This window comes from Amblyomma maculatum, chromosome 7, assembly GCF_055883805.1.
Source record: "Amblyomma maculatum isolate TAMU_Amacu chromosome 7, ASM5588380v1, whole genome shotgun sequence".
In the NCBI taxonomy this organism is placed as follows: Eukaryota; Metazoa; Arthropoda; class Arachnida; order Ixodida; family Ixodidae; genus Amblyomma; species Amblyomma maculatum.
Genome location: NC_139350.1, coordinates 127964427 through 128036515, shown reverse-complemented (window position 1 = coordinate 128036515; position 72089 = coordinate 127964427). Strand labels below are relative to the sequence as shown.

At 43.8% G+C, this 72089-nt stretch overlaps 1 protein-coding gene, 1 long non-coding RNA gene and 3 pseudogenes across 2 annotated transcripts; 2 read left to right on the top strand and 3 right to left on the bottom strand.

Annotated features, from left to right (window-relative positions):
* Positions 1–24355: 24355 nt before the first annotated feature.
* Positions 24356–28364, bottom strand: LOC146184706 (BEN domain-containing protein 5-like). Its single transcript, XM_084608605.1, has 5 exons — positions 28160–28364; positions 27346–27443; positions 25251–25389; positions 25078–25152; positions 24356–24480 (listed from the first exon to the last, which is right to left on the bottom strand). Exons 1-5 carry the CDS (start codon positions 28362–28364, stop codon positions 24356–24358), a joined length of 642 nt encoding a protein of 213 aa, XP_084464731.1.
* Positions 28365–28599: 235 nt separating this feature from the next.
* Positions 28600–29133, top strand: LOC146184705 (uncharacterized). The gene is made up of 2 exons (XR_014708428.1): positions 28600–28844; positions 28926–29133. It is a non-coding gene; the product is annotated as an uncharacterized LOC146184705 (long non-coding RNA).
* A 550-nt stretch (positions 29134–29683) lies between these two features.
* On the top strand, positions 29684–32489 carry LOC146184704 (uncharacterized; annotated as a pseudogene).
* A 17707-nt stretch (positions 32490–50196) lies between these two features.
* Positions 50197–54843, bottom strand: LOC146184703 (zinc finger SWIM domain-containing protein 3-like; annotated as a pseudogene).
* Positions 54844–56000: 1157 nt separating this feature from the next.
* On the bottom strand, positions 56001–70350 carry LOC146184702 (uncharacterized; annotated as a pseudogene).
* Between the last annotated feature and the right edge of the window lie 1739 nt (positions 70351–72089).

The following is a 72089-nucleotide window of genomic DNA, read 5'->3' as shown; positions in this document are numbered from 1 at the left end:
TGAAATTTATATGAATATAAAATATCTTCGATGGCGGTTTTGTATTGGTTGGTGATGGTTGCCACTTCAGATGGAAGGCCATTCCAGTTTCGAGCTATTTTCAAGAAAAAAGACTGAAAGACGGGCTTTTATTGGATAGACGGTGTTAGGGTGAGAGTTACGAAAAATGCGATAAGCACGTGTGATAGGAGTAGTTTCGGGATCAAAGGTATGATAAAATTTGTGATATAAGGAAAGACGAGCGATCCTGCGACGGCAGGCGAATGTAGGAAGGTTAAGCCGAGATTTAAGTGCGGAGACGCTGGTGTGATATGAATAGTCGGAACAAATAAATCTTGCAGCGCAATTCTGTACAGATTCTAGAGTTTCAATAAGGTTAGTAAAAGAAGGATCGCACGCAGTGCATGCAAACTCTGATTTCGACCGTACAAATGTTAAGTAAGCAAGCAGTTTTATTGAACAGGGTGCTAAGGCAAGGTTACGGCGTAAGTACCCTAAAATTTGGTTAGTTGAATTAGTTATATGGTGAGCGTGTTGCGACCAGGTTAAATCTTTGCTCAAGTGGATGCCGAGATATTTATGGGAGTCTACTGATGTAATGGGGATATTGTTAATTGTATAAATCGCGTCCAGGTGAATGCGACGGTGGTGGAAAGAAAGAGAGGTTTTAGTAGAATTTAATGACATTAGCCAAGTGTTACACCATTCTTGGATGCGTAAAAAGTCTTCTTGAAGCTTGGTTACATCAGACGGTTAACTATTGGACGATAGATGACACAGTCATCGGCGAAAAGGCTGATGTTAGAACTGATGTTAGAGGGCAAATCATTAATATAGATGAGAAATAAAAGGGGGCCTAAAACAGTGCCTTGGGGAACACCAGATCCGACCTTATAGAGAAAAGAGTGAGGCTAAGTTGATGGATCTTAATCTTTTTCAGTCCAGACTGGTAGAACTCCGAATAAGCCACTAATTTGAACCAGTAATCATGCCCTATGTGGTGGTCTTGCACAGTGGGCATGGGTAGTTCATTTTCTTGTCTTCTTTAAAAGGGGAATAAAGTTGCCAAAGTTAACTTGAATACAGTAAATGAAAAGGGTGTTCTTTTCCATTATATATATTAGTCTGTAGACAAGCAATGAGATATCAGTCGTAAATATCTTTGTAATGTCATGGGCCTTGGTTTGGTAACAGGAGTTAGGCTAACGTAGGTGTCATGTCACATGTTATGAATAAAATTTAGAGGATTTGCCAGTCCTTGATTGTCATACCTTGGCCAGAAACTCTATATATATGCTGATTCAAGTGCACATTATAGTATTCAATGTCCAGTTTATTGCACTGCAGACTGCTATTCATCACCCTTGGCACAGGTTACCAACCACCTTCCAGATGTGACAAAAACACAGCACCGGGCTGTATTGTTGTCATTTTGAAGCTGTTTGCTGATGTCAATGCTTCAAAATGACTCTCATTTGGTCAAATGTTTTGTTGCATTCTAGTCTTTGTAGGATATCATCTTATGCTCTACAACAGTTGAACTATAATAAAATCCTTCCCCCTCCCTCAAACTAGCTCTTCATGATTGCAGAGCCATAGTTATTGCAGCCAGGTAAAATTGCTTTTTTCTTCTATACAGAAAGATATAAAAATACATTAGAAGCTTATATGGTGCACCTTATCTCCTCAATGCTAACACAAAAATATCACAAAAAGCTTTACAGCATCGTCATGCATAAGTGTGAGATTCACATTGCATCTGTACATGAATGCAGTGCCGGGACCATGTGTGTGCAAGGACAGCACAAAGAGAGTGTGGCTGCAGGGCATGGTGGACCAGATGCCATGGAAGCATGCCATCCATATTTAAGGTTGGTGAACTATCAACATTCTATTATGGGTCTGTTTGTTTACTAATGAAAGGGTGACTGTGCCAGGAGGAAGCACCTATTTTTCCATCATCATCAGTTTTACCGCACTTACAGCAGGGCAAAGGCCTTTAGCACATCCCTCCAATTCACATAGTCTTGTGCAAGCTGCACCCACTTGACCCCTCAAAATTCATCATCACCCACCTCCCCAACCTACATTTCTTCCACCCCCTACTATGCTTGCCTTCACTTGGATGCCAGGATGTCACCCTTAAAGGGAAACTGCAGTGGTTTTCAAACTTGCTCACTTTCCACTGTACTGAAGTACTAGACTCTTTGTTGGTCAGGTCTGTGAAGTTATTTTTACGATTATTGCGAAAGCACCAGAGCAATTGCCGATTGAAAGCGCATCGTTCAAACTTCCCGCGGCCAGCGATGGCGCAAGAGAGGAGAAGAGTGAAGAGAGAAACCTCACCCCCGTCGGCGTGCATGACGTCACCGGGAGGATAGGCCAGGCGCTCCCAGCAGCCCGAGCTCGTTTTTAGCCTGTGTTGTTGCTCGTGTTTCGAGGTTGCCGAAGTTCAGCATGTCGCTTGAGTTGAACACCCATCCCAACATGCGGTACTGCTGTGCCTTCTGATGTACTAGCACCTATCGGCCGCGACGATGTCAGTTTCCACAAGTTCCCGCAAGACAAAAAGCTCCGAGCGCAGTGGGTAGCTATGAGAAAAGCGACAAGTTTACGCCTACCGTATTACTGGGCAATGGAAACTGCAATGATTGCTGAATTCAGTATGTTGTATTCTGAGAGCAGCTGCACTGCACCTGGCAGAGCCATTTTCTAGCACTATATAAACACCTATTGGGAAAGAATATAATGTCCTAAGTGAAAATAAGGTTATTCGCGCGAAAAAAATCGCAAACGAGCAGTGGGCATGTACCCTTCTTTTTATTTATTTATTTCTTGACCAGGAGCGAATTTGGGCAGTTCCCTTTCGGAAGGAGGGTTTCCACCAGCGGCCGCGAGCCTCGACTATCAGTTGCGTCAAGCTTCCCGTATAGTTACCAATCAAGCATAACCATACAAAGCAATATTGCGAGTATACTGCTGTGGATCAACGCACATATGAAAGCTGAAATAACATATTCCACTGCCGTATTCTTGTTGCAAAACCCAGGGCCGCTGGATCCCAGCGCCCTAGTGCCATACCTGATTATGGGCCCAGTATGACGCTGGAAACTGGGCGTACTGGAGCGCAACATACTGGCACGCGCCGCACTGGTGCACTGGTCGCCCGGAGAAAAAAAAACGCCTCGGATAAAAAGTAAAAGCTGAAAAGTAACGAAGCACCTCAACTACATTAAAAAAGGCTAAAAAAAACTAGTGAAAAAAGACACTGCAGCACTAGCGGGCTTCGAACTCGGTATCTCTTACTCCGTAGCTTTGTACGCTAACCACTCAGCCAATTTCTTTTTATTGCCTGCTTAGACATACATCGCTACACAACAAAAGTGAAAGAACTCTTGAGAAGAATGTACATAGCGTCGCTATGGGCTAAAACTTCCAGCCAAACCTTGACTGATGTAAAGGGGCTAAAACTCTTCATGTGCATAAGGGGCTCAATTCTCGATACCCGGGCACCGGGTACACATTCTTGTGGGTTGCCACGAACGCCGCAACGGATTCGCAGAAGTACTGGCGTGCCGGCCTTGCATCAATGTCGGCGTGTCGCGCTGCCATGCAGGCTTTCCATATACAGTGCAATCCCATCAGCATTACTGCGTCGAAAGGGACGCCTTCATCATTTTCCACAGCTAGGAAACGAATTCCTCGGGGGTCTAGTGGCAGGTCTTTTTTCAGTGTTCTTTGCAGTATGTCCCAAAAGAACACGCCACCCAAACACTCCAAAAAGACGTGCTGGACGGTTTCGGGCTTTCTGCATAAAAAACAATGCACACCCCAGGGAACGTACAGTCCCTTTTCCTCCATCCAGGTTTTTACCTCTAAGGTTCCGGTGTGGAGCCTAAAGAAAAAGGACTTTGCGCCTGGAGCCACATGCATTCTTTTTACACGCTTTAAAACGTCGCTACCGGGATTGGCACTGTACATGGTGCGATACAGTGGCACAGGAAAAACTACGTCTGCAAGGTCCTTGTACAACTTTTTGCGCTTTACTACAGCTAAATAATCGCGTGAGAATCGCGCACTTAAGAAATTACAGGCCGCTACGACCTCCTTGAGAAAACCAACAACACGTGCTGTTACGTATTCGGTAGAAACAACAAAATTGGGTAGGAGTTTGCTTAATCTGGTCTGTAATACAGTGCGTAAAAAAGGGTCCTTCACGTCTCGAAGGAAGATCTACCTGCCGCAGGTATAAATGCGACAAGCCAAGGCCTCCATTACCAACACTACGAAAGAGGTTTGTACGGCTTGTCCTCTCCCATACCGACCCCCACACAAAGACAGCGAATATGCGGTGAAACTTTTGCACATTAGCGCGCGAGCAGTGCAGAACACTTAGCACATACCACAATTTACTAACAAAAAACACATTGCACACAGTGCTGCGTGCGAACATGGACAAGTCCCAACCTTTCACCCTCTCCGTCCTATCACGCATTTCCCCAACTTGATTCCGCCAGTAGGGCTCACTGTCGCGGTAAAACTCTAACAGAGCGCCTAGGTACTTCGCGGGTATACTAAGCCATTGCAAGTTAGCGAAAGTACCAGGGGTCTCTGGCCAAGTACCATGCCAAAATCCAAGGCATTTAGCCCAATTGACAGCACTTCCGCTGGCAGCACAGAAACGCTTCACAATATCCACAGTTTCCAAAATGCTCTCATAGTCAACGCAGAAAACCGCAACGTCGTCGGCATATGCATGGAGTTTGACCTCGGCTTGCTGTAGTTTGAAGCCTTTGATATAGCAAGTCCCGATGATACTGAGGCAAAAGGGTTCTATGTACATATCAAAGAGTAGAGGCGAGAGGGGGCAACCCTGGCGCACAGATTGTTGCACCTCGATGCGCGCTCCCACCGACTTGTTGATTATTAGCCGCGTCGTGCAACCACTGTACGCCATTTTGACACCCTGTGTGATGACTGTTCCGACGTTTACATGTTGCAAAATGGTAAACAGAATTTCATGTGGCACTCGGTCGAACGCTTTCTCCAAATCGAGCTGGAGCATTGCGACGCGCATGTGTAGAGCATCGCAGCAATCCAGCACGCATCTCGCCGTGTGGATGTCTGTGAATATTGATCGGTCTCTGATATCGCACGTCTGATGTGGTCCAACTATATCCTTCATAACCGTTTGAAGTCTTTTAGCGAGTACTTTCATGTATATCTTATAGTCAACATTGGTTAAGCTAATAGGACGATAGGCAGTTACTTGCCTTAATGCGGCTTGATCATCTGTTTTGGGGATCAGAACTGTATGAGTGGACAGAAATGAAGGCGGTAGACGCTTTCGTTCGTAAGCATCATCTAAAACTCGAACCAATATAGGCACTAGTTCCTGCTTAAAAGCTTTGTAAAAATCGGCGCTTAATCCATGTGGCCCCGGGGATTTCCCTCGTGTTAAGTCGTCGATTGCCAACTCTATTTCATCGGCTGTAATCGGGCGCTCTAACCTCTCTTTTGAGTTGTCATCAATTCTGGGCATCAAATTCAGGAATTCTGCCTTGAAGCTGTTTGAGTCGACCCCTCTACGCATGAATAAGGCTATATAGAAAAGTGTGAAAGCGTGCTCGATGTCGTTTTTTCCTTTTACGATAATTCCGTCCTGCTCAATTTCAGAAATCATGTTCTTGCTGGCCCATTTGCGTTCTATTGCCAGGGTCCTTTTAGTTGGGGCCTCACCGGTTATCACTTTATCTGCTCTTGCTCGAACAAGCGCCCCGTGATAACGTTCGATATCTATCTGCTCCAGCTTTTGCTTGAGTTCACAGATGTCGGCCTTGAATGAGCATGCGAAGAATAAATATGAGGCAGAATTGCGGAAAACCTTGCAAATGCTAATAAATGAAGCTAACCACTCAGCCACGCCGAGGTTTTATTTTTTTTTACAGGGTATTTATTATACAGAAAGGGTTATGTACACAGACTATTTACAATTCCCTCAGCCATTGCTGAGATGCACAACAGAAGACACAACTTTTTAAAAGGCAGCAAAAATAAGCACCGTGTCACCAGCGGAAACCAATCAGGTTGAAAGTCATTTTCATCATAAGTGTCCTTCAGTTGCAGCATCATTCTGCTAAAATGGAGTCTAGGTGGAACAACAGGTTCAGCGTTGCGATCCGACATGCGTGTCTTCCACAAGCTATGAAGTCCACGCCGAGGTCAAAGAGCCTTTAAAATATTTTTGCATGTTATGTCATGATTGCATTCTAAGGTTGGGACTTTATGTTTCGAAGTATACAGGCCAATGCTGCCGTTCTAACAATTACAAATTCTTGACCATTGGAGCTTGCTGCCTGCTCTCGTACGACTTGCAGCTAAAGTTCTGGATGCCTATGCGCACTATTTTGTGCACTGAAATCATTTTAACATGTCGATTTTGGCATTGCTGGCGAATTTACCAGCGCCGGCTCTTCGGTGGTGCTCTGCTACCTTGGGCATAATTTTTGCTGAACACGGAGCTGTAGCATAAACCTTCAAGGAAAAAGGGCAACCAAGCTTCAATGCCGGCAAGCGCAGCAGCGAGGACACTATTTTGCTCGTAGCTAAATCTTATTTGTATGTAAACACTTCGGGAAGTGATGCGATGACCGAGGGCTCGGCTAATATATACGCAGAACAAGAAGGAGCTCGAAACCTTGAGAAACACGCAAAATATCATGCATTACAAGCGCTGTATGTTTTTTTTTCTCTCATGGGCCCATCGCTCAGTAAACTACTCTCTTCCTTGTTTTAGTTTTTTTTTTATGTTGTTTATACTGGGCCACGGTGTAGGCTATGCTCACTAATGCTTAGGCCCTGTTTGGAGCCTGCGATTGAGCCTACATTGAACATTTTTGCAGTAATCATTGTGTTAGAGTGCCCTCAAGATCAGCTGTGAAGTTTGATACGCGTGGTAGCCCACATTATTCAGTTCCAGCATTGGTTGTATGAAATCGTTAGTGTGTCATGAGATATCAGAGGCGTAGCGATCGTGGTCTCTTTTGAAACACTCGAAACGACTTATCGAAGCATGGAAACTTAAAAAAAATACTGCCTTTGTTTTCTTAGAGGTGCACAATGACTTCGCAGCAAAAAGCGCTCACTTGAACCATATTTTTCATATGCACCCCGATAGTCGATTGCGAGTACGCTGTTGCCATGTCGGCCCCTGAGGGATGCTAACCGGTCGACGCCGCGGGCCGCACTGGCTATACCGGGACCAGTGCGGCCCCAGCGCCCATACAGTGCTCCCAGTGCATCACAAATGCCAGCGACACACCCAGCGTCAAAAGCTAATCCCAGCGTTTTTCTCGCATCGTACCAGTGCAAGCAGTGTCTTCGATGATGCGATGACCGAGGGCTCGGCTAATATATACGCAGAACAAGAAGGAGCTCGAAACCTTGAGAAACACGCAAAATATCATGCATTACAAGCGCTGTATGTTTTTTTTTCTCTCATGGGCCCATCGCTCAGTAAACTACTCTCTTCCTTGTTTTAGTTTTTTTTTTATGTTGTTTATACTGGGCCACGGTGTAGGCTATGCTCACTAATGCTTAGGCCCTGTTTGGAGCCTGCGATTGAGCCTACATTGAACATTTTTGCAGTAATCATTGTGTTAGAGTGCCCTCAAGATCAGCTGTGAAGTTTGATACGCGTGGTAGCCCACATTATTCAGTTCCAGCATTGGTTGTATGAAATCGTTAGTGTGTCATGAGATATCAGAGGCGTAGCGATCGTGGTCTCTTTTGAAACACTCGAAACGACTTATCGAAGCATGGAAACTTAAAAAAAATACTGCCTTTGTTTTCTTAGAGGTGCACAATGACTTCGCAGCAAAAAGCGCTCACTTGAACCATATTTTTCATATGCACCCCGATAGTCGATTGCGAGTACGCTGTTGCCATGTCGGCCCCTGAGGGATGCTAACCGGTCGACGCCGCGGGCCGCACTGGCTATACCGGGACCAGTGCGGCCCCAGCGCCCATACAGTGCTCCCAGTGCATCACAAATGCCAGCGACACACCCAGCGTCAAAAGCTAATCCCAGCGTTTTTCTCGCATCGTACCAGTGCAAGCAGTGTCTTCCCGTCACTGCTCCAGTGAATATTACAGACCTCCAGCGTCCCCAGCAGATCCAGTGCGAAACCAATAAGTTTTTCGCACTGGTTTCGCACTGGAAGACGCTAGGAGACGCTGGTTTTTGCTAGGTTCAAAATATGTGGCTGGAACATGCAGTTCCGAATCATCGGTCTCACCATGTCTCAATAGAACTGAAAACACTCTACACCACAATGAAGAATACACCGAGTACTCGGTTCGCACGCAGCAAGCCAGGCAGCAAGCAAACACCTCAACGGGTTTCGTCACTTCTCTACTAGGCAGAGCGTTGGGGACGGTTGAATCTGCCTCCGAGTCGGAAAGGTAATGTTAGAAGCACTTCGTCCTAGAAGCGCTCCCACACTACATCTAATTTCGGCTAATAAAAGCATATGCAGCCTTGCAAAATGCTGTTCTACATGCCAGAGCCACATTTAGATGCCAGTAGACGCTGATGGCTGGCCTTCGCTTCGTCAATGCTGCGTTGTTTGTGGCCGTATCTGGTGCGTATACATACGACGAGACCCAGACTTTAGAGTGCCGCAACAGCTTTTATAACGTCGCAGAGAGCTGTGACGGCTGCAATCTACATGCCCCGCAGCGCAGGATGCATATCGTCAACGTCTCGGGTCCTCACTACTACGTCACAACAGCTCGACCAATCGCAGGCGGCGTCGCGGCCCGCGGCGTGTCTCGAGGTGCCGGCAGTTCCAGTCGCATATTTTAACTAAAGAAAAAAGACAATTGGCACTTCTTTTTGTCTAATTTAATTAGATAGTTGAGTTCGCGGCGTGAGAAACTGTTATAAGCCATTAAAATCTCTATTTCTGCAAACTGTGGTGCAGTGTCCCTAAGTGCGATTGGTTACTTTGCCCTCACATTTCCTAACCTGCCCATACCCATTTCTTGAATCTCATCAGCTTGCATTGGTTTTCTGACTCATTTGACACACTTCCTCTCTCTTCAATGTTACATCGACCCTTTTTCGTTTCATAGCTCTGTCTTCTCCTCAACATAAGTAGAACCTTCTTCATTAGCCTCCACGTTTCAGTCCCATAGGTAAGTACAGGTAAGATGCAACTGTTGTATACTTTCCTCTTGAGCGATTCTGGTAATCATAATCTGTGCACTTGCCAAATGCAATGCCTGCATGACTGCCGAGGTTTCTACTGAGTCAAATGCTTTTTCGTAATCGATGAATGCTATGTATAAGGGCTGGTTATATTCCGAACATTTTTCTATCACCTGGTTGATGGTATGGATATGATCGATAGTAGAGTATCCTTTCCGAAAGCCTGCTTGATTGCAGTCTAAGGTTGTCCTAATTCTGCTAGTGATTATCTTTGTGAATACCCTATATGTAACAGATACAGTCAAACCCACTTATAACAATACCGGTTTTAACAACAATATATCGGATATAGTAAGGGGCGGCTGCTGCACCATCAATTTTGCTATGTTTTCTATGGTAAAATAAACTGCTAATTACAATGATGACATATCATATTATCGGTTATAACAATCAAATAGAGTCACTGAAAGTCAACGAAAACGAGGAACACCGCGACCACAAAAGCACGTGTCAGGCAGAGACAATAAAAAAAAGAAAAAGAAATCGTGACAGAGTACGTCGAGCCAGTGCGTTAGGTGGGTGCGCCGGGGAAGCTTGCATGCCGCGGACACACGGGGTAGGACGGAGCGCTTCCTCACGCGGAGGAGGGAAGGCATAAGGCACTGCCCTCTTCAGATCTAGACTATCATGACCTTACCATCCTGTGAGCACTGCATCGCACATTTCGGATTACCGCTACATCCGGCATAATGCCGGGGCTAGAACGCAGTATAAAGTCAATTTCCTTTTTTGTCTCCCTGTTAGGGCTTTGTCATGTCCAGTTCTGGTTCTTCCATTTTCTTCCATGATTCTTAAGTTACTGCGCTTAGGAAACTCAACTAGTAACTCTCCCTGCTATTCCTAGAACCAATGCCATAGTTACCCACTGCCTGTTCTCCAGCCTGCTTTTTCCCTACCTTGGCACTGAAGTCACCTATTAGTAAAGTATACTGTGTCTTTCTTTCCCCATTGCTAATTCTACATCTTCATAGAAGCTCTCGACAGCCTGGTCATCAAGACTACATGTAAGTGCATAGGCCTATACAACTTCAGCTTGTACCGCTACGATGCCTGTCGCCCTCTCATTAATGCTATAAATTTCCTCTATATTACCAGCTATATCCTTATTGACAAGGAACCCTACTCCTAGTTCTCGTCTCTCCGGTAAACCGCGATAACACAATACATGCCCACCATTCAGTATAGTATATGGCTCATTTGGCCTATATTATTTCATGTTATTCTTGTATATGATGACCAATTTAAAGTTACTTATTTTGCAGTTCTGCTAGTTCTGTCGTATCTTTGGAGCTTGAGACTTCATGCTTTCGCATTTGTAATCTATGTGCCCCAAAACTATTGCTACAAATTGAATTTTTTTTGTAATCAGATGAAAGATATCCAGAAATTAACACAACTTCTTTTGTTTACCTGGCAGTTATATGTTGCACATTTGAAGGCCATGCTACATATGCAGGTGGAATTGCTTGAGGCATTTGGTATGCAGATTTATCCCACTGTGGTGGCTCAGTTATTCTGCTGGTCCCAAGTTCACCGGTTCAATCATGGCTGAAGTGACAGTATTTCAGTGGAGGTGAAATACTGATTACGATTCATACTATAGGGTATGGGTTAGCATTGTACTCATGGTGTGCGTACAAAGTATGCCGACAGAGACAAAGTTGTGAAATCAAAATACCTTTATAGTACCCAGAAATGTGACGCAGCAAGCACAATCACATGAGAAAAAACACAACACAGGCGACACTACCAACTGTAATATGGATCTGAACACACAATTCCTCTTCACCACTCAGCCTCTTCTACGCCCAAGTACATCTTCTTCACACACCTCTTCTTTGCCAAGGAGATAGTAGCACTTTCTTCCCCGCAGAACTCAAACATCGTCCAAGCATGACAGACACAAATTCTACACTCAAGTACATCTCCACACATCTGTTCTTTGCCCACCAGCTATTACCACAATCGTCCCAGTGTAACACAACCATCATCCAAGCAGGACAGTCACCAGGTGGGGGAAATCAATGCAGGACCCTCTAATATGGTGTGCCTTCTAGCCCATATGTCATTTCATAGTGATAAACCCTGCAATTTACAATTTGCATGCAAATCAGTATCTCATTTGCATCAAACTGAAATAACCTAAAGGTGACAAGTACACCTTTCATGTCATATACTGGGTAATTTTGTTTGTGTCTTTTTTTCTCCTATGCTTTTACTTCTGATGGCATTAGGGTCCATGGCGTGACCATTACTGAGCATAAGGTGCTGAGGTCGATTCTTGGGAACACGGAAGCAATAAAGAATCTACCTTGTTTGGGGCCTTCAAATGGCAGAGACAGCTCCAGGCCAGCAAGACGCTGGGTTAGCTGCTCATTTCACAAGCGCTCCACCATGCTTCTCTTTTTGTTGCAACTCTCTTATTTTGTTTGTAGTTTCACGGGCTTTGGGAAACAGAGAGGGAGTATTTGTCTAGCATGTAATTTGGGGGAAGTTGAAAGAATGTGTGTGTGTCGTGTCTGGAAAGAAGTTTTGTTTACTAGCTTTAGTTAGGTTTTTGCTTGGATGAAAACTAGAAAGTAATTCAAAAGTAATTTAATTACTGAGCAAAAGTAATTGTTATGTAATTTTATTACTTTTTATGAGCAGTAATTAGTAATGTAATATAATTCCTTGTTCAAAAGTAATTTTGCCATATATGAATCTAACCTCATTAGGCAGACTCAGCACTTTGGGTGTCACTCAGCTGATCGTAATAGGCCGATTGTCATAACAGTCACCTCATCTAAAACTAAATAAGGTACCCTTTCTTTAGTCATCAAACTCAAACACCAACTACAGCTTTTGCCGAGACTTTTTCCTTCCCATTTGTAATGCTCACAAACATCTTGTAGCCTTTGCCAGATTAGTATCTGATAATTTTCCCATGTTTGGTTTGGTATACTGGGATTTAACATGCCAAAGCAACTTAGGCTATGAGAGATGCTGTAGTGGAGAGCTCTGGAAATTTCGACCACCTGGGGTTCTTTAACATACACTGATATCATACAGCACACTGGCCACTTGCTTTGCACCTCCATCGAAAAGCAGTTGCTGCAGCCGGGATTCGATCCTGAGTTCTGCTTGTGCTTCAAAATTTTACATATTGGTCTTAAATACTAGATTTAATGAATCATAACAAACAGTAAAAGAGGTGAAATAGCAACCATCTCATTGCCTTGAAACAGACTGTTGCAAGCATGTACAACAACAAGCACTTTCATCGTCCACAGTCTTCACTAGCATCCACAGTTTCATTTCAAAGCACTATATTGTTTCTAATATTATCACATTCTCCACTAGAAACATACTAATCTTTTCGGAAGTGTGACTAAGCAGTGATGTCTGTGACAGTGAACTCCTTGCTGGCTTAATTTCTGTGTTTTCCGCAAAGATCGTCCAGATAGAAGGGAAAAGAAATACTAATTGCAAGCACACAGGATCTGTCATGCACAGCTGTTGACCTTTAGTCTGATATACACCAGATTGTTTTTTGCCGTTCACCGTTCTCGGGCAGGGCCATTTTCAGCTGACTGGCATGCCACCTTGCAGCTGTTTCCTCGGGGACTGCAGGGCTGGGGTATCTCCACGGCCGTGCCCGTATGGTAGCCATGGTTAGCTAGCCTTCGGGCGCTAGAGTGTTGCCAAATATATTTTTGCTGCACGGTTATGTTGGAACACATTTATCGGCATTGTCACTAAGTTTAAATTGCCGCATTATTTATGGGATTTAGTTTGACATTCACATTAATCGTGTTCATGCTCAGCATGCACAGCCATTCTCATGCTGCCATTTAGGTGCTGATGTGTATTTCCGCTTCCAATGCAGTCTTCATACTTCCTGCCTACTATAACAAACCTTGCCTGCTTGGCATTGTGCCAGTTACATCAACTAATTATCGCTGTGTGCTAATTTGAGTTGCCAAGCTGACAGCAGAAAAGTCTTGTGGTGCTTTATTTAGAAACACTGCTGCATTAAGATTGTTTATTTTATGCCTGAAGAATATTGTCACGTAGTAGTGACGAGGTCGACGACACAAATGAAGGGGTCGATAATTGCACTAAAGAAACTCTTTATTTGGGCTGACTTGCGCCCGCAAAAGAACTAAGCAACTCGGCGGCGGCGATAGAAACAAACGTGCTCGTCGATCGTCGAACAAAGAATGCTCGTCACACTCGGCAACGCTCAATTTAAAGGCTGCACAGAAGAATCTAGATAACGTCGCAAACAGCTACCAGCATGGGCTGGAACATTGTGGAAAGACAAGCGAGTGACCGGAACCTTCGAGACAGATCTCGGTGCGTCTTGGGCTACAACAAAACTGATAAAGGTGTGACTCGCGACATCGAGCAGTAACAAACAAAGATTACGGAACTGATACGCGGTCCAGAATCAGAGTGATAAGCCTGTATGCCGGCGGTTGTTAAAAAACAACAAATACTGTTTTGAAGGTTTCGCGGCATTACTCCCCCCTTAAAAAAACATCGCCTCGATGTTCCAAAACAAAGAAACTTAAACATAAACACTGCAAAGTTTAAACACCACAGATTCTTTAACGCGCGTAATATGGCTTCAGTCGTACAACATGTACAATTTCTGGGCGTGCGCGTCGCCGTTGTGATGCTGACGTTCCGTCGGGAATTACTTCATAGTCCAGTGGTCCGACACGGCGAAGGATTTTGTATGGCCCAAAATATCGACGCAACAACTTTTCACTTAATCCGCGACGGCGAATTGGTGTCCAAACCCACACTTGGTCTCCTGGATTGTACTGTGCGTGGCGTCGTCGTAAATTGTATCGTCGGCTGTCGGTGCGCTGTTGGTCTTTAATACGCAGCCGTGCGAGTCGCCGGGCTTCCTCTGCACGCTGCAGGTAGGCGGCGACGTCAAGGTTGTCCTCGCTGGTTACGTGCGGCAGCATTGCGTCGAGCGTCGTCGTGGGCTCCCTGCCGTACACAAGCTTAAACGGGGTCGCTCTGGTCGTCTCCTGGACTGCCGTGTTATACGCGAAGATCACGTACGGCAAGATGGCGTCCCAGGTCTTGTGTTCAGCGTCGACGTACATAGCGATCATGTCCGCGATCGTTTTGTTCAGGCGCTCCGTAAGGCCATTGGTCTGGGGATGGTACGCAGTTGTTCGTCGATGGCTTGTGTGACTGTATTCCAGGATGGCTTGCGTCAACTCTGCCGTAAACGCCGTTCCCCTGTCCGTGATGAGCACTTCTGGGGCGCCGTGTCGCAAGAGAATTTGTTCGACAAAAAATTTGGCGACTTCTGCCGCGGTACCATTTGGTAGTGCTCTTGCTTCGGCGTAACGGGTAAGGTAGTCAGTGGCCACGATGATCCACTTGTTACCCATAGACGAAGATGGAAAGGGGCCGAGGAGATCCATCCCAATTTGTTGAAAGGGCAGGATTGGGGGCGGAATCAGGTTTAGTAGTCCTGCTTGTCTGTTCGGCGGCGTCTTCCGTCGTTGGCACTCACGACACGTCTTCACGTAGTGGGCAACTTCGGCAGGCAGTCGCGGCCAGTAATACTTCTCCTGGATTCGACGCAACGTGCGCGCAAATCCGAGGTGGCCTGCTGTTGGCTCATCGTGCAACGCCTGCAGAATTTCTTGCCGAAGGGTTTTAGGCACTACGAGAAGCTGCGCGGTCTTGTTAGGTGCGAAGTTCTTCTTCACGAGGAGGCCATTGCTTAACGTGAAGGATGATAAATGTCGTCTGAACACACCAGGAGGGGAAGCGGTCTTTCCTTCCAAGTAATCGGCTAGCGCTTTCAGCTCAGGGTCTGATCGCTGTCGTTCTGCGAAACTGTTGGCGCTTACCGGTCCCAAAAAGGCGTCATCGTCATCGTCCTTCGGGGGACAATCGACGGGAGCGCGGGATAAGCAGTCTGCGTCGGAATGCTTCCTGCCCGACTTATAGACTACAGTCATGTCAAATTCTTGAAGTCGTAGGCTCCATCTGGCAAGGCGGCCGGAAGGATCTTTCAAATTAGCCAGCCAGCAGAGCGCGTGATGGTCGCTTACCACCTTGAATGGTCGGCCGTATAGGTATGGACGAAACTTAGAAATAGCCCAGATGATCGCAAGGCACTCCTTCTCGGTCGTCGAGTAATTGACTTCGGCTTTTGTGAGAGACCTGCTAGCGTAGGCGATTACTTTTTCCTGTCCGGCAGTCTTCTGGACGAGAATGGCTCCTAGGCCTACACTGCTCGCGTCGGTGTGAATTTCGGTCTCGGCGTTTTCATCAAAGTGGCCAAGTACAGGAGGGCATTGCAGGCGGCGCTTAAGTTCGTTGAAGGCTTCTCCTTGCGGCGCTTCCCATTTAAAAGGTACGTCAACCTTTGTAAGCTGCGTCAACGGTTCGGCGATCCGCGAAAAGTTTCTGACAAATCGTCGATAATAAGCGCACAGCCCAAGGAATCGGCGCACAGCTTTCTTGTCGGCAGGCGGTGGGAATTGTGCGATTGCAGCTGTTTTCTCCGGGTCTGGGCGAATACCGTCCTTGCTAACGATGTGACCTAGGAACCGGAGTTCTTCGTAGGCGAAGTGACACTTCTCTGCTTTTAGCGTTAGTCCCGATGACTTGATGGCTTCCAGCACTGTCTGTAGTCGTTTTAGGTGGTCTTCAAAGTTTGACCAGAAGACAACAACGTCGTCCAAATACACCAAACAAATTTGCCACTTGAAGCCTGCCAGGACTGTGTCCATTACTCGTTGAAACGTGGCTGGTGCGGAGCAGAGCCCAAATGGCACATAAAGGCCGTCCGGTGTGATGAATGCGGTCTTTTCGCGATCTCTTTCGTCGACCTCAATTTGCCAATATCCGCTCTTCAGGTCCATCGATGAGAAGTACCTTGCATTGCAGAGCCGGTCGAGAGTGTCGTCGATGCGGGGAAGCGGGTAGACATCCTTCTTCGTTATGCTATTCAAGCGGCGATAATCAACGCAGAAGCGAAGTGTGCTGTCTTTCTTCTTGACCAAAACGACTGGTGCCGCCCAGGGGCTGTTCGATGGCTGGATTACGTCATCACGCAGCATTTCCTCAACTTGATCGCGAATGGCCTGGCGTTCTCGCGGTGATACACGATAAGGTCTTTGGCGCAGAGGTCGGGCGTGTTCGTCCGTTATTATGCGATGCTTGGCCAGTGGTGTTTGTCGTACCTTCGATGACGATGAGAAGCACTCCCCGTAGCTTCGAAGCAGACTGAGAATCTGGTCTTTCCTGTTGTGGGTCAATGCCGGGTTGATGTCAAATGTGGGCTGACGGAATAGGTCCGGTGCGTCTTCCAGCGTTTGGTCGTGGAGGGAGAATACATCTTTGAGGTCGGCTAATTCGTCGAGAAAAGCGATCGTCGTGCCCTTGTTGAGATGCCGGTATTCTTCGGTGAAGTTTGTTACCAGCACCTGAGCTTGACCTCTCCGGAATTTCGCGATGCCTCTTGCGATGCCGACACCTCGTTCTAAGAGCAATTGGATATTTCCTTCGACGATGCCTTCAGCGGTTTCAATGTTCGCGCTACCTACGCAGACTGCGATGCTTGATCGGGGCGGGACGGTCAATTCTTCATCGAGGACGTTTAGAGCGATGTGTTGCATCGACGTCGTCGTAGCAGGAATGGCTTTGTCTGCAGAGAGCTTGATGAGCTTGGATCGCAGGTCGATGATAGCCCTATGTTCATTTAGGAAGTCTATACCTAAAATCACGTCGCGGGAGCACTGCTGCAAGACCACAAAGCTGGTGGGGTAAGTACGCCCATTTACGGTTATTCTTGCAGTGCATCGTCCCGATGGAGTAATTAGGTTGCCACCTGCGGTGCGAATCAGCGGGCCATTCCAAGCGGTGGTAACTTTTCTGAGCTGAGAGGCTAACGGTCCACTAATGACTGAATAGTCAGCTCCGGTGTCTACTAGGGCAGTGACTCTGCGACCGTCGATATCAACTTCAAGGTCACTTGTTCGTGTCCTCGCATTGCACGTGGGCCTTAGTGTCCGATCTCGGCTTCGTCGTTTCTTCAGGTCATGGCCGGGGCATACCGTTGTTACTTCGCTGGGCGGCGGTGTCTGCTTGCACTCTGGTCGTGTTGTCGGCGATGTCGTCGTGTGGAGCGGCGATGAAATGGTTGCGTCGTCGTTAGTGGTCGTCGGCGGCGGAGGATCTTCTTTTCGCCGTTGAGCAACCTCACCTCCAAAGGTTACTGCCTTTAGTTTTCCCTACGGGGGCTTGGGGACCTTCAGCGCGCACTATCATCATAGTTACGTCCTGGCGACGCAAAGCGGGCCCTGTACGGCGATGGAGACCTGAATCGACGGCTTGGTGGCGCAATCTCACCGCTACGCAGATAGTTGTCGATTTCTTGCGGTCGTTCACCTGGGCGTGGTCGTGGAGCGTCGACTGCAAATCCGCGGAGACCGATTCGTCGGTACGGGCAGTGCCGCAGAATGTGGCCGGCCTCACCGCAGTGGAAGCATAATGGGCGGTTGTTCGCTGTCCTCCATGCGTCGCACTTCCTGGGGCTTGTTGGTCGTTGGTAGGCTTGGCGGGCGGGAGCCAAGGGACGGTTTTCAGGAACAGGCCGGTAGCGGCGAGGGCTCGGAGAGTCATCACGTCGGGGCGGAGGGCGACGTAATGCACCAGCGTAGTTCATCGCTGTTGCCTCTTGTGCTGGAACAGTCGCAGCCGTCGCTTCAGGAACGCCCAGCGCCTGCTGGACTTCTTCACGGACGACGTCCGCGAGCGTCACCAGCTGGGGTTGTTGCGATGATGGCTGTATTCGGCGAAGCTCATCTCGCACGATCTCCCGGATGAGGTCACGAATGTTCTCTCCACTTGCAGATGCGCTGGGGTAGTGGCATGAGTAGTCTGGTTGAAGTGGTCGCTCGTAGTGGCGCATCCGGGTGTACAACGTCTTCTCGATGGCACACGCTTCCGTTTCAAATTCCGCCACTGTTGTTGGCGGATTTCGGACAAGATTTGCAAAAAGCGATTCTTTGACGCCTCGCATTAAAAATTTGACTTTCTCAGCTTCAGTCATGTTAGGGTTAGCGCGGCGAAAGAGGCGCTTCATCTCTTCAACGTACGCCAGCACAGGCTCGTTAGGAAGTTGAAGTCTTGACTGAAGGAGGTCCTGGGCTCTTTCTTTTCGGACGACGCTTGAAAAGACAGTCAAAAACGCTTCCTTAAAAATGTCCCAGTCCTTCATAGCTGCCTCATGATTTTCGAACCAAACTCGGGCATGTCCTTGAAGAACGAAGTAGACTTGCCTGAGTTTCGTGGTGTCGTTCCAGCCATTGAATTCTGCCACACGGTCGAAAAGGTCCACCCAGTCTTCTGCATCTTCATCCGGTCGTCCATGGAAGCAGGGGGGCTCACGGGGTTGAACGAAAACAACCGGTGCTGTAGGCTGGGCCATTGTGAGCGTCGATGTCTTCCGAGATCGAGTAGGGTCAGGCAGCAGACCGTGTTCGGGTTGTAGGCCTTGAAGTCGGCGGCTGGCTCGTTGACCTGTAGGATGGTTTTCCAGGGCGACAGGAACACGGCTTGGGTCTTCGCTTGAAGGATCAAAGGCAGCACCTCCACCAGATGTCACGTAGTAGTGACGAGGTCGACGACACAAATGAAGGGGTCGATAATTGCACTAAAGAAACTCTTTATTTGGGCTGACTTGCGCCCGCAAAAGAACTAAGCAACTCGGCGGCGGCGATAGAAACAAACGTGCTCGTCGATCGTCGAACAAAGAATGCTCGTCACACTCGGCAACGCTCAATTTAAAGGCTGCACAGAAGAATCTAGATAACGTCGCAAACAGCTACCAGCATGGGCTGGAACATTGTGGAAAGACAAGCGAGTGACCGGAACCTTCGAGACAGATCTCGGTGCGTCTTGGGCTACAACAAAACTGATAAAGGTGTGACTCGCGACATCGAGCAGTAACAAACAAAGATTACGGAACTGATACGCGGTCCAGAATCAGAGTGATAAGCCTGTATGCCGGCGGCTGTTAAAAAACAACAAATACTGTTTTGAAGGTTTCGCGGCAATATATATTACCCATCACTGTCGCATCTGCGGGTCACGTATGATACATCTTTTTTAAATCCTGCACTTACATTGCTGTACATGCCGATGTGCCAAAGGAACACCATCTGGAGCATAGAAGCTTAGTTTTTATATGGTATATGGAGTTTAGCTTCTCCAAGTGCCATCGGCTATGAGGTACGTCATTGAGGATTGCTCCGGAAATTTCAACCACCTGGCATTATTTAAAGAGCGCTGATATTGCACACTACACGGGTGCCTTCCGTTTCACCTTCATCAAAGTGTGGCCATCGTCCATGATCAAACCCACGTCTTCGGGCTCAGCAGTCAAGAGCCCTAACCACTGAGCCACCACTGTGGAGCAGAACACCGTTTCACAATTTTTATCAAGTCCTCAATATAAATTAACAGAGTAGCCAGCCCTTACAACATTTGCCGTCAGAATACAAGTATTTCAAAGCTATTGCATGTCAAAGCACTGTGTAGTCGTTTGGGCTACCATCCTGGCATGTAAAATCATGTTTATTTGTTGTATCTCAAGCAGGTACTAACAGCAAATATATACTATTTCAACCGTTTTCCACGCCGACTTCTCTCTGAATATGGAAATAAAAATTTTGATTGATGATGGTCATGCATACATTCCCGTCAAGCAATAGTAAAAGAAAGCCAGAGACGAACCAACGGTGACTGAAAACATGCGTTTTGTCTAAGCAACCTTAAGCGTGAAGTTCGCCTATCCTGTTACACCTCACACCATGCAGTCATATAAAAAAAACCTACATCCTCTTGCTCAAAATCAAAAACTAAAAAAATATGTGTGCAGCCACCGAAAAAAAAAGAAAAAATTGCCTGTACAAATCTGTGCATAAATGGTGATTTCCAGTTGTAACCAATATCGTAGGCTACCTTAAGATCACCGTGCTTCAGATGTTGCGTGAACAAGCGAACGGTACGCTTCAAATTGTTGTAGCACTCCACTGTTCGAATGTTTGGAATAGCAAAAAATGTGAGTAGCGGTGCACAGCACACACAAACATGCATATGTGGTAGAGTGCATTAACAACAGAATTGAAGAATGCTTGCTCACAAACACATTCTAAGCAAGATGCCCACGTGTCCCGCAGTCCCAGGGCGGTGCGTGTCCGACAGATGGCGCCTAATTTCGAGAGTAGGAGTGCGCTAGCAGCCTGCATGTGAGGGTAAAAAAATATGGTCTATAGAATTATCATCGGTTTTTTATAATGCTTCACCAAAGTCAATTGTGATAGGTGTTTGCTGCTGGCCTCCCAACAATGTAGATTTTTCTCAAAGACCAAATAACGCATTAAATGAAATTAAAGCCAGGCACTGTAGCACCCGCGCTCTCCTATTCATAGATATTATTTCCTTTAGTATTGAATGACATAATCTAACCTCTACAGGCAATAGGAATGCTAGTGAACTTTTTTTATGTTTGCTTTAATTTTAACCTTGTTCAAATAATAGCCAAACCAACCCATGAGCCAGATGACTGCGCTAACGTTCTTGACCTAATATTAAGGGATGACCCTTAATGTATTCATTACAGCACGATTCTACCATATGTCAGCAACCGAAACGATTTCAGTTCTGAAACTAAACAAAATGCCACGAAAAATACAAGAGTGCCACACTGTAAAATGTAGGCAGCATACATCAAACCACTTCAGAAACATCACCTGCCACCTGGGGCCGAATTATGCAGTGATCAAATTACAAAAATTGTCACAAATCGTTCACAACCTCATCGGCAAGCCCTGCTCTTATACGTTGATTTTGACTGGCAGATCTGTCGGCCAATAGGAGTGGGGGCAAATTGACAGATTTATAACAGTTCTATGTTTCAAGGTTGTGTCGTGAGGTACAAATATTATGTTAAGCGGGGATCCAGGCACTGGTAACGGGCACTGGTAGCGAGCAGGACCGGAGCAGGGGTGGCCTAGCTTGCAGTCAGCTGGTCCGCAAAATCACTTCCTCTTCCTCTTTCTCGGCGATATGCCCACCTAATCTGAACTTCTTCTTTACAATCTGCCCCCCGCAGAAAAGAGGAGCCATCCTGGCGACTCAAGGAGACGAAAGGAATGCGGGATCGTAGTAAGGCTTCAAGCGGTCCACGTGAACAATCTCACGCCCACGGCGGCGAAGGTCGGTGGAAGCGGCTAGAGGTTCGACTAGGTAATTCACGGGAGAGGTCTGTTCGAGCACTAGATAGGGTCTGTGGTACTTGGAAATAAACTTGCTGGTCAGACCGGGTGGTGTCGATGGGACCAAGAGCCACACGTGAGCACCGGGAGAAAATTGGTGGACAGAGTGGCTGCTGCCGCTGTGCGCTTGTTTCTGGGCCCCAGTCAAAAAAAAACCAATGGGTCCAATTGGGAAATTTTCCATTGAAACCAATTGGTCAAATCCCAATTGTGTTTTCGCCACCCATTGAGGTCGACCAGTTCAGACCAATGGGTGCACCCATTGGATACAAATGGTTGCCCCATTGAATTGAACTTGCCACCAAGCAGACCAAATGGCCGCCCAATTCAACTCAAATGGTGCACCCATTAGATTTAGAAGGTCACCCATTTGGTTTGACTGGTCACCTAACCAGACCCATTGAATTCAAATGGTACACCCATTGAATTTAAAAGGTCACCCATTTGGTTTGAACTGGTGCCCTAACCTGACCAAATGAATTCAAATGGTACACCCATTGGATTTAAAAGGTCACCCATTTGGTTTGAACTGGTCACCTAACAAGACCCATTGAATTCAAATGGTACACCCATTGGATCTAAAAGGTCACCCATTTGGTTTGAACTGGTGCCCTAACCTGACCAATTGAATTCAAATGGTACACCCATTGGATTTAAAAGGTCACCCATTTGGTCTGAACTGGTCACCTAACCAGACCCATTGAATTCAAATGGTACACCCATTGGATTTAAAAGGTCACCCATTTGGTTTGAACTGGTCACCTAACCAGACCCATTGAATTCAAATGGTACACCCATTGAATTTAAAAGGTCACCCATTTGGTTTGAACTGGTGACCTAACCTGACCAATTGAATTCAAATGGTACACCCATTGGATTTGAAAGGTCCCCATTTGGTTTGAACTGGTTACCTAACTAGACCAATTCAACTCAAATGGTGCACCCATTCAATCTAAAAACCACTTCGTTTGAACTGGTCATCTAACCACATCAACAAAATTCGAATGGTACACCCACTGAATGTAAATGGTTGCCATATTAGTTTCAACTGAGAAACCATCTAGACTGAAATGACTGGATTTGTATAAACATGCAAATTAATGCATAGGAACAACTGAAACATTGGACACATTGCCCAAAATTTCTGGGTGAATGACTTGAACTAGCAAGAAATTCTCACGCAGATGCTTCAACACTTATTCTTTATTTGAAGAATACTTGAAAAATGCTGGACAATACACTTGCTCTCTGGCTTCAGTCTGGACCAGGGAGATATCTGTGACTCCTTTGAAGCTCTGGAAATTTATTTCAGCATTTTAACACTGAGGATGTTCAAGGTAGAATGAGAGGAAGATGGTTTACATGGTATGAAGGCCCAGTGAACAAGGATAAATGGGGTACGCCTCAGTTCGCAGGTCGAGGCAACGTTTCGACAAGTGGACTTGTCTTCGTCTGGGCAAAGCGATCATTACTGGCAGGCGTTTAAATATGCTTTTGCTTCTGAAGAAGAAAAGCTAGGGAGGGGAGGATGGGTGAAAAGAAAGTAGGTCATGAAGTGGAAAAAAAAGGTTTCTTCAGTATGTATTTCTCAGCCTGGAATCAGCGATCCTGTGGCCTGCAAAACAAGTAAAAGCAGCAGTACCAGGAAAAACTACAATACTGGTAGATGTTTAGTCACCACTTAAGCAGGTTTGGTACAGATACACATTACAAAGGGACAGGCTTTGCAAAGAGGGCCCTGATAAGGAATATATCCAAGGGGGCCAATTCTTGAAGCTTTCTGCAAAGGTTGGGGGGGGGGGGGGAAATACACAGAATAATAACAGCACAGTGAACCACAACTGACATGAAAAAAAAAGTTCAAGAGAAACTCAAATAACAATTGATAAGGAGGAAATGTGTTTGAAGAAACATGTGCACCTTATGCTATTGCGGAGCGGAATAGAGTGTATATGTATTGTGAATAAACTGTACAATTAATGCTATGTGGTATTGTAGCATTAATTGTACACTTTAATCACAACACATATACACTCTATTCCGCTCTGCAATAGCATAAGCTGCACATGTTTCTCCAAACACATTTCCTCCTTATCACTTGTTACTTGAGTTTGTCCTGGAACTTTTTCTTCTTCTTTCATGTCAGATGTAGTTCACTGTGAGGTTATTATAATGTGTATCTGTACTTCCCCCCCCCCCCCTCTGCAGAAAGCGTCAAAAATTGTCCCCCTTACATATATTCCTTATCAGGGCCCTTTGCAAAGCCTGTCCCTTCGTAAGGTGTATCTGCACCAAACCTGCTTAAGTGGCGACTAATCATCTGCCTGGTATTGTAGTTTTTCCTGGTACTTCTGCTTTTACTTCTTTTGCAGGCGACCAGATCCCTGGTTCCAGGCTGAGAAACATATACTGAAAAAATTTTTTTTGTTCACTCCATGACCTACCTTCTTGTCAACCATCCTCCCCTCCTGACTCCTTCACCTACTTTCTTCTCACCCACTTTCCCCTCCCCAGCTTTTCTTCTTCGGAAGCGAAAGCATATTTAAACCCCTGCCAGTGATATTTGCTTTGCTCAGACGAAGACGAGTATGTTCAAGACTTACATACCACTGAGAAAATATCGAGTATATAGGTCATGATTCTCGCACCAGCACTTTGCATGGAACCTAGCAGTGACACTTAAAAATCAATCTTTATACACCTCTCTCACTTCATGTTTGGTGCAAAATACAAATTTTTAAATATGTGGCAAAGCATAATGCACTATAACAGCAGCTTACTGCTTTGTGCCTTTCTCGATGTCGGCAAGCTTCTCCACTATGAAGTGGTTCAAGTTTTTGGTTGCCATGGTTAAAAGCCCTGGTGGCACATTCTGGCTTGCGAGCCGAGCTCTGTAACATTCTGAAATGAGAAAGTTACATAGAAAATATAATGTGAGTAGCAGCCACCCAAAAGATGCTCCAGCTAGCAGTAGCAACAAAACAGAGCCTCTGCTACATTCTTAACTTTCTTATCTGCTGTTTCCCTTCTTTCAAATTAAAACTGCCATCCAGATACTACACTAAATTTCCAGGTCAAGAGCATGAGTAAGGTAATATAACTGACACATGAACATTTTGCAAACATTAAAATTATCTGACTTTCAATATATGTAAGGATGTTTTAGCAAAATGCTAGATTGCTTGTACTAGCCCTTAAATACAGCAAGGAAATAATGTGCACAGGATGCATGTTTGCATCCTAAAAACTACCAATACTGTTGAGTGCTGGGTGCCCAAGTCTAAAGCCCCCCCCCCTCCCCCCCAACCTAGAAAAAAGGAGTGTAGATGTACACTTGGCACCTTTTTATTCATTGGACAAGCATCTCACAAACTTAATCATTCCTTCCAAGAAGAGTTATCAAGAGCTGACATAATTGATTTGCCAATATGCACCATTAATACTGCAGCAGAATGCGCTAGATTTAGTTACATGGTGAACCATCCAGCAGTTGCTTACCACGCACGACATCCACTTTCCAAGGCGTGAGTGGGGCTTTCGGTGTTTTTTCGGGAAAGCGCGGACATTTTTTGCCTGGACAAAATATGGTTGAGATTATTGTCAACCTGCAACTGTTACAGCGATAAGGGTTCCAGCGAAATTGAGAAAATAATATAAACATATTCGTCTACCCTGTAGTGATCTGTTGAGGAGATCTTCTTTGCTCCAGATGGCCATGACCAGCTCTTTAGCAAATATAGAGTCTTTTTTCTGGTTTCGGATATGCTCCCAAACCTCGTGCTTTAGACACAAGCCTTGCCCAATGTCCACCTGTGGAAAAAAAGTCTATTAAGCAACTTAAGCAACATTTATATACGAAACAATTCATTAGCATTTTCTGAGACCATGTATTTAATGTAAACATCTTGAAACTTACCATATCATCACAGTGGCATGTGCTTCCTAGTCCTCCAGAACTTCCCTCCTTACATTGTTCAAATTGTGCCAAAGGCACATCATTGACAGCTGCCTGGGCTGCACTTTCGACTGGTACAGTGGTAGGCCTAGGCAAGATAAGCTGGCTACCTATATTCAGATATTATTGTAAGCAAAAGTAGAAAATAAACAAATGTTAATCCACAGTGTCAAAAGTTGGTACAGAACAGAAAGCTGAGCATCTTTTTCCCAGACACAGCCAATATGCACAAGGGCTGAGCCTACACATGCTCATTAACTCATGATGCCGGAACTCACCCAATCGTGAGATTTTCAAATATGACATATATACTATCACTCATTAATTGCAAATAAGCGTTTACAGACCCCATTTTACCTTGTTTCAATATCTGATTCACACTGCCAATTTCCACATTAAAGGTATTAAAGCATGTTTTTCACAATGATGTATAAGACATTTTTACACATCTATGACCAACCACGTGCCCTTTCAACATGCCAGACTTGGCCCGATGTTTCTATTTCAGACACTGCAAAACAGTTTACCCAGCCCTTTTAACAAGTTCAATCTGTCACCTCGTGACTTGTTTTCATAGACATTGATTGCTGTGACAGCAGAGTTGTCAGTTATATGGGGTTTTATGGCACAAGAGCAACTATGGCTATGATGCGCCAAACACAAGGTTAGGCAATTTATTATATGAAGTACCTAACAGCAGAGTTGATTGTTGGTCGCAAGAGATGGAAAAGCTATGAAATAATTGCTGCTTCATTGTCTTCACATCAATAATCAGCCTGCCTCAAGAAATGTGAGTGAATGAACTAACAAATATGAACTCTGGCATTGCAATTCTGTTTGGAATTAGAACTTAATGAGCAAAAACATTTTATGCATTAAGTAAATGTAAGTTAAACACTATGTGGTGACCCTTATATATCACCTGCTTTCTATGTCACTTAAGTAGACAACATGCAGTTAATGTCTGCTGTCTGTACATCTTTCACAAGAATGAGGAAAATGATAGGAATCGCTTTATTATTCCTGACCAAATAAAGCAAGTACCCCACCCTATCCACATAAAACAAAAATTACCACTAGATCAAACTGATGTGCAACATTCCAGCCCTAACAAATGAATGACTAGATAAGAGCAGTTGTTGGGCTAGTTGGTGGTTTCGATGATCCATAACTACAGCGTAAAAAACGGGATAGATGAAGAAGGAACACCACGTTTTTTTTTTTGTTTTTTTTTTGTTGCTGTGTGGTGTCCCTTCTTCATCTTTGTTCAGTCTTTTGCACTGTAGTTATGGATTATGAATGATTAGACCAAGAGAACTTTTTTGCTCTCTTCTGAGTGGTGCAACAGTCAGCATATAAATAACCTGAAGCAGCTAACATCATTACAGCTTCCAAGTTTGAGATTAACACTGAATACAATTACTCACTTCCACTAGTGCCGAACTTGTCCGGGATATTTTCCTGCAGCCCCATATTCAATCTACGGAGCTGCAGGATCTCACTATCCTGTTTTTTATCTTTGATTTCAGATGGAGGATAGTGTCTTCCTTTTGTTTTAACTGCTCTTGTAGGGCAGCTATTTGTTGCCGGGCTTCGGGATCAATCTCAAGCCTCCTCTTTTTTGGGTTTGGGCCTGGCTGATGGCTGAGCATTTTTTTTCTTCTCTGGGATGTTCATCAACTCTTCTCTAGGTCCTTCTTTTTCTTTGTGGCTGAAAAGCAGAAAAATATTTCAGCAATAGTTTAATTCCTCCCGAAAATATGCATATCATAGGCACTATACGGAGCCCATGGAAACGATTGTAAACTCACTTCCGGTGAAACATTCTCATCACTGTCACTGGTGTCCACAATCCTATTGACACGCACTCTTCTGCGGCCCACCTTCCCAAGCACGTCTTCCTCAGACTCTGAAAATATTCCATCCAAGCACAAAACTTATAACATACAAAAAATTGACACTGCTGTTGATGGTGCAAATGTTATATAGTCAAAAGCAAGGAAACTGATCACATCATTTCTTCCCCTATTTTTCACTGCACCCTCTCGACACTCTGCACGAGCCATGAAGGTAAGGGGGATAAAGCCAACTAAGACGCGTTTAAACCGATTCACTTTTACTGTATGCATTTCCACGATCATTAAACCAAAAGAAGCATGCACATGGTTCCTTCACCAGCTGTGCAAAGAAATGTAATCAGGTGATGCAGTATCCGAATCCCCCGACTCACGTGCGCTGGACGTGATGCAATTGTATATACAGCAGGCAACAAAACAAATTCCGTTCATGATTAATTTTTCAAGTGTATTAAAAGAAAGTCGTGTAACGTGCCATCTAGTGTACAACTACCAGAGTTGTAGGAAAATGCTTTAAAATCCGTTTCTTTCACAACAGCACCATAACAATGCGTGAGTAAAACAGACATTTGTGCTAGTTAGCGCTTTTCCTTCCTTCTTTTCATTGTTCCCTTTCGCAGTGCTGTTAAGTTTTCGAACACGAAAACAATGCCTGAACTGTGCTGATATATGCTCAATTTGCACTCTTCCCTACTAAGAAGATTAAAAAAAAGGAACTCCAGAAACCTAGTTAATAGCCGCAAAAATGAATAGGCATCAAATAACTTACCTCCCAACATTAAAATTCTCGCCCGATAGTAATCGGGGCTGCCGTCCGCCGCAGTCCACTTGACAGCGTAATAAGCCCTAGACGAAAAGTCCTTGCTGTTCCGAGGGCTAAAATCTTCGATTTCGCCGACTTCCACAACCGCGAACTTCTTATCATCTTCATATCGCACATAGGCGTGCGTTATCTTTGTGCTTTGGGTTGCCATTGGAACACAATTTTTGTCGCACGTGGTGCTGAGAACACGAGGTCGAGCTGCAGTAATGCACAGGAGCAGAAAACGAAATGGAGTAGCTGAACGATGAACATGGCGGTGTATGCATGGCCGGCATGGCAATGTCCCTAGTGTCCCTCTTAAAAACAAACACTTGTAGCATTAAAATTTATATAAAAAATTAATAAACCAGGTATTATTAATGCTTACATATTATTGGAATTTTATTACGGTTAGCTCTACAAAAATTATTTAATACGAAACCTGTGGACAGTATACTGACTGGATCGACATTACTTCCAACATGGCGGCATCCGCATTTTACGTTTTAGATTTGCGAGATGGTTGTGGTTGAGACCGATGATGCCTTCACCACACAAACGAAAAAAGAAGGGACCTTATAAAACCTACCTCAGCCCGCGCACAAAATTTCAACTTCCCAGGTCTACCGCCCGCGCCCTCCACCAGCATGCCGTAAGTTCACTGTGTATGTGCGCTTGCACGCTCTTTTGAACCGAGCGCAGTGCGGGAATTTAATACAACCACTTATTGCAGCAGGGAGCTTCACAAACAGGCTTTTCTAGTGAAGAAGATTCGCCGTGGGATGAGGACGCTGCACCAGAATATAGTACTTCGGAAGTACTGGCATGCAGCGACAACTGCGGTGTACAAGCCAGAGGTGCTGACCATGCTGCCGCAACGAGTGAGCCAGCACCCAACGATGAAAGTGGCGATGCAGGAACATCACATGGACGTGCACTAACATATCTCCATTTGAGCTTGACACTGAAGAAGTTAGTACTTTTAAAATGGCCATTTAAGGAGAGGCGGGCATAGTAATAAAGAAAAATCTAATTTTCAAGTTACAAACATGTCTGATGAAAGCCCAGTTAGTGATATGCAATTTAGATCAGATCAGTTATGCTGCTGTTTCCTTTGTACATTTCTAGAGTTGACCTATTCTTTGCTGGAAACAATGTCAGGAACCTTGTCTGCTGCCACAGAGTCATTCCATATCATGGGTGAATATGCATGTTAGCAGAATGTAGAAGCCACATTGTCATTATTTGCCTTTATGTAGGTCTAAAATAATGTTACAGACTATCAAGGATATAAGCAGCAATTTTTAAACAAGGTGCCCAGTTATGGCTGCTGAAGTTTTCACCCTATCATAATCTCTCCTTTTACATAAAATAAGGTGAAATGCCATTAAAAAGAACAGTTCCTTGCAGCTTATTTGGAAGCGCACCACCTAGCCATAACCATTGGTGCTTTGTTGAGCCCTAAACATGTTGAGGGGGTAGCTTTTTTAACACAATATTGCTTTTTCATTTTTTTTTATATTTCAGCCATCAGTTCCCAAACAACTTGATAAGGAACCTCTCCCCAAGAAGAAATCGCTGTTCAGCCACCTGTTTGAAGACTACATCAATGAAAAGGTTGTTGTGTCAGAGGGGGACATTCTGCTTATGGTTTTAAAGTATGCCTTAAAGAATAGCTTGTCACTAACAGGCCTCACAAGCCTCATAGATATGATTAACCATTTCTTTGAGCATCCAGTCTTGCCACAGTCTCAGTACAGAGTTACTAAACTTCTTGGACAATCAGCAACATCCATGAATTTTATTTTTTTTTGTCCTAAATGCTTAAAAGAGATAAGCCATACAGTAGCAAAGTCAACTTTTCAGTGCCCAAGCTGCAGCACTATGACAAATGTCACCACTCTTGCTGATTTACCATTTTTTGTCATTTTAAATATAGAGTCACAGTTGCAAAAATTGTTGCATAATTGTCAACTTCTTGATTTGACGAAACCATTGCCACAAAGCAGCACATTCTCATATATTTGGGATGGACAGCTATACCGTGATTTTGTCACTGGTACAAAAGAAGTTGGTCCAAGGATCAGTTTTCATTGAATGCTGATGGGATGCCACTTTTCAAATGAAGTGGTACCGCCATTTGGCCCATTCAACTAATAGTTAATGAGGTGCCGCCTGAGCAAAGAATGACAAAGTTGGTTTTAGCAGCATTGTGGTTTGGCAAATAAAAACTAGACATGGCACTATTCCAAGGTGCATTTGTCAATAGTATGGACCATTTGAGCAATGAAGGTTTCACTCTTGAGCGTCAAGGGAAAAGTGAAAAATTCAGAGCTTTCTGCACGTGTTGTGCTGTTGACTCAGTTGCACGGGCACCCATGCAAGGGGTGACACAATTCAATGGGCACTTTGGGTGCAATTTGTGCCTCCAAAAAGGAGAATGGGCTGGGGGCTCAATGAGGTATCCAGTGCAAAGCATTGACCCTGTTGAACGAACTGAAAACCAAATGCTGCTGGATATGGAAACTGCAGAAAAAGAAAAAAAGACTACCCATGGTGTCAAAACATTCTCCCCCTTGATTGCTCTGCCACATTTCAACATAGTGTGGAGTTTTGTGCCGGATTACATGCACTGCATTCTCCTGGGCATAGGCCGTCAATTTTTAGATATGTGGTTCGATTCATCTAGCTGCCCACATTCTATCAGTCGAGAGCAAACGGGGGTTGATAAAAGGTTAATGGCTGTACATCCTCCAAAAATTGTAAGACGCATGCCAAGACCGACCAAAGAGCGGAGGTGGTGGAAGGCCAAAGAGCTGGAAAATTGGATATTATTTTACAGTATTCCAGTTCTTGATGGGATTCTTCCTAAAACATGCCTTCAGCACTGGGGATGCTTAGTAGAAGCACTTCACATTATGCTGAAACGCAGTATTAAACCCTGTGATCTTCATTTGGCTGAAGAACTTCTAGTCGAGTTTCACATACGTGCAGAAATTCTGTATGGAAAAACATTTATGACGTTTAATGTGCATCAGCTCACACACATTGTCAAGAGCATTTGTCACTGGGGGCCCCTGTGGGCTCATTCTGCTTTCCCATTTGAGGCAGGAAATGGCAACCTAAAGGAGGCTGTGAAAGCTGCAAATGGAATTCCCCATCAGGTATGCCGTGTTTTGCAAATGAAGGATATAGCTCAGGAGTTGACCCAGCTGGCTATTGACCAAAAAGTACTTCAATATTGCTCATCACTGGATGCACCAGTCACCCAAAAGAGTGTTCGCACTGCTGATGGCATCCGCTTTTTTGGTAAAGCTACTGCATATGAACAGCCAAACTGTCAAATCAGAAATGGATACAGCATACCTATTAACTCCAAGCAGTATGCAAGAATGCTACTAAATGGATCAGTTCTGACTGACCAAAGATATTCACTGGCTAAGAAAACAAGCAATTCTGTAGTTCAACTGTCTGATGGCTCATTTGGTGTACTTCAAAAAACTGGTATGTGGCAGTGATACTAAGGTTTATGTTTTGCTCAAGCAGCTGAAATGTATTTCTGTGAAGTATCCTTTAATAACAATGCGGCACTTGCTGAAGGTTGTAGCTGAAGAACCAGACATGCTTGTTTTGCTAGCATCAGAAATTCATAGAGTTTGTGTACTCATGAAACTTCATGATACATATGTTGCAGCAACCCCAAGTGCATTCACATTTTAATGCAGGTTAACTGTTTTTGTTGAAAAATTCGAAACAAGCTACAGTGCAGGTCAGCTTCATACTGTGAGTTCACCATATATTGCTCCTGTATGGTCATGAACCATTTTACTATCACCGGTCTACTGATGGATGTTGAGCTTTGGAATATAAGCTGTGATATATTTTCGTTTGAAGGCCCGATGCTACAGTAAAATTCCAGTGGCTGCTTGTTAACTTGATGTATAGTCGTGCCTCGTCAATATGGACAACTCGAATTGTTGACAGTTCTTATGAGGAACAAACTTACATTAGTGGTGCGGGGAGTCTACTTCAATTAGACTCAACTACACTCTGTATTTACACTGCAAGCTTGTTATACTTGGTGGCATGTGCAGAGGCACATTATTTTTTATTATTTCTTGGCAGCCTAATAATACTGTATGTATTTACACCGTGTTAATATTGTTACAGTCCATATGATAAATGAAGATGAGGAACTGAGTAGTAGTTGGATGAAGAAAAAGGAAGTGGGAGTGGAAGTGCCGCCTGTTTTCGTGTGCACCATTTCTTTGGCTCAGAAAGGTTGGTTACATAGAGACAAGAGTGTTACATAATGAAATCCCTCTGTATGGACAGTGAAAATGCATGCAGCCCATGGACCATGTACTTGTCGCAGTAATCAATCTTTTTTTTAAGCCCTCTTGATGCAAAGTATAGCCAGGGATTTAAAATGTTCATATTAATGAGGCATCACGATGTATGACTTCTTGTTTGGGACATGTCTTTCATGAAGAGAGTTGTGTGCTAGCTATAGGTGGATATAACTCAGGTATGTAAGAACTGCTAAATGCCATTCCTCCATGACAGAAAGCAGTCCACTGCTATTTTCTGGTTGCCTAAATAAAAAGCTAACCTCTCTCTCGTTTGGTATAGTCAAATACTTAAATGTGATCCTGTTTGCTGTTCAGAGGATTATTACATGTCACAGGCCACTGGCCATGCCTAGAAACTGCTGTTTTTTTTGTTTGTTTTTTTTTAAGTTTTATCCTACTGTACTGTTGTGCACTGTATACAGTCTGGTCATAAATTATGGTTGGGTGTTGAATTTATTTGTATCCTAGATGATAATGATTTCTTGTAAAAATTTGTTTCCTTGATATGTATACTTTCAAGCTAGTTCAAGAACTCTAAATGTGTTCATGCCGTTTTACTGGCTGATGTTAAATTGCGACATGCATCTACAGTTTCAGTGTGATGTTAAATTGTGACATGCATCTACTGTTTCAATGCCATGTATTACTTGCTTTTGGATTTATTTGGCAGCAGAGTTGTAGTTTTGTACATGTGCTTATGTCATCAATGTGTATTGCGTAAATAAATTCAATGAAAGTCCTATTTTTTGCCTTCATTCATAAACATTTAACAGGTTTTTGGTGTTACCTAAACAAAAACGATAAGTGACATATATGCAGTAAGAGCAGAGTAAAATGCTTAGCAGCTAAGCCATGCATTGAAATTTATGCTTCACCACACAAATGCAACAATGCCTGAAAATAGAAGCATATACACACTCTGCATGCGTCCCTTTCACAGTAAAACCTGCACATGTTCTTAAGTAAATTTGAGTAAATGAGTCCTGTGATGTTTCAGAATTATGATGAAAGTGGCTGCTGAGTATTCAGTTTATCATTTAGAGAACATTTAGAGTCACTTTGAACACATCCAATATAGCACCAAAAGGTAGAGTACTCTAGAAATTGGATATTTCAATTACATTTGGAAGGACCCATTGGATTCTTCCTCCTAATTGGGACGACTCATTGGTTTTCACACTCCCAATTGGGAAGACCCATTGGTTTCCTCACTCCCAATTGGGATCTAAGAAACCATTTGGCCTTCCCAATTGGGAGTGAAGAAACCAATACGTCATCCCAGTTGGGAGTAAAGAAACCAATGGGTCATCCCAATTGGAAATGAAGAAACCAGTTGGTCTGGCCAATACCCATTGGACAAACCATTTGGGATTGGGAAAACCCATTCATTCTGATTGGTGATCCCAATTGGACCCATTGATTTTTTTTTACTGGGCCACTTATGGCCATCTGGCATATAGTTGCGTCGATAGAGAAGACGGTCACGAAGGGCGAAATGCTGCGCTTGACGACGAAGGGCGCGAGGAGCCGGTGAAAGTGACGAGTTCGTTAGAAGATCGATTAGTGACATAAGCCACGGATCCTTGCGCTGTTCTGATGGCATGTCGTCGATGGACAAGGAAGACAAGGCGGAGCTGGAGGCAGGGGACAACGGAGCGTCAGGCGACACTGGCGAGCGAGATAAAGCGTCTGCGTCGGAATGCTTACGCCCTGTACGATAGATGACTCGGATATCATACTCTTGTAGTCTAAGCGACCAGCGGGCGAGATGGCTGGTGGGGTCTTTTAGTGAAGACAACCAACATAAAGCGTGGTGGTCCGTAACAACATCAAATGCGCGCCCATACAAGTATGGCCGAAATTTCTGAAGCACCCAAACAATTGCCAAGCATTCCTTTTTTGTCACCGAGTAGTTGGTCTCGGCCTTGGTCAGCGTTCGACATGCGTACGTCACAACATATTCATCAACCCCGGGTTTTCGTTGGGCAAGAACAGCGCCGAGGCCGGCGTCGCTGGCATCGGTGTGCACTTCGGTAGGAGCAGCCGGATCAAAATGGCACAATACGGGGGGTGAGGTAAGTATCGTGCGCAATTTCCTAAAAGCAGTATCGCAAGCCGGCGACCAGGCAGAAAGATCTTTGTGGGCGCTGAGGAGTCGCGTCAGAGGAGCAATGATGGTCGCAAAGTTCCGAACGAAACGCCTAAAGTAGGAGCATAAGCCTATGAAGCTGCGCAGTTGCTTGATAGATGTTGGCTTCGGGAACTCAGCGACAGCACGGAGTTTAGATGGATCAGGAAGGATGCCATCCTTGTACACTGAATACCCTAAAATAGTAAGTTGGCGAGCGGCGAAATGGCACTTTTTCAAATTGAACTGCAGACCAGCGTCGCTAAGACATTGCAAGACAGTTTCAAGACGAGTTAGGTGGGTCGCGAAGTCGGGTGAAAATGCGACGATGTCATCCAAGTAGCAGAGACATGTGTGCCACTTCAAACCGCGGAGAATATTGTCCATCATGCGTTCAAAGGTGGCGGGCGCGTTACACAGGCCAAACGGCATGACGTTGAACTCAGAGCCCGTCGGGAGTGAAAAAAGCTGTCTTGGGGCGATCGTCTTCAGCCATTGGAACTTGCCAGTAGCCAGACCGTAAATCGATTGAGAAGAAAAATTCCGCTCCATGCAAAGTGTCCAGCGCGTCGTCTATGCGGGGCAGCGGATAGACGTCCTTTCGTGTGATCGCATTAAGTCGGCGGTAGTCCACACAGAATCGAATAGACCCGTCTTTCTTCTTGACTAAAACGACCGGGGACGCCCAAGGGCTACTGGAAGGCTTAATAACACCTCTACGGAGCATCTCATCGACTTGCTCATCAATAATGCGGCGCTCTGAGGTTGATACACGATAAGGACGTTGGCGTAACGGGGCGTGCGTACCAGTATAGATGTGGTGGGCAACAGTTGATGTCCGACCCAAGGATGGCTGCTGGATGTCGAAGGAAGTTCGGAATCGGTTCAGCAAGTCGAAGAGCTTGGCGCTTTGATCTGGAGCGCGAGCACTGTCGATGCCTTTGTCAAAGGCAGCAAGAGGCGATGGAGGAGACGAGGAACGAGGTGGGCTAAGGGCACTTATGTTGTCGGAGATTGTGTCGGCACAGGCGGAGAGAAGCGGCGGGACGGTAACAAAATTTTCTGATCGAACAGGGTCGGCATGCCCAATGCACTCGCCACATTGCAACGTGAGTGGGTAGAACGAATCATTAGTAATTGCTTGTTCGGTGCGTCCGCTTCGTACACTAAGGACGGCGCAGGGCAGTGGAAGACAGCGTCGTGAGACGAAAAGGGAAGATGGGGTGAAGAGCACTGTACAGTCATGAAGAGAGGCACAGTTTATAGGCACAATAGCGGCAGATAAAGGCGGGATATCAGTAGCATCTGCAACGTGGCATTTGGCTTCCCCAAGAACATTAACGGTGGTCGGTGCGGTGCACAGCGGAGAAAGCTCTACTTCGGCACGAGCGCAATAAATTACGGCGCGATTGCGACACAAGAAGTCCCACACTAAAATAATGTCATGAGAGCAGTCACGAAGTACGATAAAACTGATGACGTAGAGAACGTCCTGAATGGTGACTCGAGCCGTGCAGGTACCGAGCGGTTTGATGTGCTCAGCAGTGGCGGTGCGCAAAGAAACCCCGGAATGTGGCAGAACAACTTTTCGTAACAAGCGGCACAGTCTAACGTCAATAACCGACACAGCAGTACCAGTATCTACAAGCGCAAGAGTACAAACATTTTCAATGGTAACTTCTATTAAATTGTTCGATGGCGAAGCAGGACTTTCACGGTTCGACGAAAGCGCAGTTCTTGCCTGCAGAACTGCGTCTAGTGGTTTTCCGGCATTGGCGAGGTGGAACGGCGGCGCATCGGCGGCGGAGAGCGACGGCGCGGAGAGGTTGAGCGGTTGTCATAGGTTGAGCGGTTGTCATGCGAGAAGTGGTCAAGGTGGGACGAGGGCTGAGTGGGCGCACGGAGAGGGGACGGTGGCTGCGTGTAGTTGACCGGGCTCTGATCGAAAGCGTACGGTGCCAGGCGACGGCGGCACAGGCGTGCAACATGGCCAGGGAGACCACATGCAAAGTAAATCGGCCGATTGTCAGCTGTGCGCCAAGGGCGTAGAATAGGTGGCGCACGACGCTGAGTGAAAAATACCCGCTGAGGCGAACCGTACGATAGAAAAGGCGTAGGAGGGGGTGGTCTTTCGGCAACCTCAGCATAAGACAGTGGACTGGGTCCGGGCGTCGGGACAGCGTCGGCATGAATGAGCGGAGCTGCGAGTGGAGCGGCATGAAGAGGTGGTTGTCGAGGGGGCGGAAGTGCTTCGGCAACTTGTTCCTGAATAACCTGGCGTATGTTCGAAGCGAGGTGTGAGCTGGATTGCGGAACGTTTGAAATTAATGATAATTGCCGGGCAACTTCTTCCCGTACGAAGTCTTTGATTTCCTGGATAAGTGCAGAGCTGACAATGCCATCAGACATAGCCACGATCGTGCCTTCAGATTGTCGAGGGACGATACGTTGGCGACGAAGTTCGTCGTAGCTTTGACACATCGTGACAACATCACTTACAGTGCGGGGCTCTTTGGCCATGAGGATGTTGAACACGCCTTCATGGATTCCCATCACGATGTGGCGAATCTTCTGAGCTTCAGTCATCGATGTATTTACACGATGGCACAAATCTAAAACGTCTTCGATGTAGCTTGTGAAGGTTTCGCCTGTCTAGCCCGTTATACTAAGTGGCACGGGCAGAGGCTCTTTATTTTTCTTTCCTTTTCTGCCTCAACATAATATATGTCTGCGCACCCGCTCGCGCAAACGGTGTTCGGCGCGAAGCTTGCGGACCGCAGGACGACCGAAGACATCCACAAAGCGAGATTTGAACGAGGCCCAAGTTGAAATGTCAGCCTCGTGATTTGTGAACCACAACTTTGCGACTTGTGTGAGGTAGAATATCACGTTGTTAAGCTTCAAGATATCATGCCACTTATTGTGGGTGCTTACGCCTTCATACGACGAAAGCCTGTCCTCCACGTCCTGATCGTCGGTACCGCTGAAGACCGGCGGGTCCCGCTGGCGAAGCACCCCGGAGCATGGAATGGAAGGGTAGCGAGGCCGGTGGTGTTAGTGCTGGAGTCAGTCATTGAGGTAGGAATTCGACGGCTGCGGAGCTCCAGGGCGAGGAAATGGAAGAGAAATCCCGCACCTCCACCAAGTGTTAAGCGGGGATCCAGGCACTGGTAACGGGCACTGGTAGCGAGCAGGACCGGAGCGGGGGTGGCCTAGCTTGCAGTCAGCTGGTCCGCAAAATCACTTCCTCTTCCTCTTTCTCGGCGATATTCCCACCTAATCCGAACTTCTTCTTTACAATTAAATTAATTGTGTCCACTCCAGAACTCGAAGCACCATCCTTCTGTGCTTGCGAATGTGTCCATAATTTTGTTTGTCTAGCATAAGGACGCCGGAGGGTGTTCATTAACACTGGAGAGGGGGATGCAAATGTCAGCGGTGGTGCAGGAGGGCATCACCACTGGAGACAAATGTTAACGGGGACAGCATGCTCGCACTGTGCTCCCACATCTTGTGTCCATCGTCGCGTGGGCTCAGACCTTCATTGCATATCACTATGGATGACGACGCACTAGGCCCCATTCGCGGGCAGGGGAGACCGAGAAAGTAACCACTGTTGAGATGGTATAAAAATATGTGCTGTGGTGATTGAAGTGTGTACACAGAGAGTTTGAATGTTATAGAGAATAAATAAATATAAGATGCAAAAAGAAAAATCTTAGCATCCCCTGTAACTTTGTGATGTGGTCATTCCGTAACTTGGCCCCTGAAGCAGAGATGTTGCTTATTATATATATATATATATATAACTACTCGTCGCAGGGTAAAATTACCCGTGACTAAATTGGAATTCTGGGATCGTCACTAATAAAACAAAGAGTAAATGGAAATCAGTAGATAGAAGTATGGAAATGAACTGTTCATTTATGAATGGAGTTGAAAAATGACCAGGACATTTTATTTGTCCTCACCACAGCAGAAGGATTTCTGTTCTTGTGCCAGCGCAATGCCTTTTCTATTCCTTTATGTACTACAGAGCATAATACAGGAAACAGCAGCGGCCAGTTTTTGTTGCGGAAGCAACACTACGCAAGTCGCTGAGCCATTTCACGAAGCCCCTGATGAGCCAAGCTGCGCATGTGCGAGAAGCGAGTGACATCACACGGAGCATACCCAGATAACCATGAATATTCAGAGGATGTCCACAAATGGTCCTAATGTCAAATGTCACTTGTCGATATTGTGTGGATATTGAGAGGATTATTCGATGCAAATAATCATTTAGGGGATATTCTGAAGATATTATTTCGTGGATGTTCTTTCAGTGTATAGAAATCTGGGTAAAGTGCTTAAATGTTTTGAGTGGATGTATATTTAACTTGAAGTTATAGCACAAACATATTGAGCATGTGTCGTCTCATACAGGGGAGAGATGTTTACTTAATGTTTGGTCCTCTTTTTTTTTTCTGAAGGAATTATTTAGGCTATCGACTGGCACATTTTTTTTTTCATGCATGCCAACACGTGCGGAAGACCAAAATTTGCAGCGACTCCTCACGTTGTGTTCACAGTCCCAAACGCCAGAGTTCCGAAACGAGCGCAGTCACAAACGCCAGAGTTCCGAAACGAGAACCAACAACAGAACTCTATCAGCTGGCAGCCTAGTAGCCACGGTCATCGCCACCGGCCGCGCCGCTAGCGCCACCGCCAGCATTGCTGCGGCAGCCGCCTCAGTTTGCTGCGTTGTTTTGGTGGTTCGTTCGCTTGTTTCTTTCTTTTTCTTTCGCGTGTTTGTGTTGTTCTCGCAATGGCGGCCTTTTTGTTGTGTGCTTCACGTAGTCCCGCGCCCAAGTTCGGCCGAGCACCAGGCGACTGTGCGGGAGAACAGCTAAAAGGGTGAGTGTTGATGTTACTGTTTGGCAAACAAAGTGTTAGGGTTCGTTTCTGGTATTGTGCAATTTTAGTGGCGGTGATTTTACCAGTCGGTTATCATTTCGGTTGGGGGCATACATCGCTAAAGATACACGACGTTTAGTTCGAGCTGGGATGATTGAACCGTCCATGTGGGCAAAATACTCAGTGCTGCTTCTTTGCCTCTAGAAAGCAACATGCGTGTGGGACTTGTTAAGTAGGGATGGCAGCCAAGCTAGAGGCAATCAGATGCGATTTTGAGTGTTTAGAACAGCCTGAACTTGAATAAAACACTTTGCAGGGCAGTCCCGCCTCCTACCATATACATTACCTCTTATTAGTAAAGTGGACAGCTTCCTAGCGCAGCTCTAGAAGGCAGTTCCGGCCTTGTCTTGTGATGGTGAAAGACTGCCAAGAGCCGCTCATTCATTGCTACTCTCGAATATATAGCAGGCATTCAAGGGCTTGGGTTTTGTTAGCTATTAAAGTTCTTATCTTTAAATTTACTATGTTTTTGCTCTTGTTTGGGAGTCAACTGCAGGGAGTCTGAATTTAATCATTTTTTAGCATCGTCTAAATTTTTCTTGTGTTCATTCCTTGAAATTTCCTTTAATTTAAGTTGTCATGCTGAGATCCTGGTGGTCTTGTATGTTTTTTCTTACACATGTTGCTTTTTAATTTAAGCTGAATGTTGCCCCGGGAACGCTGGAAGATTGCATCAAAATCCTTTCCACTCTTTGCGAGGCCCAGCATATGTTTACGTTGTATGTATGTGTATATTGTTGCTGTAATTACACCAATGAACAATTTCCTTCCAGGATACCCACCATTTCACTTTTTTTTCCTGTGTATATTAAAAGGGCTGTCTTTATCATTTCTTGTAGTGTGTTTACAAGATGAGTTTTTGCCACGGCTTTTCAAAATATTTTGTGAAGAATAGAGTGCTGTCTCCACAAGTGTGCTTGTTTAGAATATACTGCCAGTGCATTCCGACTGCTGCTGAGTTCATTTTTCCAAGCTCAGATTGCATCAATGAACATGCTTCATTTGCATCATACCCACCATTCTACTTTTTTCATGTTTGTGATAAATGTGCTGCCGTTACTATTGTCATGTATTTATATATGTGCATTTGTATATTTGCAGGTCATCAATGTGCACCCGGGACCTGATATCACAGAGGCAAAGTAAAACATAAATGACCAAATAAACATGACTGTACAACAACAATACTTTTTCTTGGTTATTTTCAGCAGTCGCTGCAAAGTATGAAATCAATTACTTAGTGCACTCTAAATGTATTTAGGGCATTTTTCCCGAAGAGAAGTATATTTGCAGGATGGTAGTAGCGGCACAGTAATGTCCACTCACCCTACTTTATAATAAGCGAGTAATTGCTCAATAATATCCACCCAGGTGGAGCCATATGGTGCTTGGGTGGACATTATTGAGCAATTACTCGCTTATTATAAAGTAGGGTACTCCTAATGCACAACTCACAGCACCAAAAAAAGAGTAATATCCACACAATATCATTTAATGTCTCATCAATATTGTGTGTGGACATGCTGTGGGCATTATATGGGGGTCCACAAGTGTCAAAATGGACATTCCATGGATGTTATGTCAACATAATATCAACTTCTGTAAACATCATATGGACATCGGATATCTATTGGTGGATGTTCTTTGAATGTCCATTGAATATGATATGGTTTTCTGGGTAGCTGTAAAGCCGCATCGGAGCCGCCGCACTCCTCTGCTGCGCAGGTGACTCAGAGGGGCTGCCGCCGCTACCGTACCAGCTGCGCATGCGCCAGGAGGAAGGGGCGTCACACGGTGCACAGCTGGTGCTCCGGGGCCACCGCCGATTCCTCCATGGCGTGGTGACTCAAAGGTACCGCCGCCGCGTTCGCCGCAGATGTTGCTTCCGCAATTCTACTCGGGATGGCCATTGGTCAAACCACAGCTAGTTTTTGTTGTCATTGAGCTTAAAGCTATTTATAAATTTGTGTTTGAATGTGCGGGCATTGCTTTCTACTTTCATTTTTTTTCTGTGCTTTGTAGACAGGAAAATGATTTATTGCACCTGATTTTGTTGCCATTTTCTTCATTTTTCCTTGTTGCTCTTGACAGTTTGCAAAGTGCCGTTAATAGGCATTGGATGCAAAGCAATTGCTGTTTTACTCAAAATGTTTCAGGATGCACAGTTTACTTCCAGCCACTTGCTTTGATGTTCGTGGCTCCACTGGAGCTCTTCATTTCCCCTTTCTAAGTCTTCCAGTAGTTTGATGTTTCCAGCACTTGGTTATACATCTCAGAAAAAAAAAATTAGGAGGACGCTCTTGTTTCATATTAAAAGTAGACTCGTGATTCATGTATCTTCTTAAGAGTAGTGCTATCTGTAGTCCCTCTAGCACCACCCTTTCATTCCATGATTTTTGAGTGTAAAGAGACGCACAGCAGAGGGTTCATTGTCTTTTGTTGGTTTGGCTTTTGTGAAAAGAAATGTATGTTATCTGTCTCACTTCTCAGTAGACACCTATGCTTACAATGAATGGCATGCAATCAGAGGTACACTTATCGTCGGTGTGAATTTCTGTCACAAATTAGCCTCAAACTCGACTAGCAGGTGAATGTTAGATAGGAAGCGAAATGGTGCGCTACCACCCTGAACTCGGCACAGAGAACAGTTGCGCCATAATTTTGATGTGAAGTCATGTGCATATTTTTCTGACACATTTTTATAAATTCTGGGTCACAGCAATGGCTATGCTTTTTCAACCAAATTAGCTTTGTATAGTCCTGTGTAAAGACAGCTGGATGAAACTTTGTTTACCAAAACTATAATTCATTAAGTGGGTAATTTTTTCAGGTGTTTGAAGCAACATCAGAATGACTTTGTCAACAGCCACATGAAAGGAAATACCCTGGCAGAACAATATGTAACACTATAAAGCATAGCATCGATTTGTACAGCGACACCATTGTCATCACGACAGAAAAGTATCTATCAACGCGACTGCTTCTTGAGTCACTGCTCATTCAAATGACGGCACATGGTCTAATTTGGGCGCTGGGCAACTTCCCAGGATATACGTACACTCATTAGGCCCCCTATGCCATACATGAGCCACCTCGTTCATCCATCTGCTTTTATTGTGAACAAGGGAACCTCGTGGGCCCTGGACGTCAATGCTTTTTTTTTCTTTTGCCAATTTTGGCGAGTGTTCGTTTTTCTTCTATAAAACATCACCACGCAATTGTATTGTTGGGTTGATATGCGCCACCCGCTAGTATACAAACTATCACAAATAATGTCATGAGGAAGTAGACAAGTCACCAACTTGAAATTTTTGTAGCCAAATACTTTTGCTACCACACACTGTATTTACGTGTGTGTGCTCTATTTTTATATATTTTTTTGGTAGAAAATTTAAAATATAGAATGTGCAAAATGAATCAGCAGTTGTCAAATAATTGTTTCTTCTAAACATGCCTCGTACACTAGTGATGCACCTTATTTAAAATTCAAAGTCGCTGGTGCAATGTAGTGTCCGGAGGCACTTGGTGTTCTCTTTATTCGAGGAATAGCTCTTATTTGAAGAAGGCTCCGTAGACAGTCTAAATTATTTCTTTGGGATGCACGGTGTACAATGCAGCCCTACAAGAGCTTGTCATTTGTTTGAAGCTCTCTTTCTTTTTTTCCTTTACAGCTGAACACCGAAACAGGAAAAGCCCACAGAATGAATATGGGGGGCATCACTCAGAACTAAACTTGCTAATCTTAGTAATGTTGCATTTGAAAGGAATTCATACCCTGAAGATTGATCTTAAAGTGTTTTCTTCAGAGTATCCGTTGTTGACGCACAGTCTTACTCAGGTAAGTAGGAAAGCATGTCTAGGCATCAACAAAACCTGATATGCTATAATATTAGTATTTGCACTCATATAACACCAAATTGTTTCCTTACTTAGTGCTTATTCAAAGCGTATCTCGCATTATAACATAATGCAAGGCATGTGATTATAGTGTGAATGGATTTTCCCTGGCTCATCAAGATAGGTAAAGCAAGCTCCATTAGTACACTTTCTAGCCACTAGGAGAAGCCAGTTCATTTAGTGACCCTGGGACAAAATGCACAGAAGGAAGGTGGTGGAAGCCATTCACTAAAACAGCCATTCAACTCAACTGCTGGCATTGTGTTGCTACACAAAATTTTTGAAAAAAGTTTAGTAGTTCAGCCGTCATATAGGTTGACTAAACACCACGGAGGTAACAGTATGTGTTTCAGATGCTTTCGAAATGCCAGCATGTGAACAGAGTAGATTCTGTTTGGCTTTAAAAAAATATTTCTGAATAAATATGTGGTTTCAGCAATGGCTTATTGCTTAACTTGCTCAACTAACTTTGTTTTTAGTGCTTGTTGTATCACCTCAAGCCGAATTAATCTCATTGGTTTGAGGTGATACAACAAGCACTCAAAACAAACAAATAGACTCAAAAATACCTCAGCAGCAGCACCGCTGCAATTCAAAATATGAACATACCGAGGCATGTCACTAGTGCATTACATGTCAGGTATGACAGGGATGGTATGACATGTCATACCTGGGCATGACATGTCATGCCACTTAGTTTAACATGTCGTTAGATTGAAACATTGTTTCAAAGAATTCATGTTGAATGAGTATTTCTTTCGTTGGACTAAGCCTGCATCACTATGCAGCACTATGCATCACTTCTTACTCTCACTTTAACTTACCCCCCTGCCAGGGTGGCGCAGTGGTTATGGCGCTCGACTACTGCTCCCAAGGACGCGGGATCGAATCCCGGCCTCGGTGGCAATTTTTCGATGGAGGCGAAAAGCAAGGTGCCCGTGTGCTGTGTGATGTCAGTGCACGTTAAAGAACTCCAGGTGGTCAAAATTTCTGCAGTCCTCCACTACGGCATCTCACATAGCCTGAGTCACTTTGGGATGTTAAACCACACAAACCAAACCAAACATTAACTTATCGATTTGTCTCGGTAAATGCATTCAGCAATCTTCTAATTTATCTCATTTCCTTCAAGTAGCCTCAGAGTGCTACCTCAAGGTTTATGAAGTTCAATTTTGACTTAGCCAAGCTTGCAGTCTGTTGAAAGACTTAACCCATCTTTTTGTAAAATTTGCCATTGATACCTTCTTTTTAGAGATTACTTACTGGTACCAGTGTCTACACATTTTCACGGTCATTGCCAGTTCGAATTTTTGGTACCTGAAAGCCACACAAACTTCAAACTTGAATTTTGAGACTAGCATGAAATAGAACTGCCTTGCTGCTTCTGTCACCATAAAAAAACGTCTGGGCAGGACACTGGGTAACAGGGTCAGTTATTTTTATATATTCAGTGCTTTATTTATTGAGTAGTGTACGCGGAGGCAGGCTGTAGTTTGCTTTTAAAAGTTGAGCTAAGTAGGTTAGTGCTGCAGAAGACTGCTGTTTTGTCAATGGTGGTGACAGGCAGGAGGGAAGAGGCAGGAGGGTTCAGCCTTGCATTAAACATGTCAGAACTAGCAAGTAGCTCTATGTATTCATAAGGTATAGTCTGAATAAAATATAATTCCTAGTACAACCCAGGAAGGTTTCTTAAGGAGGTCTCAAGGATTTCACTAGCAATGTACTGCTCTCGACTGTGCCTCTAATTTCATGAATTTTCAGGCAACAGCATATGAGCAACACTGTTCAGAGATGTCTCATGCTCATGAGAAACATGGGCATACTAGGAGAAAATGCCATATGGCATCCATAATGACATAGCTCGAGCAATGCTTTACATTGCATGTGTGAAATCCATTGTCCACTCTTGAGAACATGCATTTGTCAAATGATGAGTAAAATGTGTGCTTCAGTTGAGTCACCATTTAGCAATTTGGAAGGGTCAAGAAATGAGGACACCAACATTTTATTGTGCTAGCCAGACAGGCTATTATTTTAATACTTTTATTTAAAACAGCATTCATAGGGAACTGCATGCAACACTCTAATAAGCATGACAAGTTGGAAAAACACCTGGTGTAAATTACAACATGAATTTTGGTAGTCTTGAAGTAGCGTTGATGGGCTGGCATCGTGGTGATGTTAACTCACTTCTTCATCCTGGTTGCAGAGGCAAAAGAGGAAACAGGTAAACAGATAAACAGCAGAGAAAGGAAAGTGTCAAAAAATTAAGATTTGTGCATTTGCTCCACTTTGTGTGTCATACATTTCGAAGCCCCTGCATCATAGTGGTGGCATCTGCATAGCGTGCCACAGGTGCAAGGTTCAATCTGCAGCCCCACCTAATGCCTGCTGGTAACACAACGGGTGCAGGCTCTCTTGTGGCCCAGTACTCGGCATCTCTGAGTGAAATGCATGAGATGTGGATTTGTGGCCCCACTTTGTGTGGACGAAAACCACCGTTTGTAATAGCCCTATTCAGGCAAAGCTGGCTTTGCACTAAAAATGCATAAATCATCAATGCTTTCACAGCTGAAAAGCTGGTAGGCACCATTTGTCACAAGCACTGTGCAGCAGTCATCCTTTGATCTTGCGCCATCTCCTGGGGTATACACACCGAGTGAAACTTTATCTTTGGACTCCGCAAGCATATTTAGGTGCACACCGGTGGGTGTGCTAACTCCTTATTTGGTTTGGCTTGGTTTTTCAGATTTAATGTCCTAAAGTGACTCAGGCTACGAAAAACAGTAGTGTAAGGCCCCAGAAATTTCGACCACTTGGGTTTCTTTAACATGCGCTGACATCACACATTAGAACCCCAGGTGGTCGAAATTTCCAGAGCCCTCCACTACGATGTCTCTCATAGCCTGAGTCACTTTCGGGCATTAAACCCGACAAACTTGACTGATTTCATTTTGGCACATGGCACCCCAAACTTGCTATTCCAGCTGTGTGAAAAACAATAAGTGCACGGTTAAACAAGGAGCCACGTGGTCCGATATACAACTCCAGTTTTCTTGAACAAATCTTCACGTGTGATGCAAATGTGAAGTGCTGTAAAAGATTTATAAAAATGTTTAAGGAAATGGTCCACTTTTCTATTGAGCTACAAAATCTTTTCTTTAATGTTTGTCCTTGGCTTACATTGAGTAGTTAAGACTGGCATAAAAAATGGATGAGGATAGTTTCTCAGTATAGCAAAAATGTTGTTAACAAAAAACTATGAGCTTCTGAGGAGAGATCTCCAGATATGTTGACTGTTATAGTGGAACCTTGAGAAAACTACATTAAAAAACAACTTCTGTTTAAAAAATGTGCTTATCCAGAATTTCTGGGCTATACCATGCAATCTTTTCTTTGAACTTGTACTTTACTCGATGCAGATAAATTAACTGCAACTCAAAATCAGATAATTGTTCTAGTCACGAACCTTTGTGCTTATGTTTAATTTAGAGTTTGAGGGTAGTCATATTTCCTGCACACACATCAAAGTAAAGAACTGTGCATAGTAGGTGCAGTTATTTATTTCTGTTGTAGGTGGTTATTTGTGGCACAAGAGGAAATAGCATTACATGTTGACGCTAGTAGTCTGCCTTCTAGTGTATTATAGATGCTGGGGAATTAAGGCCCGCATTTGACCAAGGTAATTACTAAGCACATGCGTTTTTCAAAGTCCTTTCAAAAGCCTTGAACAGCGATTGCTTGCAGTGCAGTTAAAAAGGACAAGGCCAGAATTTGCTAATTCAAAATACAATAATACTTAAAATCTGCTAATTGCTGCATTAGAGGTGATGTTGGGAGAATTATGAAAATATTCAAATACTAAGGTTTCTCACTGCACGGGAGAACTTCAGCTGTGCATGAAATTAATTTGTAGTCTATAGCTCAGCACTAAGGTGTCTCACAGCATGTTCCGAAACCGCCAGTGCACAGAAATACAATTACAGATCTAGGTTATGATTATTTGGCACATAAAAAACCCACCTCAGGTAAAGCTGCTCGCATACAAACCACTAGTAAGATCGAAATTATAATATGCATCTGCCATCTGGAACCCACATCAAGCATATGTAATCACTGCATTGGAATCTGTTCAAAACCGTCCGGCTCATTCATTCCTCATACTCGTACGACACCAGTGTTTCAACTTTGAAATTGAAATCCGGATTGCCACTCCTCTCATTTTGTTGCCGCATCACTAGCTTTGCTCTTTTTCACAAGTTTTTTTATTCTTCTCTGAATCAAGCACCATACATCACAGCCGCAGCATGCATATCTCACCGCACCAGTCACCCACTGCAAGTTGCTCGCCCACCGTCGCACGCTACTACTTTTTCTGCGTCGTTTTTTTCTTGAACAGCTTCAGACTGGAACGGCCTTCCCTATGACATTGTCTTCATTGCTTTGACATCTGTTTTTCAAGCGCCTGTAACAGATCATCTTCAATGTTAAATAATCATTGTTGTTTTTTCACATTTTCAAGTGTATTCCCACCGCTTATGTAACACCCCCTGAAAACGGGGCCTTTAAGGAATAAAACTGAACTGAACTGAACTACTTTTAGAAAACCATGCTGATGCATTGATGTTGATAATAATAGTACAGTGCATGAAAGTGCACATTAGCATGCTGTTTTATATGCCTGTTGGTCCGTGGGCATAAATGCCTACCCCATGTAGTGAAGTGCCTTGCTGCAACTTCACATCATGGAGCATTTCTCTATCCGCCACCTGAGAACACGCTCTCTAGCGGTCAGGCTCCGCCGAGAGTCTTGCAGTAATATGAAAGTATTGCAGGCATTAGAAAACTATGTGGTTACTGATGAATTGATACAATTTTGGTAGTGAACAGTTTGTTTGCAAAATGGCCTAGATACAATATCGGATACTGAAGAAATGTTCATTTCATTGCAAATATACGCACATCAAAAGTCTGCAAGCATTTTTCTGCCTGCATTAGCTTTCATTTTACTGAAGAGCAGATACTTCTGCATTATTTCAAATATCTACATTGTGAGTAGTAAGATAAGAGGCTTACCATCTAATTGAACACACTTTTCAATTTCCCTTGGTGCATAAATGAAAATAGTAAAACAATCGAATGGTGCAAAGCTGTGTAAATGCATCACAGAGCAAGAACTTGTATCAAAAGATAAAACACTTGTAGGATTGGTAAGATTTCTAACTCTTTCTATTGTATAAATTTTTAGCATTAGACCCTTCAAACCACTTACACATGCTCATTTCTTTTATTTCATTTTTTTAGCCTTATATTGGAAATGTGGATGGCGCTATGATAAGGCACTGTCTCTTGCGTTAAAATTGAGAAATTATTCTGGAATGTGGAGCTAGGCAGGTTACAAAATATATGCACCCAGCTTGGATGCTGGTTTTGTATTTTGAATAGAGATTTCACACCTAATTTGTGAGTCATCTTAACTGTACTACTATGACAGTCAAGCTTGACTGTGTCAAAATAAGCCATTATAAGCTGCTAGGCTATAAACCGTCTTAAACACCATTGACATGCACATAAATTTTGCAAGCGTATGGCACATTTTTTGGCTTCAGCATGAAGTGGCACCGACACTGAAACCATTTTACGAATGGAGTCCCTACATAGGTAGTGAGATTGGACATCTTAATATAGCATTACCTTTGTCTTCTCATGTCCTATTTAAACAGCTATTTAGTGCAAATATGGGCACTAAGTGACTGTGCTTCTCTCATTTTCCTTGTACATCATTCAGAAGTACTGCCGTTTTGCAAACTGATGAGGGGCATTCATACCATACTTGAGGTTATTGCAGCATTCCAGCAAAGCAAAACACAGTCATGAAGACCATATTTTCATGGGCTCAGGGAAGCCTGTAAAATTCAGCACAATGTTATACACATTATTCTCTGCAAACTACAAAGCGCAAGAAAAATACTACACGCAATAAAGACATGTACTACAGTTACATAGATTTTACATATTGCAAAAATTTCTCACATTTTTCAGTGCCAAAATGGGAGCAACTAAGCATTCCTTTTCATAATTGCAGGTATAGGTTGGACTCTGGATTTTTTTTCATATATATATATTCTATTTCATTAGTATTTTCAGAAAATTTGGCTGACTTCTTTCCAATTATTTTATGTGCCAATTCCGTGGTCAATACATAGTCGCTTGAAGCCTATTTCAGGGGGTTTTTTTCCAGCATGTACTGTTTATTTACCGATACCTAGCACCCAAATGGTAGTATTTGCAGGTGTGCTTGTGGAAGGAACTGCTGTCATATTTAAAAAATGAAAAATTAATGATACAGATGGCAGAGAAAAACACATCAGAAGTTTCTAATACTCAGTTGACATGATATTGCTGGGTTATCAAGGTGTAGTGAGTGAGACAGTAGGGTACGTATGACATACTGTTTGTATGTTGATGGCAGAGATGGATTCAGGGTTTGCACAAAATGTATGCCTTGAATTTTTAAGGAGTATTCCTGGATTTCAAGAAGACAAAGGAGCAGTAATCAAAGTGGGCAAAGTGTCTTTTTTGAATGACATAGCTTAGGAATATTTTTATATTTGCTTAGCTCTGATTTCTCTCTCACCAGACACCATACCTGCTTCCTCTTCTCTGGCCTCTCATTTGGAACTGTTCTCCTTGACAAGGAGAGCTCTGTCATCCTCAGTCTCAGCATTCTCAAAGACACTAGTAGCTGGCAGAAATTTAAGTAAGATTCGGCGGTTTTCTTTTTCTTTTTTTTTAGGACAACTTCTGAAGTTCCAGCTTTAGTGTCTCTTTTCAGATGTGCCTACTGACTTTCTTCTGTCGTTTTCTGATCGTGCACTGGCATTCCATGAATTCTTTGACAACACGTACAAAATTTCCAACACAGCTGTTTTCATTTGCCATCGACCTGGAGATACACTTCGAGCTTTACAGGTGACAATTAACCCATTATCTGCAATCGTTTTGGGGCCCAACATGCAATTTGCTCTAGACAATTCACTCACTTCCGCTCTCACCCACCTGCTATAACCAACATGCTTGAGCCAGGCAGGTTCAAACTTGCATTTTCCATCTGCACGGCTTAATAATTTGCACCACGTCTTTCAACCTATGAAGATCAAAGTTCCGCGACTTAAGCTACGCTCCATGACTTCAGGGCCAGTGATACTGGTGTTGAAAAATAGGAGACTGCTGTGGGGGAACAAAGAAACAAAAAACGAGTCCCAGAAAAACGAGCCTATCATGACTGATTTTGAATGAAACTGTGGGCTATCAAGGGGTCCTGCCTAAAAAGTAACTTATTTAAAATAGATTTTTAGTAAAAGAGGGTGGCTGTCTAGAGAAACAAGAAAACCTATAGGGAAAGTATCAAAAGGGAGAATCATAGTTTGGAAATGTGTAAAAAGATGTTTGTTTTGAAGTATTTATGCTTTGCTAGAGGGAGAGGAAAGTACAGCAACCCTGGTCATTGTCATTTTGAATTTTACCTATCCTCTCCCTGTTGCACTCCTAGTCGCCTCTATCCTTGTTTTAGAGAAAGCCAGCTGGATCATAATTTTGAAGCAATTTGAGGCGTACATCAAAGTTCAAGGATTTACAAGGGCCCTTGAACAATTTTTGAAAATGAGTGGTATTTAAAGATTCCAAGGGCCTGTGCAAACCCTGGATGAAACTGCCACTGAATGTTTATGTAACCAGAACGTAATACTTATTTGTGATGCCTATACGCAGTTGTACAAGTGTCCTACATACATTGGATAAATCAATCGATTGGACTAACTGTTCCGAGTGTGGAATGATGGTTAACAAATAGTTCTTAGCTAGCCAGCAGCAAGCGTGGTGGGAGGGGGAAGGGGTGCTTCAACGGTGTGCAGAGGTGCGTAAACAGAGGAATACCTCAAACTGTACAACTGCACTTATACAGTAACACCTCATCACACCCCTGAATTCTAGTATTTGTTAATTTTCATGAAAAGTGGGTCGAGTGAAACCCTTACTCCACAGCCAGGCAACTATTCCCTGCTAGCAAGAGTGCTGACTTTCTTAAGTTGATTTGAAAAAGTTCAATGCCTAATAGTAGGTTAAAGACTATTTATTCTGCCTGTGTAAATCAGCACAATCAAGCTATCAAAGCAGTGAAATTAAAAGCATTGCATCATGTATATGTCACCATTAAGTTCATAATTATTAGATGTTAACATGAGATGTTTCCTAAAGAGTTAGAAACTTCTGAACAACAAAACGACTCTATTTTGGCTTCACTCTGCACACAGGAGATGAAGAAGATGGAAAATGTAGCATCTCATGGTCTGCTAGACAGATTAGCAAATGGCTCCGCATTACATTTTTATCGGATGTGATGTGGCATGGGTCACAGTCAGCTGCAATAGATAATGCATTTGCTATAGCAAATAGACCACAGTCAAAACCATTCTCTTGTCTTTGCACTTCCTTCACATGGACATTGAGATAGTTAGAAATGAGATGCATCATATTCATCACCTGATGCACTGCACTGAGCGGAATGTCTTCATCTATTGAATCATACATAAAAACTGTGTCATCAGGGGCTCCATAATCGCTCACCGTAACCCAGTGTCCAGGATTTGGAACATGTAAAATTTGGATAAATCTGCGTAACTTCTTGAATTTTAGTCTTTGCCCTAGAAGAACCTCTTGAAACCCATATTTTTCTGAAAATTGCTTAGAAGTTATGAATTGTGCAGTGTTTATGACTTTGTCTGACAACCACTGTGTGCCTTGCAGAGCCTTTATGTCCATAGAGCTAATGTGGTAGGGATTGCAGCTCATTTCATTCACAAAAAGTTCAGCAGCGTTGTCATCATGTGACTGCTTTTTTGTGCTCCATATCCAATGCTCAACGCTGTTCCTGCACGTTAGTAAAATTTCTGATATTAGCACAGGTTTTTTTTTCCAGCTGCTGCTTCTGTTGCTTGATATTTGTCTTACTTGCTCGGCCACGAATTGATTTCACGAGCGGAATATTTAAAGCAGCTAGCCGTGTTGAAGAAGGCTGAGGTGTAGGAGTTGTGTTTAATCCAGCTGTATGACATTCAGATTTTATTTGAGAATGGTCAGTATTGTTATCTGAATTATCATGATCTATGACATGCTGTTTCTGCAGTTCACTACTGTTGCTATTTCTGTCAGTGTGTGTTTTTGTAGCACACACTGCATTTTCGGGCTCATCTACTTTCTCACAGTTTCCTGACACTGAAAACTTTTTTTTATTTCTCTTGTAGGCCATAAGGCTTTCAAAGAAGTTCTCGCATTTTTGCATCTTTTCCATAAATTCAATTGTATTACATTCAGCTAAAATACTTCAAAATTCTGATAAACGCTTGCAGGCATATTTATACTTAGCTTCTGTTGTATCAAGCTTTAGGGTTCCTTCTTTAGTTTCACCAAAAGTGAGAATGCCCAGATTTGGCTGTGGGGAATCAATGTCTGCTAGTATAAAGTCTGATTTTAGCCATCGCTGTGAAGCACATGTTTCATTAAAGAGCTCCTCATTCAGTTCTGCTCATAGTGCAAAAATGTGCCTGCAGGGCAGTTCGTATTGTCTATTAAACGTGCATGTGCACACTGTCATACTGTTGGTAATTTCGTAACATTTAGTATTTACGTGGACTAAATGCTGGCCATTTGACATTATACAAACCCTAGGTTCTCTAACAAACATATCATACTGTTTAAAAACCTGTTCTCTTGCATATTCGGTGCATTTTGCTGACACCTGTAGATGAAATTCATCAGTCTTTCGAGTGTCAATGCCAACCTTCGTTTCTTTAAATTGAGCCAGACTGACTGAAAGGGCATCGTGATTTATGTATTTTACCAGACCTTTTACTGCTTCCAATAAATGCATTTCTCGCCTTAAATATCTTTTCAATTTCTGGTTATGACTCTCCATCCTGTTGTTGGTATTATTTCCTAAGCTGTACACATTACAACGATAGACATGAACCCACATACTCCTACAACTGTGCCAGTTTCTATAATAATATGCCAGAAGAGTTTGGTCATCTTTCAGTGCATTTTTAAATTCAGCAGTTGGTCCTCGTATATCTGAACACTTTTAGAAAAAACTAATTTATTAATTATGCTTTTTACAGTGCTCTTATCCGAGGTGTTTGAATTGTGCTGTGTAATTTTATTGTGCAGGTACTTCAAAACATGCCAAGAGCACAGCAGTATTGTGCACTGAGGGAGGATTTGGGTAATTATATTCATTTCAGTGAAATCTTTATCCATAACTGCAACCCTGCATTTTTTCTTAACAACTGGGTTTAGGTGCAGAAATGTATCGAGGAATAATTTTAGGATTTCAGATGTCTCTCGCTGAACAAACGCATAACATATGAGCCTGCCGTGACTTGTTCCATCTTCGCAAAGCACAGAGTACAAGACATACCCCTCTCTGTTAACTTTATAAGTTCCGTCAAAAATAATACCTCAGGATATTTTTCTGCTAACTCACTCATGTGCTTTGATTGAAGCAAAATAAATAGCAAGTCTCCATTAATATTTCTTTCAACATGTACCTTCCACCCCGATTGCTCAGAAATAAGCTTCTCCAATTCATGCAACAAAAGCTCGCCATGATGTGCAGTATTTTCTATTTTCTGAACTGCTTCATGTTTCAGGTTTCTAATGTCCTGAGATGTCACCATCTTCCCGGTATGTCTGAAGACAACATCCTTAATCTCTTTAGGATTTGCATTGCATGAAATGAGATCTTCGAGCGCATTTTTTTCAGAAGAAGTTAGAGTGCAGTTTTTCGTGTACCACTTAAAAATCTCAGGGCCTGTTTTATGGTTATGGACCTCTTCTATGTCTGTGATTTCATAGAAGAGGTTTGGAGAAGGCCTAAGCACAAGTTTTACTTTTACCTCGCAGCCTGTCGCATGATAATGCTGCTTTGGCCGGATTCTCTTTCCCCGTATAATTGGTTGTCCTGCATGACAACAGATGAAAGTAATGCGAATGTATGGAAATTTTTCTTCACTTTCATCTCTGCCATAGCCTAGTGGGTTTTTATCACATATTATAATACGCATTGGGTGGAAGCTTTTATTTTTCCACTCCTCAAAGCTAACCCTGAATTCTTTGTACGTCTTAAATGTGGTGCTTATACAAAGGTTTCCATCTCCTGATTTATTTTGGCCCAGTGGCACTGTGGCAGCCTTTTCAGTTTCTCTTTGGATACAATCCAAATCTAAAGTTCCTGTATTCCGGCTTAATCCAGTTGCTGCCATGTCATCCTGTTCATTACAAAGCATAGGTTGCTCCACAGCACCTGAGTGGTTATGTGTTCTACTGCACAGCATATTGCTACTTGTGCTTGCAGAACATGGTGAAGCACTCGCTTCTACATTTGCACCTCCAAGTACAAAGCCACATACTGAGCTCAATATGTGGTCCAGCCCTGTTGCATTTTCAGTTTCATGTTCAGCTGATTCGGACTTTGTATTACTGCCCATAATGGCAGCAATATTTTTATGGCCATTTCTTTATTGCTCCTGATGTCCACCAAAGGGCTGGTGGTTGTCTTTTCACTGCTGACCCCTGAGGCACGATGCTGTGAATGGCCAAAAGCCTTTTGTTTCCCCCAAAAAATATAGTCCATAGCTCTGGGTATCTGTACTGTATTGCCTGGGCTGTTCTGAGGAACGATAGGGGGCTGTTTCAAATTGTGGGCAAGACTTTTGTGTGCATTCATGCTCACCCAGCCGCCACCAACGTGTGCAGGTGCACAAGTGTGACGCTTTTTTTTCAGCTGCTTGCAGAGAGCATTCCCTTCCCTCCCCACCACACCTGCCTCTTCACTTCTTGGTAATGCACAGTGCTCTTCTGTGCTTGCACAATAGTCCTCTTTTTTGTAGCATTCAACACTTACACTAGAAATGTCGCTGTGTCTCTGCAATGTGCTACTACTTTTCTCAGCACGCAAATTCATATTTACTTTCTGGCCTACCGTGGTATGCTGCCCTGATGATTGTGCTATTTCTCTTGGTTTATCCACCTTGTAGCCAGTAACTGTCCCCTGAGCAAGAATGTTTTTAGTCGTTACTTCGGTAGACACAGTGCAGAAGTTCTTATGGTATACCCACACACCACCAACAAGTGGAGGAGCACGTGCACAGCGTATTTTCACTGATGGTGGCTGCCTACCACCACCACTGCATGGCGTGGCACATGGCTCTCTACTTGCCGCCAGTGGAGGACTACTGACCACAATCACATCTGTTACCTGTGGTACTGTTTTTTTGCTGTTACCACCTACTCGCGCTGCCCACGTCATGGTGGGGCTTGGTGCTGCAATAGCCACATTGTGTGGGTTTCCAAGTGGAGGAAAATTGGCCTCACCTAACCAGTGTGCAGCCAGGGCATCGGCTTGGTTTCCATGCTGACGCTACAGTGCTTCATGCTCCTGCTGTTCTTGGTGCTGTCTCAGCATCAGGTCGCTGTCACTCCTTGCCAATTCGCTGACAGCATGAATGGCGCCTCTCAGCATACGCTCAAGCACCTGCATTTGTGCAAAGTACATTGAATACCTTGCAGTTCACACCATGTGTGTGCTGAGCACTGATAGATTAGTAAATGTCTCCAGTGTGATGAGACCTCGTCTTGGAAGAGCATACCCAGAGAAAATCAATCACGAGCGAGTGCTCCCTCGGGCTCACTCAGAAAACTGATCAACCTGTGAACTCACTCAAGCAATCACACAAGTTCAGGCTCACGACACTCATGAACTCAAGCTCATTTAGACTCGTAACTCACTCAGACTCATTCTGACTCACGACTCGGCCAGAGTCAACCATTCATTGTGGCTCACAACTGATATCAACTCGCTATTCACTATGCTCACTCACTCATTTCGACTTGTAACTCATTTGGGCTTGCTCGTCTCAACTCACGACTCATCTGGACCCACTCACTCATCTTGATTTTCTCATTTACACCCCCGAGAGTCATTTGGGCTTACTCACTGAGCCAAGCTATTTTGTTAGCACAAGTGACCCTGACTTAGATAATTATTTTTAGGTAGGAACCTTCAGTTTCAGTGCTTTAGTTTTGATGATCATTTTTCATGTGTGTGTAGCACCAAATGGTATTTTTACTCTGTTATCAAACACAATCAAATTTTAATTTTATATTTTGTTAACAGTTATAAACAAAAGACTGAAAGGGCTTGACTACGTCTCTAGCCACTTTAAATTGTACATCAGTGGAAACATTCAATGTGCAAAATGCACAAAATATGCAAGGGAGTGCATACAGGAAGATGTTACACAGAATTCTTTCGGACACAGAGACAGTGTGAAGCTCCTGTGCCCACAACCATCCTTCGTCATGGTAACAAATCTTTCTTTCCTCCTCGGTAAGTGAATGAGAAAAAAAGGCATACACCATCAACAGGAAAACAAGGATCATCATCTGAGCCTGTGCCCGGACTCACGACTCAAATCATGATCTGAATTCATTCGAGTCTGTACTCACGACTGATATCATGATCTGAACGAAAGTCCGGACTCATTCACAACTCAGATCATGATCTGAATGTGAGTGCGGACTCACTCACGACTCGAATCATGATCTAAGTGCAAGTACGTACTCACTCATGACTCGGACAATGATCTGAATATGAGCGTGGGTGAGCCCGAATAAGTCTACCCACGAGCGATTCTGCCGACCTATGCCGAAAGAATGGCACCACTGTGAAACATTTAGTATGGTAGAGAGGTACTAGCTTAAACATAAACAAATGTACCGGGCAACTTCTGTGCATGCGTACATGTTGCAGGGATAGGGACAGTGCAGTTTGTTAACTGCATGTGCTAAACTTTTGGCTGCATTGAGGCAAGCGTGTATTCAGTGGGCTCCAGAGTTCTTTGCAGCCATGGAAGGTGATGAAAGGACAAAAGCATTACTGTCACACCACTGTGATGGCTATAATTAAGTGTCAAGTTACGGTATTAAAAACTAGGGAATCCACTCTAGAACTATGTCAGTGAGGATCGGGCACCCTGAACAACAAATTGTTTTCAGCTAAGCAGCCAATGGGAAGCAGTTACTGGCAAATTTTCAGCCCACTGATTCCAGCTGCCAACAGAAAAACATTGTCAATGTCTCTCTGCATGCCTCTGCTTTCAGCTGCATCAAGTTGCATATATATTCTACACTCCATACACGGATCATTGACTATTAGTTAAATGAAAAAATGTAGCTTTTTTAACAGGACAAGGGAGATGAGGACCGGACAGAGCTACAACTTGCAGCTGAATCGAATCGTACGATGAAAAAAATGTCTTATCATTAAGCAACAGTACGCATATATGCATGCCTTGAAAAAATTGATAACTGCCTTCATTGATAATCTGAAAAAAAAAAGAGAACAGTGACCACTCATGAAATGTGGTACTACCTCAAGTAAGTATTATTGGCTAGTGCCAAGTCAGCCTGATAAAAGTTGATGGGCTTTATGCAGCAGGCTCTGTAACAAACTTTGCCACTATTACTTAATTGATACTCAGAAGGGTAGGGATCGACTGGCCATGCAAAAAAAGCACATTGCTCTCACGCAATGTACACACACACACACACACACACACACACACACACACACACACACACACACACACACACACACACACACACACACATATATATATATATATATATATATATATATGGGCTTGTTTTGATACAATAAGGTAAATGCAGATGTGTGTCTTTTTTTTTGTAGCGAAAGTTACACTGGCCACGAACTTGTGATTTCACTGTGGCGGTGCTCCCAGGCGGCACAGAATGACCTTGAGCCGTTGCCTAGCAACCAGCATAGCAGGCGGACGCCGTTTGGTATGACGTCAGACCGCTTGCCTCATCGTAGCGCTCGCCTTCGCTCGCACCGCCAGCTGTGTCGCATGCCTGATAACTATACTCGGGGACAACTTTTTGTGGCAATGGAGTCAATGCTACGGGGGCGGGGCTTTACTTACTGAGTTATTACGCCATGTAGTTCCGAGTACCTTGCCTCGGCATGTCGGCAACGCGCACGACGTACGCTGCCAAAAACAGACGCACATTGCGAACGCGAGCAGAAATGGGCGGATAAAAGCGGCAGACGTATTTCATCAGACAGCTATCGACATGAAAGTTGCATATTAAACTCTTGCTGTACTGGCTAGTACTGCAGTATAAGCCTGATACAATAGTAAGGTTAATAGGTTTGTAATAGTATAACATTCCAGAGCATCACCTGCGAAATTTCTGGAGGCACTATATTCTTGTGCGGAGCAAGCTGGTGCGTTTCGGCTCCGTAGCTTCCACCACATTGCCTCAGAAAGTTGTCCCCGAGTATAGTTCTAATCGCGACGTCATTGCCGGATATGACACCATCATGACGTCACATCCGGCCATGTCTAATAACCGGAAGTGAATGACGTCACGTGCGGTCGTGACGTCACCAGTCAATTCAAGCACTATAAAAAATTAGTTGATCAATTTAGAAAATTAACATGACATCTGTTTCTGATCGTCCGCTAACACCGGCGTTGCAATGACAATATGGAATATTTCAAAAAGCAAAATAATTTGTTTACATTTGCCCTCAATCAACCGGTGCTGTCAAAAATCATGAGCATATACAGACGGTTTGAAATAGCATTATTTTCAGGAACAAACTCCTGATTGTGTTAATCGTTATATTTAGTAATATTCTTGCATAACCGCACTGCGTTAAAAAAGACTTCAGCGCAGTGCATTTTTTCAATCATGTCTGTTTACCAAGTCGCCAAACTTTCTACCTTACTGTAGTAATACTCTGCTATAATTAGAACGTTCAGTACTAAACCACGCAGTAAAATGTAAATCTACAGTTCTCTCCCCCTCCGCAAAAAAAAAGAAAAAGAGATACCTAAATTTATTCCACTGCCTTTTGCGCTGGGCCGGACTGGGGATATATTTTTTGAATGCCTCGAATGGACAGATTTTGAGCACAATTTGACTTGAGCAGTGGTTAGACAACGGGGCAAAAACATTTAATAAAAATATGTTCAACGTGTTTCTCGAGCAATTTAAATGAAATTTTGTACATGGATTCGGCTACATATATCTCAAAAGTGTATGTGAATATTTCGGAAACCCGTTCGCAGACGTTTGCATATGTTGTTCAGTTATATGTACTGGTCGCTTATGTCGACACCTTATTGCAATATTTGCCAGCGGGACTCGAGAGAAGATACCAGCAAATTTAGCTGAACGTATATCTGCGAACATCAGTAGACACTGCAATGGCATCCTGATGCACGGCTAATAAGGGCCGATGCACTAAATATCGTGCAAAAACTTCGCAGTGGAAAATACGTTGCGGTGAAACATACGCCGCTAAAGTACAGTACATGATATCTGACTCAAAATCTGTGTTAGATAAGAAGGGTAATCGATGTCTCGTGTCATGTTTTGTTTCAATAAAATTTTATATGCTGGGCGAATGTATCAATACAAAGGAATGAACCTTAGTTTTGCAAGATATGCAATATTTTTCTCGACAAAACATCTTGTATCACTAGAGGTGGAAACCCCGTTTTCGCCATTTCAAAAAGTTGCAGGTTTGGCGCCCTGCTGCTTGCACGCTAAAATTTTGTGCACCGCACCACACACACTTAAAAAAAATTACAGGATAGAGTAAAAACTAAACCGCCACATGCGTTTTCCCGGCAAGAAATAGCGAATTTATTCCATTTTAGGCTATTATCAACACTGTCAACAAGCAGAACACAGTCTTTATAAGCACTGAGAAGGTTTCGGATATTGCGTTAGATAAAATATAACTAAAATTAGAAAATATTGAATTCAATTTCTGACGTCTACTCCTCAAGGGGAAGGCCTAAGAAATGTAGAATAAAATCATGCGCTCAGTTATACATTTATATTTATTTTTATATTTTAATTTTGCATAATGCAATGATTTTAGTGCCTGCTATTTATGAAGAACTGAGCATTGTTTTTAGATGGTTTATATGAAAATCAAAGCCGATGATGTTATTGAAATTCGAATCAAAGTTGCCCATTTCTTTGTATCTGAATCTTGGGCAATTTCGAAGTATTATGGGGAACTAACAAACAAATCCAGAGCTACAACTATTTGCAAGAATAAAGAACAAAGCCTGCGTTATACCGAAAAAACGTTTCAATGGCAACAACTTATTCGACGGTGCTAGAATGCAGGGCTAAATATTGACAATTTTCAGTACAAGCTATCAGTTTTATATTAATTTTTATAATTTTAAGCAATATAATGAAACATCATTTTAGTCCTTAATGATTCTGAGCTACTTAGGATCATTATACAGGTTAATAAAAATTGAAGATTTTTTTTAATTGGACTGAAAATTGTCCTTTAATTTACTTATTTTTTGCTGTTTTCGAAATTTGATGCGTTATGGAGAAAACACCTAATGGTCTAGAGCGTCATTTTTTTTCCTGAAAATAAGAACATCGCCTCCATAATCAAGACAAAATGTTTTCGAGAGAACAACCAAATTCTTTGTGCCACAATATAAGATTGAAAATAGACTTTTTGTCAGCACATTGCTCGTGGAGCAAAGTTCATGATTTTTTACTTAAACAATTGCAGCAAGAAAAAAAATCTCTTTAGTAACTTTTCTTGAAGTGAAAGCTGCATAGATTTATTCAGAAAAAAAACGTGCGACAAAAGTTTAGTGCGCAAGCAGCAGCAGCAGGGTCCCAAACTTGGGAACTTTTTGAAATGGCAAAAACAGCATTTTCCACCCCTAGCAATATACGATTTTTTTTTTTCAGAAAACTTTGCATATCTTACAAAACTAAGGTTCATTCCTTAGTGTCGAGACATTTGCCCACCAGATATAAAAATTTTGCTGAAAACAAAACGAAAAAAATAAAACGTTCATGGGACCTCAATTACCATTATCCGGACACACCCATAATATACATATACAGGGTGCCCAAGCTAATTTTCAGTTCAGTTCAGTCGTTCAGTCGTGTCCAACTCTTCGTGGGTGTAGCACGCTTCCCCGTGTGGCGGTTTCCGCGTGTCGGAGGCAATGGGCCATCTCCCCGCGAGTGCCGAAATCCCGTGAAGTAAGTGCCACGCGTGTGTTTCCCCGTGTGTCGGCTCCCCCTGCTCACAATCCCCTCTCACCCCACCCTTCTTGTCGGCAGTTAAAAAAGTCGGGGAGCAGGGTCAGCGCCCTACCACCCCCCTCAGAAGTTAATGGTTTTTAGCGGGCGTCTTGGCGACGAGCTTGTATGCGTTTCCTTCTTTCTTTTTTGCTACTTGAGGTGAAGGGCGCTTGAGGGCGAGAGGAGTATAGAGGTGGACCAGGCGACTGGGGTCTGCGAAAAGGTGGAAAATGGCCTTTTCTTCCCAATTCTTTCTTCGAGCGTTGTACAAATAATTTCTGTGCTTAAGAAACAGCAACGCCTTTGATTTTGACATTTTTTTCTACATCGAAAACAGCAGCTGGTGGCTGCCAACTGACTAAGTGCATATAAGTGCGTAAAAAGAGTGGCGGCCCGTGGTGTGTGAACACTGTAACAGAAGATGCGGGAACATGTCATGCTGCTACTACTGGTGTCTAATAAGCCTCCCGGCGTGTCAAATTTCAACACGTTTTTTTTTTAATAGAGTGCAACTGGACAAAAACAAAAATAGTAAACCCCGAGATTTTCGTCTGATCTTCGCTGCACGTTTACTGCAATGAATAGAAGCTGATCTTGAAGCCAATATAAGAGGTTTCTTTTTTGTTTCGAAAAGAGCCAAATCCATCTCGGCAGAAACAAAGCAAAATGCAGTTTTGTTTTATCCACAGCAATGCATTGGGAGGTTATAAGTGAGAGCTTTGAAGTTCTTTGAGCAAACTAATCATTGCAGCTGAACTTCACCTAATTCGGTGCTGGCTCTTTTCTGAAAAAAAAATGCGCTCTTAACAGAGTCTTTCTATTTTTTTCTTGCTTTTCTTCGCGATTTAAAATTACAGACAACTCGCTTTGCGAACACTTTTGCTACACTTTTGCTTGTGAACAGAACTGTGTATGTTAAGAAATGACAATTATATACGAATTGCATATTTGAGAATTCACATTCCTTGAACATTGGATTAAAGCGCTTTTGAAAAGTAGCTGCCGCTTTCTTGAGTGTGACATGGACACCAGGCCATCATACAGCCGCACGAATCGGCGCTCCCGGCTCTCCTCTGCGAGTTGTCTACGCCTGCATGCTCAAGAGAGCTTAGCACACCCGCCCCCCCTCCCCCTCGCCTCCTTCCTTCTCCCCTAACCATCTCCTCCCAACCCTTTCCAATCATCCAAGGAGTGAGGAGGGGTGCGTCGTCAAGAAGGGTTGTCAGCAGTGGGAGAAGGACAAAGGGATTCTGAAAGCGTGGGGACTCGAAGGCGGGGGAGATAACGCATTTGCAATACTGCATGAGAATAGCAACCTGGGTTTCGACACTGTCTTGTTTCGTGCACACCCCCTCTTCGTGACCCTATGGGCCATATCACGCCACGCTTTCCGGTCTCTCACTATCTTGCTAACATCACATAATTTTATCTGCAACGCCTCGAGGATGCCATCTAACCATTGCGTTCGCTGCCTACCCCTTCTCCGGTGACCCTCAACCTTTCCCAACATCAAATCTTTCTCCATGCGACTCCTCTCTTCTCATCAGACGACCAAAATTAATTAAGGGTTAAAAAATGAAACATTTCAGAGTCAGAGAAACAACTTGTATACAGCTGCCAGCCATCTGGCGCACCACGTTTCTTTTTTTGCAATTAACTAATTAGTAATTAAGGGTTACTTACTATTGCCTTCAGACAATAAATGGATTTGCAGAGTTGAAGAGCACCTTTTAAAATCTCCATTCCATTTATTTCCGATAAAGAAAGCCTTGCATGTATCATTTTTCTAAGCTCTAAACAAAGCCAGCGAAATGAAAATATATATATATATATATATATATATATATATATATATATATATATATATATATATATATATATATATATATATATATATATATATATATATATATATATATATATATATATATACATATACTAGAAACTAGTATATATATATACTAGAAAACTAGAAACTTAGTATATATATATATATATATATATATATATATATATATATATACTAGTTAACTAGAAAAATTAGCAGAAACAGCTAATTATTTGCTAAATAACAAATTGCTCGTGGTGCACAAGCCGGTCGGCAGTTGTATGCAACTGGTTTTCATGGCCTACGTCAAATATTTTATTTTTAAATATGCTGAAACTGAGGAGTTCGTGCACAGTAAAGTGAAGCTTAGCAGACTACTTGAGGCACCGCCAAAAGCGCTCGGTATTCACCCTAAAAACTGCTACGCACGTAATGTATGGCACCGTAGCGCATCAAGTTCTGATTGGGTGTCATAGTCGCACCCAGACGTTCACGTTTCTACCAAGCTTCCTGTACGTTATGGCACGATGAGTTGTTTTTTTTTAAGAGTACTAGCATGCTCACTTGCGTTAAAGTCGCGTTACGAATAGTAAACAGCGGTCGTCATATATGGCAACGGCACGAATCCACCGCTATCAACAGCACGTACAACGTGAAGGAAAGGCACAGTACCGCGCGCCGTAAGGGAAGGGAGACGGGAGTGTAAGGAGAAAGGTGCCGCGAAGGTAGTGGAGGCCTGTGGAATCATTTAGACTATTTGGCTGATATCGCACAGCACACGGACGACTGCATTTCTCCATCGAAACGCGGCCGCAATGGTCAGGTTCGAAAGCGGGAGCTGATGACGTGATATATAACCGCAGGTTAAAGATCCCCAGATGTTCGAAATTATTCAAGCCCTCCACTATGACAGCGTTCTCCTCTCGTAGCTAGACTGGCTTTTGGACAAATCAAACATCTTTCACTCCCTCCTTCTTCCATTTCCTTACGGCGTGGTCAGGTGCCCACCCAGAAGGGTGACAGAAATTTAATTTCCTCTAGACCAATTTACAATTTTACAAATAAACATAGAAACCGCGGCAGTTTCGCACACTAGGCTATGGTCGTAATTGTTGTTGTTGTTGTGGCTGCAGGAAGAAGGAAAAGAAAATGCACGCGCCTGCTAATGGCTCTGTAGCTGAGCCACCTACGCTGCCTCGTGCGAACAGAAGAGAATATAGAGAAGAAAGGAAAATTAAGAGGGAGAGAAAGACGCGCACCGCAACAACAGCCGTCAGTCGTAATTGATACAGCATGAAAGAAATAGATAAAATAAACACGGAAACACATCAGAAAACATATGTCAACTGAGCTATCCCTTGACATTTGGTACAACGCTGAACTCATCTAGCTTATTTTTTCCTTTCATCAGTAGACATATGGCATACATATATATATAAAAATCAACAGTTGGGGATTGACCGGGGCTATAGTGAACTAGAATAATGTTGTTCACTATAACCGGATGTAGTTCAGGCACAAGAAAGCTGTTCATTCCTACTATATACATGCTGAGTTTCGCTTCCGTGCAAAAAAAAATGAAAAGAAGAAGAAAACGTATATGCACGACCTCGATCGTGTTCACCAACGGGAGTTTGCGTGCACAACTTCGCCCGCTTGCGCCGCCAAGCGACAAAAACTGGTTTTGACTTTCATCTAGTTGATCGCGTGCTGCCGGCACTGCAGATCTCGACACATGCGCACGCGAGAGCTTGTTTATGTTCAACAAGCCGAAGTCATGCGGTGATGGTTTCCTTAAGGGTGAATTTTGGCAGCTGCGCTGAGTACGAATACGTGCCCTACAAGATGCAACAGAATCTTTGCATCTTGCAAGCTTTGCGACAGGAGTTGGGGCTAGTTGGTAGCACATATATCACTGATGAGACAAAAGTCGCTAGAAACAGCGAGACTGAAAAACTAGGGAATAGTAATAATAATTGCTTGACAGGAAAGTAAATGCGCAGTGTCCGCGGCACCTATCCTGTGGACACATGAACCGCGCCGTAAGGGAAGGGAGGAATATGGGCGTGAAAGCGGAGAGAAATGGGTGCCGTAGTGGATGGCTCCAGAGTAATTTCGACCACCTGAGGATATTGCGCCTGTGCCTTTCGCGTGCTGAATGCCGTGCGTGCAAACCCACGCATGTTATCGCACCTTCGTTCAGTTCGCGCGTCTCTATGCATGCAGGTGTGTAACTTCCACTGACATCGCACAGCACACAAGAAAAACAATGAAAGGAACGGCTTCCGGGGGCTCGCTTCGATGCGAAAAGAATACTTAATTGATTCCATAGCCACCAACTCGAGAGAAGGGCGCCGCGTAACGCCAAGACTATTTGGGAAAAAAGACATGCAAATAAGGCACAAGCAAATATAATTAGGTGCCGCGTACGCTGATCAGTGTAAGTTGTTTCCGAGAGTCAAGGCGCAAACTGGAGCGTTTTTGTTGCTTGGTGGCATGTTTAGGCCATGTGTGTGTATATACAAGCTTCCGTTTGGCGAACAGGACGTCGTGGGTATAAGATCACTCATTCGAGTACCGGGAAAACTACTTAAAGGGCAACTCCGGGGGTTTTTGACACTCGGATATTCTAATAAAAATTTTACTGTAGATTCTCCTTTCCGTCCTGACGGATTCTACAAAATTTGGGCGCCGTACGATAATTCGTTCGCTCGCAACACGACTTTAAAATATGCTGTTTTCATGGCTTAAATTGAGACTATTTCTGCCGGAAACACTGAGTTTCTGACGTCACAAACAGTATACCGGCGTTACTATAGTGCTCTAGAACATTGGGCAGTGTGTCGACCGCGCCGCGAAATGCATGGGAGCGAGGGGCCGCTTTTGCGATGACGGAGGCGCCGCAGCGCAGAGGGCGCCACCAGCAACTGGTGTGTCAGCCGCCCGGGCGCCCGCGTATGCGCGCTGTGCGACGGGGCGGATTCCGCGCACACTGTACGTTCTCGTTTGCTTGTCCCTCGTCTCGGTCTGCTGGCGTCAAGATTTTACAAATATGCCGGTTAACGAGGCTCAGTACTGTTAGCAATCATCTAATCTATTATCCATTTTGGCTGTCGGCAACACCTCGGGGAAGCAACATGACAGCAGTTGTGATCCGAAGGAAACAGCTTGGAGAGGGGCGTACGAATTCAGACAGCACAGCACGCTTCAGTCGCCGTACAGCTTTCTTTAGCATTCCTAAAGCACCTAATTCCCATTTTGGAATGTACTCATTTTGAAAAGAGGGTAGTGTGGAGACAGGATGTATGAAGAAGTCAGAACGTGCAACACACGCGTTAGAGCGCTGACTAAATAGAGCTGGTCATCGGTAAACCATTAATTAAAACAGTCCAAAATGGTATATTCCGTTTTTTCACATGCAACCATGCCGAATACAGTTCGTCATCTGAAGTCACAAGAAAAGTCGGCATTCAGTTCGAATGAATTAAATGTGGACTACCCCGCATGGAGGTAGAGATATAGCAAAGACATGAAAAACGAGCGACACACCAGGTAAGCTGGCCATTGAATAACGGAACACAGTGGGTCAGGAAAGGTGGAAGAAGTGGGAGGTGAAGGTAAAAAAAACGTAAAAAAAAACGTCACCTACCAAGGAGGGATAAAGAGGCGGAAGGCACGCGGCATCGTGAAAAGAGCGACCGCGAATGTGAACAATGCCGCTGAAAATGGAGATATATGAAAGGCAATAAAAAAAAAGGAAGCAACCGATCTTAAGAACCAAATGAAGGCCTAGCTGGAAAGTGGAAAGCAGTGCACAAACAGTCTACAAGCGGGGCGTGCAATCGAACGAGTGTAAAGATATCAGTGTCGAAATTTAAGAGCCAACTTTGTGAAAATGTACACTAATATAAAAACAAACTTTTTTTTTTTCGAGAAGTTGGAACGTTCTTGCAACGGATAGTTTTAAATACTCAGAGATGTGCGCCATACTAAAGATATTTAATCTCAATTCGAGCAACCGGTAATATGCATTCATTGCCCCCAGAAAATCACTCTAGTCCTCTTTTGGTGCAAATACAAAATGAAAAAAAAAAGGATAGCTTTAAAAAGAAAGAACGAAGTAAAGATAAAGGACGCAGAGGCAATAGTGTGCGCTTATCATCCTTATAACGTCAAAATGTTTAGTTTACTATATATGGCGGGATATGCAGCTGTTAACATTCTGCGATTGAGAGGTTGCTCGGTTTCTCACCAAGAACAAAAACTGGGCCATAGGCTCGAAGCTACAGGTAGCAATTCACCCAAAAATTTGACTCGGGTGGTCCGAAGCCTTCGCACTTCAGATTTTGCAACCTTCCTGTAAAGTGCGGAAGTTCAAAAATTTTAGCGGGACCAGAAAGCTCACACTTAAAATAATGAAATTTCATATGCTTTTGAGGCTTCGCTCTTTGCAAAGTCAGCGAACTGCGACAAGAATTCCCAAAGGGAAAAATAGTTAAGTTCCCTTGGAAGTATTTCACGTGTAATATCAACCTTGTTATAGTTTTCCTAGGGGAACAAATATAGCCTGATTAGTTCTGCAAAGAGTAGCCGGCAAGCTGTCCGATTATAGCTCTGTAAGCAGTAGTTGGCAAGTATATCTAATCGATTACTCATATTTCGTACCACACACTCGAAAAATAAACACGCATCAGTGTCCGCTATTAAATTCGGCCTTATATTAATAGCTTCCGTATTAGGGGCTCGTTATCTTTTTTCGCGTTTTTCCATTTTCTCTCGGTAAGAACTGCATCATAGCCGACGCGCAATTATAAGTGCTTTTATTTATTTTTTTTTTGTTTTTTGCTCTACCATTTATGCTAGTAAAGCGTCCGCACTCAAGTGCCCACTATGAAACTATTCTCTCGTATGTGATAGGATTAATTTTTCATATTTTATCTGAAGTATTGCCCAGCTGTACTTGACTATTTTTTTTTCATCTCTACAGCTGGTTCACCATTTGGTGAGTGGCGCTTAAAAAATAAATGTCCGCGATATATGTATCTGTAATCACTAACAAAGAATAAATGCTTGAGTCCCGTATACGTCCTTTTTTTTTTGCGGTAAATACCGCAGTGCTTTAAATTACTACGGTTATCAATAAATGTGTTTTCCTCGCACATTGTATTTGTCATTTCTATGAGCGGTGATATAGGGCACAGAAAGAACACCGATTATAAATACATATTACAGATTACTGACAATTTATGGATAAACGTTGTTATATATTGATAAGCACAAGCTACAGAAATGTAAACAGGTGTTCTTAAATAAGGTTCGTAAAAAATAAGGTATTCCTAAAGCGGCCTTACAAAGCACAAGCTTTGATTCACATGTATACTGTTTTTCTCCGCGTGTTAGTAGCGCTCCTCGGCAGGAGCCTTTATTCCCTCACGGAAAGAACGAATAAGAAACACACGCTCCGTTGGAAACGTTGAGTACAAGTGTCTCATCTGGACGATTTATGACTGTCCGCAGGACGAAGAAACGTTGAAAGAGTTTCAAATAGCGATTCAAACATCGCGCGCTGCACCGAAGAGAAACCCAAGAGTGCACGGCGTCTCCAAGAGACGTAAAGGAATTTCAGTGATTATTTAAGCATCTGGAATAACTAGCTTCTTTATTAAATATCGCATTAATTGCGTAGCGTGTGAAAATGCTGCATAGAGAAACGCGCCCCTCCACTGTACCCGCCGCTATCCCCGCGGCCGCTTCGCGCCGAGCGGCGATCCTGGCACCCCTGTTGCACGTCGCGCCCTCTCGCGGAAGCCGGTTGCTGTCATCGCAAAAGCGGCCCGCTCTCCGGCGCCGGTCGTCACACTGCCCAATATTCTAGAGCACTATAGCGTTACTGTCCACTTCCCGCATGATTATGAATTTTTGAGGCTTATATTGAACTACCTCAGACATTTTATGCAATGCTTCATGATTTCCATGCTTTATTTTCACCATCCAACGCACGTACGAGTGTATCTCTAATACTGAGAGTGACGTCACCATTTCGTCACCTGGGACGTCATTTCTGGCCATGAACGCAGTTTCGGTTTCGATTTGCTGTTCTTTCTTTTTAAAAATACTTCTAATTGACATTTCGAAAAACGGTTTTTATGTTCGAGTCAGGACGTGCCGAGGATTTTAATTCAACCAAAAACACAGAATGATGGAAAAACCACCGGAGTTGATCTTTAAGGGTGCCAAGGGCAATGTATGAAAAGAGATTACCACTCACCAGGACACCATGCTTGTTCAGGTGCACTCCGCTACCGTTCAGCAGGTTCGACCATGTGTGTCTGCTGCCATCCAGGTACATGTGGCCCTCTTTGCAGCACAGCTCCTGCAGCATTGAATTGGTCTCGCGAGCATCTGCGTTGCACCCCTCCAGTTGCTGGGCTGTCAATGTCCACTTTCCCCGCTCGTAAATGCTCTTCTGCCTGGGCAGAATTGCTGATATTACGAGACGTATGACAGGGTTGGCTTTGCGTACTCTCTATATGAGAGTACGAATCCTGGCAATTCGTGTCATGGCTGTCTCTCCAGCATTGTTAGTTCCAACATGTAGAACTAAGGCATTAACAGCTGGCACAGCATCAGAAATCATGGGAAATATTCCTTCAGTTAGCACGCCACCGAATGCACGCACCTGAACATCTACACGGTGACCCAATGTGGAAGACCCTGCATAGTCTTTCAACATGGAGTCACCGGCAACAAGAACACGGAAACGGGTCATGATTAGGTGCCTGCGTTTCGAGTGGACAGGTGCATCAAACGAAATTAAAGAAACTTACAAAGACTTGGAGTTACAAATAAGCTTAAAAGACGCGCGTTACCGTAACAAAATATGAGCACTTTACAACTAATATGACCTAAATGCGCTAAAATACAAAAACGCTACAATATGGCTATATAGCGCGGGTTTGCAAATAAAATCGGTGATAAGTACACGTAAAACGTTTGTAAAAAACAAGGAACGGGCGGATCGCTCGCATTGATACTTAGCCAAGGCTCGATCTTCACGCAAAGGGGCTACGGAACAGGTCGATGCTTCGAAGAAGTATGCTTTCGCGGCAAAGTCTGCTTTTGTACTACTTCAGTACTCAACGCGGGGGTTGGACAGTTGATGGCAAGAGGGAAAGCAGATGTGGGGAAGAGCTCGTAGTAATGGCCTCGTGAACGAAATGGGCCGTTAGGAAAAGTGCGAGGGGGTCCAGGGCCTTGCTGCGGCTGTTTTTGTCGCCGAAGTTGCAGTTGCGGCGTGCGCTAGACAGCTTTCCGCGTACCTCTGTCCGCGTCTTTCATTTGCGCTGAAGGCACGCTGTCTTTTCAGCGTCCATCCCTGCAGTGAGCTTCAGTTTTTTATTTGTTTGGTTGCTTGCTTGTTTGTTTGTTTGTGCGTGCGTGCGCGCTTGTCTCTATGGGCTACCCGAAAGCCCGAGCCAGGCCCGGCTAACCGAGTAGAGCTCATGGGCCGGGCTCCGCCTGGGGTAGATAACGCCTTTGTGAAACTGCGCAGGAATAGAAAACTGGAATTCAGCACTGTCTTGTTTCTCGCACACGCCGTCTAGAGCACTGCACAGGCTCGGGCTCACCTGAAAGCGCGAGCCCGAGTAGGCCTGGGGTGGGTTCGAGCATATGATGAACAGGCGGTAGCAAAGGGCAATATGTGCCAATTTTAAGTAAAGTCATGAAATATTGGAATGTACATAATATATATAAGGCAAAGCAGGAAAATTATAAAGAAACATTTTCGACACTCTCGATCATTTGCGCTTCTAGAAAACGTTTTAGCTTCTGAAGCACTTGGTGTTCAATAGATGCCTTAATTTTGTTAAACACCATCTTAGCTCTGCATGAAACTTCATATATAAGTGTAGATGAATCAGTGAGATCATAAATTAAACGATTGTCTTTCCTCAATACATTCCTGTTTTGTGGGTACATTTCCAGTTGACCCCACTGCAGCTTTCTTTGGATTGTGTCATATTCGGCCCTCACGCGTTTCATTTTCGTTTGCCAACATATAGTGGTATTATTCTGTTTCATCGTGCTAGCCTTTAGTTTTTGACGGTTAGCATGGGCCTGTGAATGCGAGCGAAACTGCGATAACCTGTGTGGTGCGGTGGTGCGGCCCGCCTCAATTGCGGCCGCCGTGTCATTTATTTTCTTTATTGCTTACTTTTCTCTTCGGCTAACGATAATTGCTATGTAGACAAGAAAGTTTGACCCTTCCTGTTTCCGGTGTTTTAAATGCAACACTAGAAGCTTGATGAGCACAAATGACGCAGAGCTGATTGTCTCAAGCCTCCGCTGATTATTGGTGGAGGGGTGCCAGTCAACGCAAACACATTCACGATTGGGTGGTAGTTCCTGAATGCGTGAAAGGAGGCAGGTAGTTAAGCCTGCCCACGACCGGTCTCGAGGGAGAGAACGCGCGCTCTGAGAAGCGCTCTCTCCCTCGAGACTGGCCAT

Coding starts and splice junctions, on each gene's coding strand:
- LOC146184706 (XM_084608605.1), bottom strand. CDS start 28,364: ATGGCAACCCAAAGCACAAAGATAACGCACGCCTATGTGCGATATGAA. Junction 25,390..27,345: donor ATGAGAATGTTTCACCGGAA/GTGAGTTTACAA, acceptor TTTTTTCCACAG/GTGGACATTGGGCAAGGCTT. Junction 24,481..25,077: donor GAAAGTGGATGTCGTGCGTG/GTAAGCAACTGC, acceptor TTCTCATTTCAG/AATGTTACAGAGCTCGGCTC.